The sequence below is a fragment of the Magnolia sinica genome, chromosome 18 (assembly GCF_029962835.1).
Source record: "Magnolia sinica isolate HGM2019 chromosome 18, MsV1, whole genome shotgun sequence".
Taxonomy (NCBI): domain Eukaryota; kingdom Viridiplantae; phylum Streptophyta; class Magnoliopsida; order Magnoliales; family Magnoliaceae; genus Magnolia; species Magnolia sinica.
In genome coordinates, this window is record NC_080590.1 from 66783915 (window position 1) to 66856003 (window position 72089).

General features: G+C 41.9%; 1 non-coding gene across 1 annotated transcript; it reads left to right on the top strand.

Annotated features, from left to right (window-relative positions):
• Nucleotides 1-30739: 30739 nt before the first annotated feature.
• TRNAL-UAG (transfer RNA leucine (anticodon UAG)) lies at nucleotides 30740-30819 on the top strand. Its single transcript has one exon. It is a non-coding gene; the product is annotated as a tRNA-Leu (tRNA).
• Nucleotides 30820-72089: the final 41270 nt, after the last annotated feature.

Genomic DNA, 72089 nt, shown 5'->3' on the forward strand with positions numbered 1-72089 from the left:
TGATATGTGGACTTATTGAGCAAGAGTTGCATACTCATCATTTTACTCATTCACTATCCACTCGGGCTGGTGGTGCGCAACTAATTGTTGTGTACGTTCACAATGGCCAGGATTTCGGTTGGGGCGCGTGACCAACCTGAGATCAGGAGTTTACAACATTGAACCTAGCTATCCAAATTTAGGTATAGGACTAGTTTGGATAGAAGTCCCTTGTGATGGACCCCATAGCATGCAATACTACATACTATCATCCCAACCTCACACTCCAGCTTGGTCATTTCATTCGCACTGCATATTACATTGCATCCTCAGTATATGATATTTGGTTTACTATGTCTCCGCATTGCATAACTGATCTACATTGCTTCCTTAGTATATGTTATTGGCTTATTATGTTTTTTATATCGTATAGCCTGGATAAGGCTGATGGTATTTATGTACTTACCAGCATGTTTCCGCATTCCTCTGATATTGCATACTTGACACTTACCTTACGCACACACTTTCACCACCCTCTAAGCTTTCTATAAGCTTATGCATGATAGATGCGTGCAGGTGGCGTTAGGTCGCAGTAGCATTGAGCTTGGAGCATGCAGCTGTCTCTGGAGCTTTGATTTTCGATATATGTATTTCCCTTTCAGCACTGTATTCAACTATTTATATTAGTGGATATGTGATGATGATGTTGCCTTTGTGATTTGGATAAGCTTGTGGTTATGCTTCTTATGAGATATATGTACGTTGAAAAATCCTCCTTGCAGGATCCCAGGATCGGAATCTGGCATATGGGCACCGGGAGGTGAGAACGGAGTACTACGGAGGCTGTTGGCACCGGATTCGACGATCAGGAATTTTGTGAGCCCGGTTTCTGAGTTTGGGGCGTGACAGATGAGGTCCATGGGATGTGGCCCAATTTTGATGTGATGAGGCCCATGCGATGTGGCCCATTGATATATATTGAGCTCATGTGATGAGGCCCATTATGCTGTATATGTGGCCCATGAGTGAGGTCCGATGTGTTGTATATGAGGCCCATATGATGAGGCCCAATATGTTGTATATGAAGCCCATGTGATGAGGCCATTATTATGTATATGTGGCCCATGAGTGAGGCCTAATGTGTTGTATATTGAAACGGCTTAATTATATGTCCTAGAGGGGGGGGGGGGGGGGGGTGTAAATAGGACTATGCCAAGTTAAAATAATAACAGCGGAGTAAAAGAGTATTATAGCCAAATAAAGGAAATCAATTCACAATGCTGAAATAAAAAATAGCCTTAATAATCAAGTATTGAGACGTTGATATAAATGTTGTTCTAAGGACAACCTTACACTATAAAACCAAGGGTTTATGGCAGGATAACCTTATTTCTAGAACGTTCTTTGTATCAAAAACTCAAACTAAAAAGGAAATAAAAGAAATTGCAAGAAATAAATTCTAAACTATTGCAACATTCCCACAATGCTAGAAATGTAAATATTACAACATTCACATCCACACATACATCCCCCAAAATTAAATAATAAAAGATATAGAAATTAAACAAACATTCAAATCACACGACACAAGAAATTATAGTGGTTCACATGTGTGTACACCAACTGTTAAACAACAACCACATAACTACTCCACTCCCAATTTCCTCACACAAGGGATATTAGCGTTCACTATCAAAATAGATTTCACAGGTTCACCTAAAACCTTCACAATTGTGTCTTTTAAATGGGCTTACACAATTCAAAAACCCCTCTTTCTGAGTTTTCTGGCTTTCCTCAGATAACCAGTACAATGAGATTTTTCTGGCGAATCCCAAAAGAAACCAAAAAGAATGTAAATTACAATAATGTAAAATACCTGGATTTCTCCTTTTCTTTGAAGCAGCCCGGAAGAACCAGTCTGAGTAGAAGTTCGAATATAGAAGTTCAATGTCCAATACTCACTTTAAAATGGTTCTAGGTTCTAATTAATTTTAAATTAAACCAGTTGGGCTTAGCTTTATTTGATTTTGATTCCAAGAAGACAGAATACAGAAATTCCTCTTTCTAATCAGATTGGAATGTAGAAACAAAATCAAATGCATAAGCTAACAAAAAAAGAATATTAAATATGCACAAAGTAGCTTAAAATGAACACAAACTTATCTCAGAGTGAAGCCTTAAATTTTTTTGAATTGAGTTATCAATCTCTGAAATTCATGCTCTATTTATAGATGTAAAAACCTCGTCTACGATTGGTCTTGAAAACACTTGGACTGATCGTAGAACCAACGACATTTTGAAAATTTGAGCGCTATCTAAAAAAAATCGTTCTACGACTAGTCTTAGGATGTTTACGACTGGTCTTAGATGATCCACGACCGGTCATAGCAAACCCAGGACTGGTCATAGGAAACTAGGATTGGTTGCTGTAGTTTTAGTCATAGAACCAGGACTGGTCATGGGATGAGTCGTGCACTGTTCACACGGCCGGTCAACCAGGTCTCAGGACAGGTCATAGCACAACCATAAAATTTTAAAAAATTACAACAACTTATGAGTGGTCGTGGAATTTCTTGGACTGGTCGAACCAGTGCTAGGACTAGTCGCACAAGGTCCAGGACTAGTCTTAGAACAGACCAAAATTATTTAAAAAGATTCAACTTGAATTATGTATACAAAATGGCCTACCCTAAGGTCAAACTAAGGTCTATCATACCTGGGACATGAAGTATGAACATTGAAACTTCATTCAATCAGAAGATGGTTGACCTTTGAACCTTATGAAGCTTGAGATCTTTACTTGATGTAGCTTGATCCTGAGATCTTCTAAAAGCTTGGATTTGTCTTCTTAGGTTGTACTTCATTTTGAGTTGAACATCTTCTTTAGACTTGAACAAGCACTCTTCTTATCGATGTAGTTTTGAATATTGAAGCTTACAGAAGAGGACCAAGCATGATCGTGCATTTCTTGAAGTAGATCACCGTACTTGACTTGAAGCATTGATGCAGTGTCTTGAACATTCATATAGCAACAAACTACACAAGACACATATAGAGGTTTTGGCACAACAAAATTTGACAACCAAAGGAGCATGAGACCATAGCACTTATAATCACCCCCTTTGTCAAATTTGTGACAAAACACACTCAAATAAAAATAAGAGAAGCACAACACATACTTAACAAAGAATCATGCACCAGTTATAGCAGAAAACCAGTTATAGCCTGGTTAAAGAATCATGCATCAGTTGTCATAAACTAACACACAACATTCATCTAGAGGCACTCCTCTATACTTACTCCCCCTAAGTAGCATACATAAAAAATTAGCTGCTACTAATCCATATCCATCTCCATTTCATAACCATAAGCAATCAAACTAAAAGCTTCTCCCCCTTTTTGTCACAAAATGACAAAGGAAGAATAAATGGACAAGAATAATAAATAAGAGAGTAATAGATGAAATAACTAGGCAAGATATGAGAAAAAGATAAGCACAAGTAAAATCCACATTTCATAATCCAGTTCAATCTAAAGATAGATAAAAACAGTCTTACAAACTGAGAGAGAGCAAAGTAGTATAGAAGTTATTACAAACCATCACAGAAAAACATTTAGTCAGATCCAGAAGAGGGAGCAGGAATAGATGGATCAATTTTGTGTAAACCCTTAGTAACACGCCTCATATACTTGCGCAGATAAGCAAATTGAGATGATTGTGTTACACATAATTGAGCTATCTCTTCCTTAAGAGAATTCAACCTCTCATCAACATCAGAAGGATGAAAATCTGGATCATTTCCAGAGTCTGATCCCAGTTCATCAAAAATATCATCCATATCAACATCGTTAGGAGGAAGATTCCCAGCTTCTGCTTCATTCCCTGCTTCAGCACCACTACCACCAACATCCACTTGGCCAGGAGCCAATTCCAATTTCATCTTGTTAATATTTGTGTTGTTGAATATAAGATGATGGATAGGTGCGTCTCCAACAGGCATAGCCACGAGCATGTGAGTGGCTAAAACAATCATAAGATAGACAAATGGAATATCACTATGACCTGGATGGAGACAAAACTGAATGATGGAATGACAGATTAAAGAAGGCAGACAGATGCTTACACCAGAGATGACAAAATGCAAAACACGAATCATAAAAGCAGTTAGTTCTGTTTTGTTACCAGAACGCGGGTACGGATTTGAAATAAAGATTCTGTGAAGAACTCTCATGCCCTAAACTCGGAAACCGGGCTCACAAAATTCCTGATCGCCAAATTTGGCACTGACAGCCTCCGTAGAAGCCCACTCTCGGCTCCCTGTGCCCATTCACTAGGTTCCAATCCTGGGATACTACGAGGAGGATTTTCAACATTAGATTGATTCGTAATAAGCATAACCAAAGGCATAACCCACAAACAACAACTAAAAACTTCATCCCATTTCCACTATGATAAAAAACTTTATAAGTACAATGAGCATAAAGGGAAATACAATGATAATGGACAAAGACTCTAAGATGATTTGCTATGCGCTCCTGCCTCAGCTCTGTTACGGTCCAATGTCACCTGCACACAACGGTCGTGCATAAGCTTATGGAAAGCTTAGAGGGTAGTGTAAGTGTGTGCGTAAGGTAGTAATACAATTATGTAGTATCAGAGTAATGTGGAATATGCTAATGAATCTATGAATGCTATTAGCCGTACCAAGGCCATGCGGTGCAAGGCATGAATGATGTCGGCCATACCAAGGCCATGCAATGCAAAATGCAACTCAAGCATGTTAATCCTCATCTAAGTCCACATATTAATACAGCTCAACTCTGGAATATCACCGAGGTCTAGTATACTCTAAACCAGATTGCCGCTCCATCGCACGTAATAAGGTAAGTGAAAGAGACCTCACTATCCGCCTGCCAATATCGGGCTCGGCTTGTCAATAGCGGACCTATTCCTCGAGCTGGTCAAACTCAACCTAGCTTTGTCCCCTCCTCTCAAGCAGGTAAGGCCGCACCCCCTTCCAATCGACCATGACACAGTGGAGAGCTTGACCTCCTGGTATTCGGCCCTCAGCGCTTATACACCCACTCGGTCTAGACGTTGGAGCAACCTCTTGGTACCATAAGGGTTTAGGGACTTTCACCCAAGGATATCTATAGCACCCCATGTAGAATAAGATTTTCAGTATCCAATCCTGCCAACCACGATATGCCTGTGGAGGCTACGACCCTGATGTCGCTAGGGCGTATAGTAACCATGTCACACAATATGAAATGCATGAATCACACTATCGAGTCATGCATCAATCCTGCACGTATCGTGCGCTCATGTGGGGCATCACCGCCTATCCGGGAGCCCATAAACAACCTACCCAAAGGCATATGCTATGGTCAATCACTCCTCATACCAAGCATACATATGATACGTATAAACATAAATCCTGGGACTATACTAAACATTTTATATGGTGATGAATTCTGTTCGTAACGAAGATGGGCCTAGACAGCCTACACACTACACGTATGGGCCTAACAATGGGCCCTCGGGAGAGTTACAATGCGGACATTTAACCATCATTGCTCTTATAATGAGGACGTCAACCATTATTGTTCCCAAGGCATGGCCGCCAAAAAGACATCATCACACACATCATGGTAGGATCTCACATCGAATGGGCTTCATATACATTGCATTCGGCCTACACAAAGGCCTTATATACGTATCATTGGGCCTCATATACATCAAATGGGCCAAGTTAAATGGGCAGAGTCAATTGGGCCGATTCGAATGGGACCAAGTGGGCCGAATCAATCGGCCAACCAAGTGGGCCGAATCAAATGGGCTGAATGTATATCAAATCGGGCCCACCCTTATGTATTTGAGATTCAACCTATTCATAAGTTAACATAGAGGTAGATGAAGTGAAAACCAAATATCAGCTTGAGTGGGAACCACTGTGGCTCGTAAGAAGTTTTAAACGGTGGATGTCATTGTACCCCATTATTATTGCAATTGGTGGGGTCCGCTTGAACTTTGGGTCTCACTCATTCTCCTCATGCCGTAAAATGATCTCGCAAATGGTTGGATGGTATGGATACAACATATGCGTCATGGTGGCCCCACCACCCAAACAGTGGGCCGTGAAGATAACACATACATCCTGATGGGGCTACACGTTGAATAGCAATGGAACCCACAAAGCTGGACAGTGTGGATTGTATCCACACGTGCAACAGGTCCCACGGACCTAGTTGATGCCAAGGGAGCAGCTTGTTGCCTTAAAAAAAGAGCAGAGGTGGGTCCCACGTAGGGCCCACCCTCATAGATGTATATAATACATATATATTACAATATAGTATTTAATATATCATATTATATATGTTAATATAATATAATATATTAATATTATATTTAATATAGAATCAGCGTCCAGGCCGTGGACGGCCTGGACATACCCATACGTCATGGTAGCCCACACATGGGGTGGGTCCCACCGTCCTTCCACACGCATCACGGTGGGGCCCATCAAAAAAATGGATGGACGACATAGGTGGGTCGCATGGACCCCACGCCAGCTGACACTTCACTGTTGCCACTGCCACTAGGGATGGATGCTAAGACCTCAGCGTTGAAATGAGGTATCTTTCACACAGTCTACCACGTGAGCTATGGGGGCCCACCGTTGAAATGAGGTACGTCCATTCAGTCTGCCAGTGAGCTATGGATTTGGGAGGAGAGCCCCACCTAGACGTGGCCCCACTGTTAGAGGTGGTGGACGGTTTAGATGAAACACACATCAAGGTGTGGCCCACTAAATGGGTGATGGACGGTGATGGGTCCCATGGACCCCACCGTCACTCACATCACTGTTAACCATCCCCTGTCAGTCCGCACTTCACTCTACACACGTCCAGCATCCCTGGACGCTGGATAGTGTGGGTATAGCACACGCATCATGGTGGGTCCCACAGGGACGTGGTCCACTGGATTTGGATGGATCTGGTATTTGTGTTTCTTATCAGCTAGGCCCACCGGATGACCTAGATAAAACGGATGGATGGCACTATTAAAAAAAAACATGATCAAGGCGAGCCACACCGTTTTAGATGGGTGGACAGGTGGATGATATCAAGCATCAAGGTGGGTCACAAGCCACCATACACAAGAGAGAGGGAGAGAGAGATTCAGCGGTGATGGAGGGGCCCTGCCACTATGGGCCCCTCTTACATACAAACATCCATCAAGGTGGGTCCCACATATGTGGACCCTTAAATAAAAAAAGGATGAAAAATAAAATCTAAGATCACCCACCTCTTTCTTCTTACTCCCTTGGCTTCCTTTGCTCCTTAGCTTCGATCCTGACGGAGGAGATGGAGTTTGGATGGTTGAGATGGGAGATGGGGGGGGTAAGAAGCGGGCCACACTTGTAGCTTAGGAGAGATGGGAGAGGCTTGGACGTGGGATTATTTTTGGGTTGCTTGGAATGAGTTGAAAAATGGGAGAGAGAGATGGGTGATGGATGTGTAAGAGACTTTATTGACTTTTGAGGTATTTTGTGTAAGAGGGGTATAGGGTGTGTAAGAAACTTTTGACTTTAGGGGTTGCTTGGGGAAGGGTGAGAGGTGATGTGTACTTGAGATATACTTGACATGATGGGATTGATTGATTGATGGATTGATATGACAATTCGTAGAGATTCTCTCAGAATTTGCACGCGCGGCATTTTCCTCACACCGAACGCTGGCCCACATCTCCTAGCCAGAGTATCAAATCGGCGCGCGAGTCACGGCATCGGAACAGTGGCAACGGTGCAGTCGCTAGGGTATAAGTCTTGAGTTGAGTCGATTCAGGTTGACGACATGTGACGCAGGGTCACATGTAAATACCAGTTAAGGGTCGAAGGTTGCCGAAATTCGACCGGGAAGATCGCGGAAGTATATGGGATGGTACGATCTAGGATACGGGGCTTACAAGAACCCTGTATCTGAGTAACAAATACTTTAAGGGGAGTGCATTCCCTTTATAAATCCATTGCACATCCATATTACATAGTTCTCTAGTGAGCATGCGTTTTTCTGATTCTGAGGGTTTTTCAGCTAAAGTATGAATGGGAATACCCTCATCATTAACAGGAATGTCCATAAGGCCAACAATTAGATGACGATCTACATCAAATGGACCTTCTCTAGCATCAATTTTAAATGATAAGTTCTCACTAAAAAAATAAGAAATGCATGCAAACATGGATTAAGCTATGGATTGGTATGCAGGCCCACCCCAATGTCAGATGTTATCCCATCCTACAGATTGGAGTAGAGGTAGGATACCAAAATGAGCAATATGGTTAAGATCAACAGGACGTTCAACAATGACTTTGCGCATACGCAAATCCCATACATCGGAGGGATCATTTTCGGGTGACCGAAGATGGCGTTAAGTGATAGAAGTTGATCTAGAAGATGATAGACCATAAAAAGTTTTCTTTTTCCTCCTAGCATCCATTTATAATACAAGACTCAAAGAAACAAATAGATACAAAAGATTTGAAGTGAGGTTTTGATAGATCAGATTTTTCAAAAGAAAACCCCAAAATAAAAATGAAAGATCAAATAGATTACTCCAAGAGTGAAAATGAAGTAATATTAACTAGAATCTACAAGAAAAATGCATAAAACCCACTAACCTTGAAGAACAATGAAGGTGGTACGACTAGTCGGGCATCGGCTTGTTGGAGAGAAAAGTGGAAATGAAGAAGAAAAGGTTTTCCCCAATTTTAAAAGATCTACCTAGTTTTACGACGGGTCGTGGATGTGCTCGATCGGTCGTGACACGACCAGTTGAGTACACACACGACTGGTCATGTACCGACAAAAATAAGTATTTTTCATAAAAATTTAAAATTTAAGCCATTAAATTATCATATGTATATATATATACACACACACACACATTATGATACAAGTATGCAAGAATATTCAATTTTAATTGCACATACCAAGATCAAATTTCAATTTACTAAACCTGCTTTTGTCGAGCAGTTTAGTGAAAATGTCAGCAAGTTGAGTTTCGGCCGGAATGTATTTCAAAGATATTATTTTATCTTCCACTAATTCACGAATGTAATGATACCTAATGTCATTGTGCTTGGTACGTGAATGCTGGATTAGATTTTTAGAAATATTTATTACACTGGAATTATCACAATATAAGACCATAGAATCTTGTGCTATTCTGTAATCACTTAACATACATTTCATCCAAACAAGCTAAGTACATGCATTTCCAACTGCAATGTATTTAGCCTCAGCAGTTGAGAGTGATACGGAACTTTGCTTCTTACTAAACCAAGAGACTAAACAATTTTCAATATAAAAACAACCACCATTGGTTGATTTCCTATCATCGATATTCCCAGCCCAATCAGCATCAGTGTACCCAGTCAACTGAACACTAGTATTATATGGATACCAAAGACCCAAATTTACAGAACTTGCGACATATCGAATAATCCACTTAACCGCAGTTAGATGTGACTCTTTAGGGTTAGACTGATATCTAGCGCAAATACCAACACTTAAAGCAATATCAGGTCTACTAGCAGTTAAATAAAGTAAACTACCAATCATACTTCTAAACAATTTAGGATCCACATCTTTACCTATAGAGTCCTTTGAGAGTCTTAGAGTTGTAATCATAAGAGTATCAAAATTCTTACCATTCTCAAATCCGAACTTGTTAATCAAGTCCAAGGCGTACTTAGTTTGAGAAATAAAAATACCATCAGGTTGTTGTTTTACTTGCAACCCTAGGAAATAATTTAATTCCCCAACCATGCTCATTTCGAACTTAGATTTTATTAAATCTGCAAACTCAACAGTCATGTTAGTACATGTTGATCCATAAATAATATCATTAACATAGATCTGAACCATTAAGATATCATCGTTATGTTTCTTAACAAAGAGCGTCTTATCGACACTACCCATTTGAAAATTATGACTTAGTAAAAACTTAGTCAATTTTTCGTACCATGCCCTGGGAGCTTGTTTTAGAGCATATAGAGCTTTTTTACGACGATATGCATGATCAGTAAACTTAGGGTCTTCAAACCTTGTAAGTTGTTCAACATATACTTCATCATGTAAATCGTCATTCAAAAAGGCACTCTTTACATCCATTTGATAAATTTTAAACTTTCTAAAGCATGCAATGGATATAAAAAGTCTGATTGATTAAAGGCGAGCAACTGGGGCAATGGTTTCATCGTAATCAATCCCTTCTATTTGAGTGTACCCTTGTACAACTAGTCTTGCCTTGTTTCGAATAATATTCCCAAGTTCATCAGACTTATTTTTGAAAATCCATTTTGTTCCAATAATATGTTTATCTATAGGTCTAGGAACAAGGTACCAGACATCATTTCGAACAAACTGATTAAGTTCTTCCTGCATAGCTACTATCCAGTTTTCGTCAGAAAGAGCTTCTTTTACGTTTACTGGTTCAATCTAGGATGTAAAACACACGTAGTTACATATGTCTTCTAATTGTCTATGAGTGCGCACACCAGTGAGAGGGTTTCCAAGAAATTGAGTGGTTGGATGATCTTTGACAGTCCTTAATTCAGAATTATTTTGACTTGATGAAGTATCTGGTTTGTTAATCAAAAGAACTTCATCATTATCTGAACTAGGGGCAGGTGTATTCAAGTGATCATCAATGACCATATTAATGGACTCTTGAATCACACCGGTCTTGTTGTTCAGAACACGATATGCACGACTGTTTAAAGAATATCCTAAAAAGATCCCATCATCACTTTTTGTGTCAAACTTTTCCAGATTTTCACGGTGACGCAAAATATAGCACTTGTTGCAAAAAACTCGAGATAGTAGGCTTCTTATCAAACCAAAGTTCATAAGCAGTTTTATTATTATATTTACATGTATAAACTCGATTGATAATATATCAAGCAGTATTTACGGCTTCAGCATAAAGATTTCTAGGGAGCTTCATACTATTCAACATTACATTTTCCATTTCTTGAAGCACTCTATTTTTTCTCTTCACAATTCCATTTTGTTGTGGTGTTTTGGGTGCAGAGAATTCATGTGATATTCCCTGATCGCTATAGAATTTCTCAAAATTGCTATTCTTGAACTCAGATCCATGATCACTATGGATCTTACAAACTTGAGAACCTTTTTCAGTTTGGATCCGTTTGAGAATCCTTTTTACTTCATCAAGGGTTTCTGATTTATCCCTTAAAAAGGCTACCCAAGTGAATCTGGTAAAATCATCCACGATTACCAGTATGCATTTTTTTTCACCTCGACTCTCCATCGTGGTAGGTCCTATAAGGTTTATATAGAGAAGCTCGAGTGGTCTGGATGTAGCATTGGAGTTCACCTTTTTGTGAGAGTTCCTTGTTTACTTGCCATACTGGCATTCACCACATATTTTGTCTACTTTTTGTAATTTAGGTAGACTTCTTATTAGTTCTCTCTTGCTCAATCTGTATAAATTACGGTAGTGTACATGTCTAAGGCGTTTATGCCATAATTCTGTTTCATCAGTATGGACTATGTAGCATGATTGATTAGATGAGCTACCATTGCTTACAATATAGCAGTTTTCAGAAGTCCTGTGACTAGTTTATATTACAAAACCCCTTTTGTTTAAGATTTCATAACCTTTATTAGAAAATTTCACGCTATGATTGTTATCACATATTTGAGATATGCTTAATAGGTTATGTTTTAGCCCCTCAATATATAAAACATTCCTAAATAAGGGGAGGTTATAGAGTTGAACCGTACCTTGTCCAATAATCTTGCAGTTACTACTATCACCAAATGTGACTGACCCATTAGTCATATCTTTAAGATCGGTGAATAAAGCCTTGTCGCCTGTCATATGCTTGGAGCACCCACTATCAAGGTACCACTTTGAATGGCTTATAGCTTTGAAAGCAGTGTGGGCAACCAAGCAAGTAACTTTAGGAATCCATTTCATAACTGTTTTGGGTTTAGGAGTATAGTTGGTCTTTTTCTGTCTGTTGTTGTAAGAATGACCTACTGAGTTAGATTTTAAGAGCTCCTTAAGCAAATCAACTATTTTTCAACTAAAGGGTTTTGGTTTTGAGTTTTATAGTTGACATAATTGCTTTTAGGTTTTTGAAAAGTTTTAGAATTTTTAGAAAAACTTTGATTAATACTTTTCCCTTTTGAGTTAGAGGTTTCTCCTTTCACAAACTTAGGAGGAGAATTCTTCTGTTTAGATGATATATTCTTATCATAGCCCAACCCAGATCTGTCGCCACATTTTCTAGATCTAAATAGAAGTTTTTCAAACTTTAGTTCTCCTTGGGCATACCTCCATTTATCCTTTAAACTCAAAAGTGAAGAGTTTTCAAGCTTAAGTTTATCATTTTCAGATTTAAGTTTTTCAATTAGGGAGGTTTTAAATTCTAAATCACTTTTAGTCTTTTCAAAACAATATGAAATATGAGATTTTTCTAAAATAAGAGACTCAAAATTTTCTTTAAGTTTTAAAAACTTTTCTTTTTGAAGTTTTAGTTTTACGGCAATTTTACAACTTTCCTTGTATAGGGCATTATAAGCATCTTGTAGATCTTCTTCATTTTCATGATCACTATTCAGATTTTCTTCACTAGTTGAATCATCATGATTTGAAAAAGTGAACTTGGCTAGAGTCGTAAGGGCTTTAATTTCATTGCCCGACTTAGTTCCAGAATCTTCTGATTCAGAATAGGCTTTAGTGCCAGAAGATTCATCCTAAGTAGCCAACATTCCTTTCTTTTTAGATTTGTCCTTTTTAGGACATTTGTTTGCTAAATGCCCATATTCTTGGCAGTTGTAACATTGACTATCTTTCAAAGATTTCCAAGTTTTAGATTTAGGTTTAGATCTTTTCTTATCATTTGATTTTTGAAAATCAACCCTCTTCTTACTTTTGAAAATCTTGTGAAACTTTTTCGCTAAAAGAGCCATATCGTCTTCAGAATTTTCTAAATTAGAATTTTCTTGAGAAATATATTTAGAAGATTTAAGAGCGATAGATTTACCTTTAGGAGCTTTAAAGTTTAACTCATAGGTTTGTAAAAAACCAACTAGTTCTTCTACCCTCATATTGTCCGTATCACGAAGTTCCTAAATCGCGGTTACCTTAGAGTTGAACCGTTCAAGAAGTGAGCGTAGTATCTTTGCACACACTTTACTTTCTGGGATTTTATCGCTAAGACCCCACATAGAGTTTACAATGTCATTCAATCTTGTATAAAAGTCCATAAATATTTCATTTTCTTCCATATGAATTTCCTCAAATTTGGTTGTGAGGAGTTGGACTTTAGATTTCTTGACAATTGAAGTGCCCTCGTGTGTCATTTCTAAAATATCCCAAGTTTACTTTGCAATATCACAGGATATAATTCTTTTGAACTCATCCGGTGATAGTGCGCAAGTGATTGCAATTAGTGCTTTTGCATTGGCACTACTCTCATTTTTTGAAATAGTGGTCCATGAGAAATACGGTGTTACTCTCATCGATTTTGAACCATCGATACCAGTCACTTCAGTGGTAGGTGGGATCCATTCAGTCACTGTAGCTTGTCACACACTCTCATCCATTGATTTGAGGAAAATCCTCATCCTGGCTTTCCAATAGGCATAGTTGGAGCCATCAAATGGTGGAGGCCTAATGACTGAAAGGCTATCAAAATTTGACATCTTATATATATCTTAGATCGTTAGCTTAGGAAATGAATCCAAGAATAAAGAATTAAAAATGAGCTATTAGGCTCTGATATCACTTGAAACGGCCTAGCTATATGTCCTAAGAGGGGGGACTATACCAAGTTAAAATAATAACAACGGAGTAAAAAAGTATGATAGCCAAATAAAGGAAATCAATTCACAATGCTGAAATAAAAGGCAGCCTTAATAATCAAGTATTGAGACATTGATATAAATGTTGTTCTAAGGACAACCTTACACCATAAAAACCAAGGGTTTATGGCAGGACAACCTTATTTCTAGAACATTCTTTGTATTAAAAACTCAAACTGAAAAGGAAATAAAAGAAATAGCAAGAAATAAATTGTAAACTATTACAACATTCCCACAGTGCTAGAAATGTAAATATTACAACATTCACATCCACACATACATCCCCCAAATCTGAATGATAAAAGATATAGAAATTAAACAAACATTCAAATCACATGACACAAGAAATTATAGTGGTTCGCCTGTGTGTACACCAACTGTTAAACAATAGCCACATAACTACTCCACTCCTAATATCCTCACACAGGGGATATCAGCATTCACTATCAAAATAGGTTTCACAGGTTCACCTAAAACCTTCACAATTGTGTCTTGTAAATGGGCTTACACAATTTAAAAATCCCTCTTTCTGAGTTTTCTGGCTTTCCTCAGATAACCAGTACAATGAGATTTTTCCGGCGAATCCCAAAAGAAACCAAAAAGAATGTAAATTACAATAATGTAAAATACCTAGATTTCTCCTTTTCTTTGAAGCAGCCCGGAAGAACCAATCGGAGTAGAAGTTCGAATATAGAAGTTCAATGTCCAATACTCACTTTAAAATGGTTCTAGGTTCTAATTGATTTTAAATTAAACCAGTTGGGCTTAGCTTTATTTGATTTTGATTCCAAGAAGACGGAATACAAAAATTCCTCTTTCTAATCAGATTGGAATGTAGAAACAAAATCAAATGCATAAGCTAATAAAAAGAGAATATTAAATATGCCCAAAGTAGCTTAAAATGAACACAAACTTATCTCAGAGTGAAGCCTTGAATTTTCTTGAATTGAATTATCAATCTCTGAAATTTTGCTCTATTTATAGATGCAAAAACCTCATCTACGACTGGTCTTGAAAACACTTCGACTGGTCGTAGAACCAATGACATTTTGAAAATTTGAGCGCTATCTGAAAAAACTGTTCTACGACTAGTCTTAGGATGTCCACGACTGGTCTTAGACCATCCACGACCGGTCGTAGCAAACCCAGGACTAGTCGTAGGAAACCAGGATTGGTTGGTGTAGTTCGAGTCGTAAAACCAGGACTGGTTGTGGGACGAGTCGTGCACTGTTCACACGACCGGTCGAGCAGGTCTCAGGACAGGTCATAACACAACCAAAAAATTCTAAAAAATTGCAACAACTTAGGACTGGTCATGAAATTTATTGGACTGGTCGAACCAGTGCTAGGACTAGTCAAACAAGGTCTAGGACTAGTCTTAGAACAGACCAAAATTATATAAAAAGATTCAACTTAAATTATGTATACAAAATGGCCTACCCTAAAGTCAAACTAATGTCTATCATACCTGGGACATGAAGTATGAATATTGAAACTTCATTCAATCGGAAGATGGTTGACCTTTGAACCTTATGAAGCTTAAGATCTTTACTTGATATAGCTTGATCCTGAGATCTTCTAAAGCTTGGATATGTCTTCTTAGGTTGTACTTCATTTTGAGTTAAACATCTTCTTTAGACTTGAACAAGTACTCTTCTTATCGATGTAGTTTTGAATATTGAAGCTTACAGAAGAGGACCAAGTACATGACCTTGCATTTCTTGAAGTAGATCACCGTACTTGACTTGAAGCATTGATTCAGAGTCTTGAATATTCATATAACAATAAACTACACAAGACACATATAGAAGTTTTGACACAACAGAATTTGACAACCAAAGGAGCATGAGACCATAACACTTACATATATAAGGCCCATATGATGAGGCCCGATGTGTTGTATATGAAGCCCATGTGATGTGGCCCATAGTGATGTGTATGAGGTCCATTGTGATGTATTTGAGGCTCAGACATGAGGCCCATGAGTGAGGACCAATGGGATGTCTATGAGGCCCTTGTGTGTGGCCCAATATGATGTATTTGTGGCCCAATGATGAGGCCCAAAGCTATATATTTATGACCCATTTGATGAGGCCCGATGTGATGTTTATATGGCCCGTGTGAGAGGCCCACTGTTTTATGTGAGGCCCACCTACTGTATATGAGGCCCGTGTTTGAGGTCTGATGTCATTGTGATGGATATGAGGCCCATAAGTGAGGCCCATCATGATGTGTATTAGGCCCTTGAGTGAGGCCCATTGTGATGTATATTAGGCCCTTGTGTGAGGCTATGGGCCCACTATATGTTTGGCTCTATGTGGGCCACTCCTTAGAAGCAATGTTGGTTAAATGTCCACATTGTGACCTTCTCTTAGGCCTTGTTAAGCCCATTCTCATCCTTCTATAAGTGGGTTGATCTTAATTATTGGGCCCCATAGGAAAGTTCAGTTTATTGCGCGATAGAGAAGGTAAGGAAGCCCACTTATTATACTTAGACTCAGCTATGCCCTCGATGGGGGATATTGTGACACTCCATCACTTTTGCATACATGGGTGGGCACACGTGGGCGGACACTGATGTGGGTGGGGCCTAAGGGGCCTGAGTGAACTACTAATAATTGGCAGGCTACTATGCTGGTAGGCTAATGTGCACACAGTGAAGGTAAAAATTTATCTCACATCGCAAGCATTGTCCGATGTTGTGGTGGCTATAAGTTGGATTCCTTCCTTAACTGTCGTAACGCGTTTTAAATCAGTGAACTTCGGCAAAGCAGTCTATACCACCCCCTTGCTATAGGCAGAAAATATGCAGTATCAGGTTTGTTGTATCCACTATTTAGAGCCTATCTTGATATTTGGAGTAGATCTGCCATCCTTCTGTGGACCCCATCATTCGTATGCATGTTGTAAGGGATGATTGATTAAAGCATATGTCATTGGTCTGAGATGTTTATAGGACTCCTTGTGAGATGGAGTTGCCCCCACATGATCGCGCGATATGCACAGGTTTGATGTGTGGCCTAGATATGACTGATGGTATTCGTGGACTTGTCAGGATTTGCATATTGCATTGCATCCTCAATATATGATATTTGGTTTACTATATCTCCGCATTGCATAGCTGATCTATATTGCTTCCTCAGTATATGATATTGACTTATTATATTTTGCATCGCATAGCCTGGATAAGGTTGATGGTATTTATGGACTTACCAGCATGTTTCCGCATTGCTCTGATATTGCATACTTGGAACTTACCTTGAGCACACACTTTCACCACCCTCTAAGCTTTCTATAAGCTTATGTATGATAGATGCGTGCAGGTGGCGTTAGGTCACAGCAGTGTTGAGCTTGGAGCGTGCAGCTGTCTTCTGGAGCCTTGATTTTCGATATATGTATTTCTCTTTCAGCACCGTATTCAACTGCTTATATTAGCAGATATATGATGATGATGTCGCCTTTGTGATTTGAGTAAACTTGTGGTTATGCTTCTTGTGAGATAAATGTACATTGAAAAAATCCTCCTTGTAGGATCCCAGGATTGGAACCTGGTGTATGGGCAAAAAGTGTAGCTATTTAGGAGCTTCATATGTACCCACCCCATATCCACATCAGACATAAACTATTATAATTACGTAGTACCCACAAATGGGCATACTAATCTAGTTTGGATAGAATGAGTATCAGCATTATGTGAAAGAGTATCTTCATTGTTATCATTCTACTATGACTTGTACTCAATATTGTCGATTTGTGGAGTGGTAGTACTATATCTAACCCCATCAAGATGAAGATGATGATTTTGAGCCATCGTGCAACTCTATGTGGGTCTGAGCCACAACTGATGAAATTTCATCAAACTTACACAATATAATCTAATTTTCTTCAAATCCAAAATGAAATCCTAATCCCAAATTCTACTGAATACAATCATATACAATTTCTTGAATCAAACAACTAACTTAAGAAAGTTAGATCATACTTAGCATATGACGACATGTGTTGATGCAATGCCAATTATTGTCCTCCAAATTAGGAGGTCTCTCCTCGATCTATCCCAGCACCGGAGAGATTTAGATAGCTTAAAGAATTTTCTATAATAGGTGTCAAGGAATCCCACAACCATCTATAAGGATGGACCACATAGATGGATAAGATGATGAAAAAACTAATTTGTTCTCTCTACAAAATTTTCTCTTTTCTCTGATTCACACATCCCAAGGGGAAAGGTGTCTAGGGCTTCTGTCACTACTCCTCTGGGATATGATTAAATAAAATAGAGAGGAAGCCAGGCTTTCAGGGGAATACCAGTATAGTATTTTGCCACCCTATGCATAACTTTATAACATGTTATGAGGAAAATGCATCGATCCACCTCATCTATGTATATACTCATGATATAATTCCTCCACCATCATGATCATATCTCATGTCAATCAGAAGTGGATCATCATATCTGGGCCATCAAATTATCGTCAAGTGCGATCTAATAAGCAATTTTAACAGTTAAAACAAAATTTCAATGGTTAAAACCTTTGAAAATTGATTAAAATAATCAGTGTTAGGCCCAACGGAAAAATACTTGATGAGTTCCTAATTTATCCAGATCAAATCAATAAATATGTTCCTAGGCAAATCAGTGGATCCTTTGTTAGACCGTGAAAGAATCAACGGTTCTTAAGGGATGTACTCATATACATCCACTTTATTGGCCCCTGCAAGGATCTCGTAAGAAGAGCCAAAGCCAACCAATCAATATCATAACCTTATACATCCTTAGGTCTAAGAATTAATCATCTTTCATGCATCATCAAGTCCTGATCTCACAATCACAGTCCAGACAAATGGGCCCCCAAACTGTTGACTTGATATCGATCCACCAATGTAAGTGACCAAAGGTCCGAATATGGATCCTTTGCTCATGGTATACTCACACTCCTATGTAGGGTAAGGTTAAGGCATAAAATGAGACCAAGTCGGTTCCCGATGGTGGAGACTGTCCATCATGGCCCAAGCCAATCCCCTCACATAAAATGATCATACATCTCATGAACTAATGTTCACATATGTATCCCATGCACTTATGATGGTCATGGTCTAATAAGGTACTGAGATCCATGGACCATGACCCTCCCAGGTCAATGATCGTCATATCCAATCTCAATTTCTCAAGGACTATTAGAGAAATCACTCCTCAACAAACCCATAATGAGGATTCAAGGAAACATTTTATATTAAGGATTAATGAGATGTCTACCAAGGACTTGTGATCATCATGATCTATAGCTGAGATCACCCTAATTTGATCCACATGGTTAATAGATTAGAGCTCATATTAGTTTTCCAAAGCATTGGCTCCAACAACAACCACAAATATTATTCACAGATATATTTGTAGGTTTTTTTTTCTTTTTCTTTTTTTACTTCTGCTTCTACTTTTTATTATATTGTTTGTATTTCCATACATGTCATCTTACATTCATGAATTATATGAATTTACTTTAAACATGTACCAGTTCAATCAGGCAATACATAAATTAGATTCCTATACAAAGAAAACATATCATTTGTATTTTTGTGATGTTTTGATTTTTAAGTATGCATTAATATCTTTTTTAATAATTATTAAAGTTTCATTGAAAAATTTGGCCAATATTCTAGTATTTCCCAAAAATAATAACACATTACACATGCAATAAGGGATAGATTTTTATATCCCAAAGGTGCAATACATCCATCCATACCATATGGAAAACATTGATTGTTGAGGTCAAAATCTGGATCACCCTCTGCCGAGCACTTAGAGCTTGGAGACAACCCTAGTCCTGTACAGAATGGTAAGCAAAGGAGACCCTAGCTCAAGCAGGGGACCCTCCGATGCCTAAGTTAAGCTAGGGAATCTGGGTCTTAGTAGTGTAAAGTAGATAGGGTGCAAGATATTGCATACCTGTTCCTATAGACATGTCTTTTATTTATACCTTTTACCTGGGATGGGTGTGTCCGTAATACTCGGCGCGATCCTAGCCACTAACCACAACCTACGGTTATGTCGACATGGGTAGTGGTATGGCGAACATGTAGACGTGGGTGGTTATACAATTGTGTCATTAATCGTCTGATAATGAGACGCCACATCGGTTGCCCCACTCATCTGATCTGCTTTGAGGCAACGATGACCTCACGCCTCGGAATTGTCCGAGGCAATGACAACCTCATGCCTCGGAATCGATATCAAAGTGAACAAGAACTGGCTAAGTTCCTCTTCCAGCTACTACGTCATCCTCGATACTCCGAAAACACTCTCAGTTCTCGGAGTTGGGACCTCAGATTTTCCCATAACATTGATCATCACATACTTTGTAGAAAAGACATATTACTTCTTTATAGATGGCAGGGCTCATCTATGCTGAATGCTTATATTTGAATTAGTGATCAACATTCAATAAACCACACCAATCAGATGATCCTAACCATCAACCAGAATTTTTTATTCGCATGAACACTGTTGATGCAAAAAACTAGTGAACCTTCCTTCTGATCTACCGCCTACACAAGGATGAAACAAAGGAGACCCTAGCTAGAGCCGGGGACCCTCCGATGCTAAAGTCAGTGACTGGACAGTGTATGAATGGTTTTTCGAAGGGTTTTCTACATACCTTTGATCTTAGAAATGTCCTCCTTTTATAGGAGTGAGAGGTTTTGCCGTGCGGGTATTCTTTCCCCAATCTTAGGAGATCCGATTTGATTACAATCTGCTTACAGATACTTCCCGATCCCAAGATTTTCGGGGTCAAAAATCCTTTCACAAGATTTTTAGAACGGTATTCATCCTTACATTGTCTCTTCCTTACTCGGCTCGGCCTTGCCCGACTCTAGTAATAGATGAGTCTCGGCTGGCTGCAAGGACAGGGCTTTTCATCTTCTATCAGATGAAACAGAGTCGGCTCGTAACTGATACTCCTTCTTATTCCGATAACCAATACTACACCTGACTCAATATGAGTATGTTTTATGATCGATTAGGCGATTTCTAGCCTTGGGACCTTAGCCGATCCCCTTTAAATGTTTGTTGGCTTGTTAGCCGAGTCAACTTAATGCGTCTTATATATTTTGCCTATGGCTCTTAACTCTTTTAGTCTCGGTCGGGATTCATTTCCTGTAATCCAAGCTAAGTCTCGCCTTCAGGCTTTACTGTCTTGCCTCAATCAGACCCGTTACTTCGGATCCTCGGGCTGTGTTGGTAGAGTTGGTCCATTCTATAACCGGACCTCCGGGCTTGTCGAATTTTTCTCCAACAGTAAGCCCCCTACTCCTTGTGTTATCTATATCGACACTAAGGAGTAATGAGTTTTAAGTCGGTGTGCCCTAGAGACTGAGGTTATGATGGAGCATTTAATACTTCTTGTGTCTTTCTTAACGTACGTCGGTTCGTTGCTCGAGGTCGCATGAGCGGACAGCCGTCAGAGCATTTTGTCCGCTTATGAGCATCGGACATGTGGCGAGGGCATTACTTGGGTCAGTCAGTGTGCACCACGTGTCGGACAAGGGAGTCAAAATAGGCGTCGATTCAACTCCTCCTTAAATGCCTCTGCCACATGGCAGGGTTATAAAAGGAGGAGAGGGACGCCTTTTCCCCATTTTTGCACCTGCTCTTTCTTCTCCTATTTTCTCTTCTTCGACGCTGTCATTTTCTCCGCCATTTCCATTCTTCCTTCCCTTTTAGCTTCTCCGTCTGTCTGGTTTTTCACCTCTCTGGTGAGTTTTTCTCCCTCCCTTTCCTTTTCAGTCTTAATGGCAATGCACCCTTCAAGCCCCTTGGAGGGGATTTTCGATGTGAGGACGAAGCGAGACATCTCTGGAATGTCTCGGAATCGCCTTCATTGTTGACGGAGATGGCGATCGGCGCCAATGAAGCTTTTCAATTTTCTGAAAGAGTCTCTAGAACTTCAGTGGAGCGTCCTGCTTCGGCAGGCCCTTCTGGCGACGTGTCACTGTCGACTGCCCTTAGGAGACCTAATCCTCCTGGGATGACTTAGAGGAAGAGGATGAGGAATTTGAGGAAACCATTGAGTCGGTTCCTCTTAGGAGATCAGCTCAGGTCGCTAAGTCGGCAGACGAGGAAGGGGAGGCTGCCGAGGGAGGGGAGGTTGGAGATGAATAAAGGGGTCCAGTCCCTTCGGTCTTAACTGAGGTGGACTTGGATAGAATTCGTGTCGGGTATAACATTCCCGACCCAGTTATTCTTCGCCTGCCTCTCCCGAGTGAATTACCCGACCATCCTCCTCCTGGGATGGTCACGATTTTCCAAGTTACCATACAATGTGGCTTGCGTCTGCCCCTTCAACCCGTTACTCGGGATTTTCTTTCCCAACTCCAAATTACTCCCGGCCAAATAGTTCCGAATGAGTGGAGGAACTTGTTTGGATGTTCAGTATTGTGGGCTGAGCCAGAACATCCCTCATTGAGCATTGACGAGTTCCTCTATCTGTACCAAGTACGGTCAAACCCTCAACAGCTTGGTTGGTATTTCCTGTGCGCTTGGTGGAACAAGGGTGGTCCTTTGATAATCGACCCTCCCACCTCTAACAAGCACTAGAGAGAGAGGTGGTTCTGGGCATGCGGTTGTTAGGAAACCGCCGAGTCTGGGCTCTTTGAGCCTCGCGTTCTCAGCCATTCTCTGAAGCAGGTGACTCGACATGTCCTTTCTATGTCTTTTCTTGCTTTAATTATTCTGAGTTTGACTGAACACATTTTGCAGATGTCCCCAAGAAGAGGCTGAAGTTAGGGGCCAACGTTCTAGCTTGGATTAAGGAACTGAGGGCGCTAAGTCCAGAGATCGATCTTGGAAGAATCTTCTTCAGCCAGAGTGTCTTCTTCTCTCTGGTCTAGATTCTGCCATGACAGGTATTCTCTATTTGTTCTGACGGTTTCTCTTAGATTTTTCCTAACTCTTTCCCTTGTCTGATACAGATATGGCTGAAGCTCGGCCCCTTTTGAAACCAGCGTCGTGGATGAAGGCTCCTCCGAGGACGGTACTTCTGTCGGCGCCTCGGCCTTCGAAGAAGGCGAAGATGGCTCCAAAGGCTAAGGAGCCATTCGCCCCAACCGCCCCTGCTCCAATCATCCTGACTGTCATCGTACTCTCTGACCCCAAAGAGATGTAAACGCTCTTCCTGCCGAGTCCCAAGTGCTTCTGAGTCAGGACCCGTTGCAGAGTGGGTCTCAGAACTGAGAGAGGAGCGTGGAGGGGAGGGTTCAGGATGGGGGATGGCTCAACAGGAGCCTTCGCCTTTCCAGCAGGTCGTTTCAGGGATGATCCCTTGGGCCATCGCTCATAGGAGTGAGAGAGACTTTGCTAGTCTCTACAATGCCCCTTCGCTACAAACTCTTGGTCATGTGGCGAAGATGCTCCTTGAGGTAATGTTTGTGATCTCTCTTTTTGGTTTGTGATTTCTTGTATTGGTGACTCAGTCTGGCTTCACATTTTCCTTTTGTCGTTGGCCCTTATTTGGTTAAGGCCTGCTCGGATCTGACTGCGGCTCAAAAGCAGGCAGCTGAGGCGGGAGCAAAAGTCGAAGCTACCTTGACTCGGGCTGGAGTTCTGTCAGGCGAACTAGGACTCGCTAGGAAGGCCGCCGTTGATGCCAAAGCCGAATGTGCTTACGTGACTTCACTATAGACAGAGGCTCAAGAAGAGAGTCGACAAATCCGTCAGGCTCATGCCTCTTACGCGGAGAAGCTGGCTCGGACCAAGGCTGAGGATGAGGCGGCTATTCACAGGGCCATCGACGAGGCCAAGGAGTCTAAGGAGGCTAAGGATCAGGCTGTATAGGCCTTTCTCGGATCCCAAGAGTTTGAGGAAGAGAGGGATCGCTTGTATCAGAGTGGATATACAGCTTGTATCGAGGTAATGAAGTAATCTTTTCCCAACCTTGATCTATCAGGATTTGATGATGATGCCGCTAGTCCTGAAGGCCCGGAGGCCAAGGCTGTCGAGTCTGCTGATGCCGAGGCTAGTATCGAGGTCGAGTCCGAGGCAGCTCTTGAGGTTGCTGAGGTTGCTTCAAGTGGTGGTAGCTAAGTCTGAACCACTTCTTAAGTTAGCTCCTGATGAACCTTGGAGCCAAATTTTTGGTACCATCATCAGCTCCATTTTTGGTACTCACACCAACTCTCTAAACCGACCGAGCTCAAGGGCAGGCTTGAGAGTATCCATAGCTAAGGAAGAAGCTTCTGTGTCACAGTCAACCTTTCCTTCTACTTTTAAGCCTTTTACTTTATCAATGTAATGTCGAAACAAGATATAACTCAATATAACAAACATACTAATGAATGAATATAATTGGTTTTCTTTTTCATTTTGATTCAGTTTACATGCTTGTTAATTTTATGTCTTTTTGAACGCTTCGCTAAGCTGACCTAGGGGTAGTAGATTTTTAAATGCTCGGCATTCCATGGATGAGGTGGCAATTGTCTGGTTAGTTCTTCTAATCGATACGTTCCAGGTCGGATGGTGCTCGAGACGACATAGGGTCCTTCCTAGTTGGGTCCCAGTGTGCCCACGCCAACTTCCTTAGTGTTAAGAAATGTTTTTTGGAGAACCATATCCCCGACTCGAAACCGTCTGATCTTGACTCGGGCATTATAAAACTGAGCTACTTGTTACTGCCGAGCCATCATTCGTAGCCGAGCTCTTTCCCTTTGCTCGTCTACAAGATCAAGTCCGAGAGCTAAAAGTTCTTCATTATCCTCTTCATTAAACAAACTTACTCGGGCTGATGGTAACCTGATCTCGACTGGGGTAACAGCTTCTGAGCCATAAGTAAGGGAGAAAGGAGTTTCTCCTATAGCGGTTCGAACCGTGGTTCGGTATGCCCACAGTACCTTCGGGAGTTCTTCAGCCCATGCTCCTTTGGCTCGGTCGACCTTGGTTCAGAGATGTTGTTTGATGATTTTATTGACCACCTCAACCTATCCGTTCATATGAGGATGATGGGGCAATGAGTATACGTTTCTGATTCTGAGATTATCACACATCTCTCGAAAGCTCCTGTTATCGAACTGCTTTTCGTTGTCAGTAATAATAATCCGGGGTATCCCGAACTAATAGATAATATTTTTCCATACAAAGTCCGTGATCTTCTGTTTGGTTATCTTCGCCAAAGGCTCTACCTCGGCCGACTTTATGCAGTAGTCTACTGCTACAACAACGAACTTGGTCTGGCCTTTTCCCATGGGGAGTGGTCTGATAATATCGATTCCCAACTGTGCGAAGGGCCAAGGATCGGTCATTGGAGTCAGCTCCTCCGGGGGTTGCCTCGGAGTGGCTGTGAACCATTGACACTTGTCGCATCTTTGGACGAGCTTACGAGAGTCGTGTTGGATGGTCGTCCAATAGTATCCTTGACGTAAAACCTTGTGTGCGAGTGCTCGCCCTCCCAAGTGATTTCTACAGATCTCTTCGAAGATTTCCCTTAGTACATAGTTGGCTTCATAGGGATTTAGGCATCATAATAAAGGAGCGTAGAAACCCTTTTTATATAGCATCCCGTTAAGAATGGTGTAGTAGGAAGCTCGGATCTTTAATCGTCGAGCCTCGGTGCGATCTTCGGGCAACTCTCCATTGTCGAGATATCGAACGACCGGGTCAAGCCAAGTAGGTTCTGAATCAATTGTATGTACGGTCAAGCTAACTGGTTCATTGATACTTGGCTTAGCGACATACTCGATTGGAGCGAACCTGGGTATGTCATCTTCGTCGGCTGAGGCAAGTTCTGTTAATAGATCAGCTTTGGCATTTTCTGTCCAAGAGATTCGAGTGACGACACAAAGCTGAAAGCTGCCAATAAATTCTTTGGCTTTCTCCATGTATGCTTTTAGTAGCTCTTTACATGTTTGATATACACCGTTAACTTGATTGACGATCAATTGTGAATCGCTGAAAACGTTAAGATAAGTAACATCGAAACTGGCTGCGAGTCGAAGGCCGAGTAATAAAGATTCATATTCCGCTGTATTGTTCAAGGCTTGAAATCCAAGTCTTAAGGCATACTGCATGTAGGTTTGATCGGGAGTTTTCAAGACTACTTGTACCCTACTTGCCTTAGAGTTGGAGGAACCATCGACATACAGCTTACAGGGGATTGGGTCGGGTGAGGACTCGGGAGAAGCGGTCATCGATTCTTCAGTAGGCTCGGTATTCCGAGGCATTAAATCTGCTTTTGGTGTTACTTCAGCAATGAAGTCGGCCACGGCTTGCCCCTTGATTGCTACTCTCGATTTGAATTGTATGTCCAATTCACTGAGTTCGATCGCCCACTTCGTAAGTCGTCCAGAAGCTTCTAGTTTCTTTAGAATCTGACGCAGTGGAAGGTCGGTCATAACGACAATGGTATGAGCCTGAAAGTATGGCCACAGTCACCGTGAGGAAACTACTAAGACTAAGGCCACTTTTTCCACAAGTGGGTATCTCGACTCTGCCGGTAATAATGCTTTACTGATGTAATAAACCAGCAGCTGCTTTCCTTCATGCTCTCGTATCAGAGCGAAGCTAGCAGCTGCCTCGGACACCACGAGATACAACAGAGAGCTTCCCCCGGTTTGGGTTTCGATAAGAGAGGCGGAGATCTGAGATAAGACTTCAATTGCTAGAACGCTGCTTCGCACTCGTCCGTCTAATCCACCATTTGACGTCCCTTCAGTTGTTAAAAGAATGAGAGGCATTTATCGGTAGCTAGGGAGAGGAAGCGATTGAGTGCGGCTACTCGTCCGGTCAACCTTTGTATGTCTTTAATCATCCTTGGAGACTCCATGTCGAGCAATGCCTTGATCTTTTCTAGATTTGCTTCGATCCCTCGCTGGCTAACTAGGAATCCGAGGAACTTTCCCAAGCTCACGCCGAAGGCACACTTACTCGGGTTCAACTTTATTTGGAACTTGCGCAAGATTAAGAACATTTCTTCTAAGTCGGCTATATGATCGGCCGCATGTATACTCTTGATGAGCATATCGTCAATGTAAACTTCTATGGTTCAGCCGATTTGCCGATCAAATATTTTGTTCACTAATCTTTGATAAGTCGCTCCAGCATTTTTCAAACCAAACGGCATCACTCGGTAACAATAAAGACCTTTGTCAGTGACAAAGGTGGTTTAGATTTATCAGATTGATGCATTATAATTTAATTATACCCTGAATAGGCATCCATAAAACTAAGAAGTTCGTGCCCCACGGTGCTGTCAACCAACTGATCGATCCTCGGAAGAAGAAAGTTGTCCTTTGGACAGGCTTTGTTTAGGACGGTATAATCAATACAGACTCGCTACTTCCCATTGGCTTTCATCACAAGCATGACATTAGCTATCCATTTTGAGTAGTATATCTCTTTTATGAATTTAGCCTTGAGGAGCTTGCTGACCTCTTCTTTAATTATAGCATACCTTTCGGGGCCGAGCGGGCGTCGCTTCTGTCGGATCGACCGATAGGTCGGATCGATGTTCATTTGGTGAGTTATCACCGAAGGATCGATCCCTGGCATATCCTCATGACTCCATGCAAATATATCGGCGTAGCGTTGGAGCAACGCTATCAGATTGTCTTTCAGAGGTGATTATAAAGAAGAGCCAATTTGCACCATTTTGGACTCATCTGTCTCGACCAAAGGTACCGAGATAAGGTCTTCCACCGGTTGTCCTCCTTGAATCTCGACTCGAAGATCCAGTGACTTGATCATCGATACCTCAGGTGGAGCTTTTATAGCTGTCGCGTAGCAGCGTCGTGCATCTTGCTGATCTCCTTTGACAACTCCCACTCCCGACTCAGTCAGAAATTTCATGGAGAGATGGTATGTAGACACCAAGGCTTGAAGGAGACTCAGAGAGGGTCGGCCGAGTATAGCGTTGTAGACGGACGACTGATCAACTATCAAAAAGTCGACCATTACTATTGTCTGATGCGGAGGATTTCTGACAGTAAGTGGCAGTGAGATAATTCCTTCCGGGAGTATCTGTCCCCTTGAGAATCTGACCAATGGGGTACGAACTGGCCGCAATGTCAATCGTTCAGCAACCATTTTGTTGAACGCTTGAGTGAACAGTATGTTAGCAAACGATCCTGTGTCAATGAGTATGCGGAACACCCTCCGGTTCGCGATGGTGAGAGTGATGACTAAGGCATCATCATGGGGATGATGAATGCCTCAAGCATCTTTATGGGTGAACGAGATACAGTATTTTTCTCTCTTCTTTTCCTTCGAAGGTAGGGCTATGATTAGGATCTCGGACTCAGGTCGACTGATGCTCCTAGCATGATTTTTTAGAGCAATGTTTGAGTCGCCTCTGCCTCGGGGACCACCAACAATAGTCTGGATTTCCTCTGTGGGTCGGTTGTCACCCAAGCATTCTTCTGCTGTCCCGGTCCTTTCGACATGTTCTCTGAGTCGGCCTTCTCAGATAAGCCTTTGATTGCTTCTTTCAAGTGATAACAATCACTCGTACTATAGCCATGATCGCGATGGTAGTGGCAATATTTATCTTTATTTCGCCAGTTCGGATTACTTCGAATCTTATTCGACCAACTAACAAATCCTTCACCCTTAATCTCCATCAACACCTGCTCCTGTGATTTATTGAGTGGAGTGTATGCCGAGAACTTCCGATCAGGTCATTTTCCCAGCTTACGTTCATCACGCGTTTGGTCGTCTCTACGCTTCTTCCTTCCAGCCGAGTCAACTTCCTTCTTGGCTGACTCTTTGGCCAGAGTTTTTGCATTCTGGGCGGCCTCACGCAAGTTCCATGTTTCCTCGGCGTCCACGTACTTATCTGACCAAGTCATGAACTCAGCCAGAGTCATAGGTGGAATCTTGTCCAGTGATGCCAAAAACGGCTTGTCCCTGACTCCTTGCATAATTGAATTGAATGTTGTCTCCTCTGAATATTTCCAAACCTAGAGCGACTTAAAATTGAAACGCTTGATGTAGTCTTTCAATAGCTCTCCCTCCTTCTAAACTATGTTGTTCAGATGCGCAGAGGGCTTCAACTTCTTCTTCCCTCTAATGAAATTGGTGAGAAACGCATCATTGAGCTCCGCAAACAAGCTAATGGACTTTGGTTTTAGCTATTTGAACCAAAGTCGAGCTACGTCGGCTAAGGTGAGTGAAAAAGCTCGGCACATTACGGCATCTGAGGCATCATGCAATTCCATGTATGTTCGAAAGCATTTGATGTGCTCAGTTGGGTCGGTTTTACCTGTGAAAGGTGTAATCTGTGGAAGACGAAACCGTTCCAGTAACCGAGTCTACATTACTTCCTCCAAAAACAAGGATGCCTTTATCTCGGACCGATTTTGACGTGAATCCCGACTCTACTTTATGTCCGCAATCTCTTCCCGTACTTCTTTCCTGAAGTCCTAGAGGTCGACTTTCCAGGGTTCGTCGCTTTCTGTCATTCCTTCAATCAGAGGCTGACTACGCCTCCGCCGATCAATCTCGTGTCGAAGATCAGTAGAGGGCAGCTCGGCAGTCGTGTAATGAGCGGGTGGTGGCTCAGACGGACTGTGGGGCTGACTTCGCTAAGGGAGCGCTGATCGCAGGAGATCGAATTAGGGTCGGCGACTTGTTGTGGGACATCGATCATCTGAACTTGTTGCCGATGTATCTATTTCAACATTTGTTTCATGATATTTATGTCGGATCTGAGTTCCTAGACCTCTTTATCCAATCGCCCATTACCTCGATTCCACTGGGTATTTCTTATCGCAGCAGAGGCTGCCGGACAAGCAACGAAATCTTGACGGTTGTCGGGCTAATTCTGTATCCCTCGGGTTGCGCTCGCAACCGGTCATTCAGCGACAGCGGTCTCGTTTGGCTCTTCTTGGACTGTTCTCCTAGTTATCACCATTAGAGCGCGTTTACAGCTTCTGGATAGAGCGTGGAAAATGACTTTTCGTACCGTTTCCCACAGACGGCGCCAAACTGTTAATGCAAAGAACTGGTGAACCTTCCTTCTGATCTACCGCCTGCACAAGGATGAAACAAAGGAGACCCTAGCTAGAGCCGGGGACCCTCCGATGCTAAAGTCAATGATTGGACAGTGTATGAAGGTTTTTTCGAAGGGTTTTCTGCGTACCTTTGATCTTGGAAACATTCTCCTTTTATTGGAGTGAGAGGTTCCGCCGTGCGGGGATTCTTTCCCCAATCTTAGGATATTCGATTTGATTGCAATCTGCTTACGGATACTTCCCGATCTCGAGATTTTTGGGGTCGGAATTCCTTTCACAAGATTTTCGGGACGGTATTCATGCTTACACCGTCTCTTCCTTGCTCGGCTCGGCCTTGCCCGACTCTAGTAATAGATGAGTCTCCACTGGCTGCATGGACAAAGCTTTCCATCTTCTATCGGATGAAACAGAGTCGGCTCGTAACCGATACTCCTTATTCCGATAACCGATACTACACCCGACTCAATATGAGTATGTTTTATGATCGATCAGGCGATTTCTAGCCTTGGGACCTTAGCTAATCCCCTTTAGACGTTTGCTGACTCGTTAGTCGAGTCAACTTAATGCGTCTTATATATTTTGCCTATGGCTCTTGACTCTTTGAGTCTCCGTTGGGATTCATTTCCTGCAATCCGAACTAAGTCTATCCTTCAGGCTTTACTGACTTGCCTCGGTCGAACCCGTTATTTCGGATCCTCGGGCTGTGTTGGTAGAGTTGGTCCATTCCATAACCGGACCTCCGGGCTTGTCGTATTTTTCCCCAACAAACACCGTTCGTTGGACACTCTACTATCCATCCTCAACGGTCCTCTAGTCATTAGCTACGGTTACTAATGCCTGGGTATAATTATAATCACATTAAGACAGTTTGGCCGAGTGGTCTAAGGCGCCAGATTTAGGCTCTGGTCCGAAAGGGCGTGGGTTCAAATCCCACAGCTGTCAAAGTTGTTTTTTTTGTTCTTTCTCTCTTTTTTTTTTTTTTTTGGAATCAGAACCGTCCATCATGCAGGCCCATATTAAATTGGAATCAGAACCGTCCATCACGCAGGCCCCAGTTAAACACGCAGTAGTTTAAATCTTTTTGGCGCAAGGGCCACATTAAACTTTTAGTTGCTTAAAATCATGCCTGTCCACCATCAGGTGTTAAATACTATAATGAGATGATCACTGGTCCATGTTGATTATGTTCAATGGAAATACATTCCATTTTGTTTTCGCACTGAATTTGTGAGATCAGGGCCATTCATCAGGCGGCCCCATGTCGAACACTTTGTTGCTTGAAATCAGGGCCGTCCATCAAGCGGCCCGACACTGAACTTGCAGTGGTTTAAAATCAGGCTAATCCACTTATCAAGGATTTATTTATTATGATGATTTGATCAGTGGTCCACCTTTGACCAACATGTTGCACCCGGTATGAAAATCAGGACCATTCATTTAATTAGTAGGATCAAAGCTGATGGATGCTGGTGTGTGGCCCATACCAGCCTTATCTTGGAACCAGTTGATCATGATGGTGCGGCCCTTTCTCTTGTTTTTTTGGGGCCAGACTGGATCGACCGTCTACCACGGTCTAAAACTGGTAGAGAATCTTCAACCGTATGTATGTATGGCATAGTTGTACGGCAATCTGATCCATCCAGATCACTGAATCAATTGTGGATGGACCATAAACGAAAAGTTACACTGATGAGATGATCATAACCATCCAATTTTTCCTCTAGAAATTGGACGCTTTACTTTTAACCCTCCATTTCATGACATCAGTTGGGTGGTTCGGATTTCGTGATCAGTATCATTATGTGCTGTGATCAATCCACAATTTACTGCAGGGCTATCGATACAGTAGAAAGGATACATCAAAGGCCCACCTTCATGGTAGGGCCCACAAATTAATGAATGTGATGTCCTACTGGAGAGAAGCCATGCTTGGAAAGGGAAGCGGATTGCGCACTCAGTAAACTATGGGAGGTTCACTATGATTTATGTATGTTATCCCCTCCGGCCATTCATTTTACAAGATAGTTTTAGAGCTTGAGCCCAAAAATGAAGCATGTCCAAAGTTTAAATGGACTACACAACACGAAACAGTGTTAATTAAACTTCTACCTTTGAAAATGATCTTTATGAACAGGTTAGATGACAAGTAAACATCACTATGGGTCCAGAAAGGTTTCAACCGTGGAAATCATTATTCTCTCACTGTTTCCTGTGCAATAATGCACCTGAGCTTTGGATATGATTAAATTTTGGGCTCAACCTGTTAAATGATGTGAAAAAAATGGATGGACGGTGTGGATAAACCACATATATTCATAGTGGGCCCAACTGAGTTTACTCAGTACGTAATCTAATTTCCTTGGAAATACGGGTTGGATGCTACCTCATGCTTGATGCTTTTCAAAAAAGATTTTTATATATTAATACCTCATTAATTTTAATAACCGATGTGAATATCTCAGTAAAGTCGATACCTTCTTTTTTAGCATACTCATTCGCTACTAACCTTGTCATGTATTTGTCATATTTCTTCTTGTAAATACCTATTCATGACCGATTGTGAGAATCCCTCTCTCATTTCATTTAATATGTATTGAAAAGTTCTTTCATATGAAAGGAACCCATCATCAGAGGACGAACCACACCCTCTGAAAATCGCCTAATTCAATTTACACATCAAGAGAGTGGCTGAATAAGCGACCGATCTCCTCAGACCTCGGTCATACACTACATGTCTGCCTACCTCAGCACTTGAGGTCATTGTTACTCGGTTTGAATTGGAGCCACAAATCCAATTCTAGTACGCCTGCATACACTGTGTGAGAAAACAACAACAAACAATTTTATAGCACCACACCCGGTGGGACCTTGTTTAATAACTACTGATTTGACTTTTGCTAAAAATGCAGAGGAGAAGTGCCTGAATTGTTGGGGTCGAAACCTCAGCACCGAACGCACGACCTCCAGGGGAGGATGTGCTGATCCATGCGCCCCATGAGGCATCGAATATGAATATTAACCTGACGGAGATCAGGCTGGACCATCAACGTCTCGAGCCGTATTTTCGGACTAAGTATCAATAGTGCTTCGGGATGTTCAAATGGGCATCCAGATAGTACAAGAATATGGAAGAGCTCAAGCCGAGTAATTCCTATAGACACCCCACCCAGGCTAGCAACTTGATAAAGCATGGATGATCCTTAAGAACTGAACATAAACCTCACACTGTGCCTAAAACCATAACCATTCCCCAAACCTGATCCAAACCCTAGCCGAACCCAAGCCCTTCCGTTACCATAAACCCTAACTTAACTCGAGCCATCACCCAAGCCAGAGCATGCCCAAAATCGATCCATTTCTCGAGCCATATTCGGGTCATAATAGAGCCATTTTTGAGCCATTTTGTGCCAAATATCCAAAAAGAGGCTTTGGGCCACTCTCCGAGCCCGAAATAGGCCCACTGGCCAAACTGTGGGAGTAACAGTACCTGAACGGTAATCCGATTACCGCCCCCTCTCGAAAAATGTGCACAAAGCCAGCTGCCTAAGTTTCAGACTAGAACAGTCAGAGGCGATAATCAGATTACTGCCTTCTCTCGACAAAAATGCCCAAAGCTACAACTGTTTCTCTCCTCGAAAGTCAACTCTGCCCGAAGCTCTTTGACCCTAAAATTTATACTATTTACCATTTTACCAAGCCCTTCAACCTATAAGAAAGTGTCATATGGCATCTCTCCTTCTCTCTACTAATCGAAAACTGTCACATCATCATTTACCCTTCATAAACCCTTGAATTACACAAAAAGCCATCCCAATGGGCTAAAATATTCCCCTCCTCTCTTCATTTCAAACAAAAACTATCAATCCATCAAGAAAAGGAGAGAGAAAGAGAGAGAGAGAGAGAGAGAGAGAGAGAGAGAGAGAGAGTAAGTGAGTGAGAGTGAGAGGGTGTGCTTGAGTTCTCAAGCTCGCATCTTTTTAGCCCCCTCTAGCCTCCTCCAGCAACCTCTTAGCTTCCCAGCCCTACTCAAGCTAATCATTCCCAACCATGGCGCACCCAAACATACAAGTCATTTCAAGTGCAAGCCAAAGATCATGCAATCATCACTAGCATTCATATTTTATCAATCGCATCATTACTTCCCTTCTCAACCCTGTTACTCCTCTAGATTACCATTGAATGTATGCTCTATGACTTGTAAGAACTCTGGATCTTGTCGTATCAGAAACTCATGGTGGCCTAGTCCATTTTTAACGATATTTTAGCATCATCACTTCTGTTCAAAACTCTTCTAGACATTCTTTGGACATATGCTCCAGGGCTTGCCGGAATTCCAAACCTTGCCCCATCAAAAATTTGAGTTTGCCTAGTTCTATTTCAATCTCATCATTTTATCCCTTAAGACCATTTTACCATACGAAGTAGAGACCGTACATTCATACGGGCAGAGAGGCTGCCTAACACCTTCCCTCTCTATAACTGAGGTCCCTTACTTGGAACCCTGGGTCACAGATCATGAGTTAACTTAAAGTAAGAGAGACTCCAGATTCTCTGGCTTTACATATTTTGCAAGTTCTAGCCGACTATGGGATTTCGAGTTAAGTGGCTAGTGGCGACTCCAAGTCTATCACATGATCAATCTAAATCAACCCAATCGCTCCAAACCAAAGCATAAAATCAGTGTGGGCGCCAATTTTCTAACGTTCACAGAATGACAACTCCACCGGGGACTTACTAGTCAACGCTAGCTAAGACCTGACCTAAAAGAGTGTGGAAATCCAATCTTACAGGATATTCTTCAACAGAAACATTTGCATTTTTCTTCACATTTTAAAAAAAAAGGATGAGCATCGATCTTTGGCTTGCACCGATTCAAGGCTTCTGCTCACCCCATGCTTACCTGATCGTAAACCAAGAAGAAGAAATCATTACGCTTAAAAGGCACCCCTCAAATCGCCTGAGCTCATGGCAGGTAATACTGCAACCACTGCATCCATGGCCGATATGGCCTAAAATCTCAAGGCTTTGTAGGACCTTCTTGCCAAGTGTATTGAAAAAAGGGATGCCCAAACTATACAAGTATCACCGTCTAGTACCCTAGTCATCTCAACTTTCCAGCATCCTCCCTGTAATGGGAGTTACCTTCAAGGCCAATTTTCCTCGGCCAAGAATCCTTTCCAACAGCCTCTCATTAATGAGAACCGCTATCAAAATCAACCTCCTACAACCAGGTATCCTAACCATCCAACATCCTCTTCCTAGTAAGAGGTCCAGTCAATTGCAATGGGAAAAATCCCCCTCATCTGAGCCCTTAGAAATCGAAGAACTCCGCGAGCAATTGCAAGAGATGCAGAGGAAGTTACGGAAGCAGCAAGGGGTGGATCTCCCACCCACCAAGTTTAGGAATCTTTGTCCCTTTCCCGATGCAAAAGTACCTCAACACTTTGAGGTACCAAAATTCAAAAGATATAATGGTACGAGGTGTCCTATGGATCACTTAAGAGCATTCTGTGGAGTGCTTAATACTGTGAAATGTAATAATGGAGCGTTGATTCGTTTGTTTCAAAAATCCTTGAAAGGAAATGCATTAGATTGGTACATGTTATTAGACTACCATCGAATTAAAAGTTGGGAACAACTTTCCCAAGATTTCATTGATCGTTTCGTGTACAACTTAATGTAGCGCCCAAAAGGGCGGATCTTGCTACCCTAAGGCAGAGGAATGATGAGTCATTATCAACTTCTGATGGACGGTGGCGGGCCATGGCCGCCAAAATGAAAACACTCATTGATGATGAGGAGCAAATGTACATGATCATCCACTCGGCAAATTCGAGTATCTCTGGATACCTCGACTCGTATCCATATGCCAACTTTACCCAACTCATCCACACTGGGAAACAAGTCGAAGCCGTAATAAGGGCTGGGATGATCTCCCCTTGGTGGCCTCATCAGGCCTTCTCGGTACAACGGATAGTGGAAGGATGGCCTACTAGATATGAGAACGGTAACAGAAGTGTTCCCGACCTCCATCCAACAGAAGAAGACAATCTTGTTGCCTTTACCTAAGGCACTCAATTCGCCCCTCAAGAGGGACAATGGCAACAATAGCAGAAAAGGGAGATTCCTTAGTACCCTAATCATGGTTAGCAGATGGGGATGGCTTAGGAACCTAAGCAGTTCACACCAATAACCCAAACTTACAGTGAGATACTAGCCACGCTAGTCCAAAGGCAAATATTTACACCGCTACTACCTAGGCCCCCACCAAACCCTCTGTTACCTAATTATAATGAGAATGAATATTGTACATACCACTAATCTCAAGGTCACACAACAGACCATTGTTTCACCCTGAAATATGCGGTCCAAGATCTAATTGACAACCAAAGGATTGCGGTTACCTCTCCTGTTGTTGCAGCCACCGACTACACCCTACAGAATTCCCTGCCACCACATCAAGTATGCCTCATCTCATCAGAACCCCTACCAACAATATCATTTAGGAAGAATCGCCTTGTCATCCAGTCCAATGCATCCATTCAATCACTGCCAGCCCATCACCAATACTCCCGAGTCTGCAAGGGGCACACACATCCAGTCTAATATCTGTGCCCTTAAATATGCAAGGGGCATCTTCAGCCAGTCCAATCTCCATGGCCCCAAGTCTACAAGAGGCACGCCTAGTCAGTTCAGTCCATACATCTTCCGTCTTGCGAGGGGCACCATCTGCTTATCCGACCCCTACTCCAACTATCATGCTCCAAGGAAATGCGTCTTCCCCAATCAACATACCGCATGCCTTATCAAAATCAAGGCCCAGCTTCAATCATGCGGTGACTTTCCAAGAAGGACATTCTGCTACTCAAAGGGATTTGCCTAACTCTACTCTGTCTTCAATCCTTCAAGAGAAGAGTCTAGGACGAGTGGTTCCCGCCTCTGAGAAACGGGTTGAGGGAGAGATTAATGTCGAGATTCTGATTAGTCTCAAAACATCAGCCATCACTTTTCAAGTCTTCAACATTACAGCTTCATTTTATCTCCTCCCTGATCGATCTTGGATCCATAGAGTCAAGGCTATCTCTTCAATTCTTCAACAAAAGGCTAAGTACATTTTTAGAGACAAGGCGCTGGCCATCCTGGATAATCCCGAACAAATCTTTCTGATAAAAGTAGCAAATCATCAAGAGCTAGATATGCCAGTAATAGACGTACAATTATCTGGTGAGGACATTCCATACCATAGTCTTGAGTTTGAGACAGTGAATTGCATGCCTCTTGCATGTCCCATCAGATCAAACTATGTCTCTCATCCAGTTAACTGCTAACTTTTTTATCAGCTCGAATATCAAGAGAATACAGGCATGAGAGGACTGGGATATCAACCTCCCATGGGTGAGGTACCAAAGCACAAATGGATCGGAGGAGGGAAAAATGGGCTAGAGGAGGATGATCCCTTCAGCCACACATCAATCAAAACCATCAGAGAAGGGATCATCTATCCGGTTGGCAGGCCAAGATCCACCATGGAGGATCAAATGAGCGGATGAGCCTAACTAAGCTGTTTGAAAATGACTCGTGCAAGGGGCAGGAATTGCTCGTAATTGACTGGACCATAGTCTAGATCCCACCCGAGCTGGAAGAATCCAAAAATCACAATGCATCGGGGATGAGCTGAGAAAAGCAACATCCAACACCAACTCAGAGCACAATCTTAAACTCATCATGATGCTTAGGTACAACGATGAGGGCCCCCCTATTGATCCGTCTGGCCCTGCCTCCTAAGGGGAGTGAGTGTAGGGCAATAGTTGGTTCGCGATCCCCAAGATGGTACAATAAAAGAAAATAGTGTTTGTGTCACACCTTAAACCTGGAGATCGGACTCACAGGAATCCCGATCGCCGAATCCGGTGCCGACAGCCTTCGTAATACCCCATTCTCAGCTCCCAACACTCATATGCCAGATTCTGATCCTAGGATCCTACAAGGAGGATTTTTTAATGTACATTTATCTCATAAGAAGCATAACCATAAGTTTACCCAAATCACAAAGGCAACATCATCATCACATATCCACTAATATAAACATTTGAATACAATGTTGAAATGGAAATACATATGTCAAAATCAAAGCTCCAGAAGACCGCTGCATGCTCCATGCTCAATGCTGCTGCAACCTAACGCCACCTGCACGCATCTATCGTGCATAAGTTTATAGAAAGCTTAATGGGTGGTGAAAGTGTGTGCACAAGATAAGTTCTAAGTAAGCAATATCAGAGAAATCAGAGTAAGTGAAAATACTGACAAGCTCATAAATCATACAATATCAGAAATAATGGCAAGTTCATAAATCATACGATATCAGAGTAATGTGAAAACATACTGATAAGTCCATAAATACCATCAGCCTTATCCAGGCTATGCGATGCAGAAATATAATAAAAATAATATCATATACTGATGAAACAATGTAGATCAGCTATGCAATGTGGAGACAACAAGTCAAATATTAGATGCCGATAATGCAATGCAATATGCAAATCCTGATGAGTCCACGAATATCGTCAATCATATTTAAGCCATATAAATGCATAAACATAGTAACCCAAAATATCATATGTTGTGGATGTAATGCGATATGTGGTTCGAATGGAATGACCATGCTGGAGTGTGAAGTCGGGATGATAGTATGTAGTATCGCAGGCTATGGGGTCCATCACAAGGGACTTCTATCCAAACCAGTCTCATACCTAAATTTGGATAGTCAGACTTAATGTGGTAAACTCCTGATATCAGGTTAGTCACGCGCCCCAACCGAAATCATAGCCATTGCGAAGGTACACGTAACAAATAGTTGCGCACCACCAACCCGAGTGGATTATGAATAAATGAATGAGTATACAACTCCTACACCATAAATCAGTATTGTACATCTCTGAGATCATCAGCAAGGTCTAGTACACTCCAAACTGGCTACCACCCCTGCAGGCCGTGTAGCCCAGCGAGTGGAAAAGACCTCACTACCAGCCTGCCGGCAGTATACCAATGCCTACCTGGCTCATCGATAGCGAACCCATTTAAGAGCTGATCAGACTCAGCCTAAATATGCCTACTCCCTCAGGTGGGTAAGGCCACACCCCCTCCCAACCGACCGCGATACAGTGGGAGACGCGGTCTATAGGTATACAGCCCTCATGCTCTCATATATATCCACTCAGTCTCAATGTTGGGGCGTCCTCTAGTACCAAGAGGGTTTAGGAATTTTCACCCAGGGCCATCTATGGTAGCTCGATGCTCGAACAAAACATTTTCGGTGTCCCATCTGGCCATCCACGATATGCCTGTGGAGGCCACAGCCCTGATGTCGCTAGGGCGTACAGTAATCACAACACACAATGCAAGATGCATGAGTCATACAATTCAGTCATGCATCAATCCTGCACATACCGTGCGCTCATATAAGACAATCTCCGCCTATCAGGGAGTCTCATAACAACCTGTCCAATAACATATGCAATGGTCAACTACATCTCATAACAAACATGCAGATGATGCATATGGGCATGTATTATGATGTTATGCTGTCACATACTTATAATCGGTATCAATAACTGGTATCGACAATCAGCCTCGACAATGTGGACATTTAACCAACATTGCCTCCAAGGAATGGCCCGCATAGAGCCTAACATATAGCGGACCCATGGCCTCACACAAGGGCCTAATATACAACACCATGGGCCTCACTCAAGAGTTTAATATACATCACGATAGGCCTCTCACATGGGCTTAATATACAACACCATGGGCCTCACTCAAGAGTTTAATATACATCATGATGGGCCTCTCACATAGGCCTAATATACAACACCATGGGCCTCACTTAAGAGTTTAATATATATCAGATGGGCCTCTCACATGGGCCTAATATGCAACACAACGAGCTCCATCGGCTGGCCCTCAAATGCACCACAACGGGCCTCATCACACAGGCCTCACATACATTACATAGGCCTCAATGCATCAAGCCGAGGTCGAATGCTCATCAGAATGGGCCTCAAATATAGGCCACATATACATCACAATGGGCCTCGGCAATCGGCCTCGATATCCAGCCTCGACAATCGAAGTTAGCCTCAATAATGAAAATCGATCATGACAATCAAAACCAACAATCAGCCACAACAATCGAAATCGATCGATAATCGGCCTCAATACTCGGAATCGGTAATCGATCACAATAATCGGCCTCGATCGCAATCGGCCAATCGGCCACGATAATCAGAATCGGCAATCGCACATGACAATCAGAATCGATCGATAATCGGCCTCAATACTTAGAATCGACAATCGGTCATGATAATCGACCTCGATCGCTAATCGGTCAATCGGCCACGACAATCGAAATCGATCGATAATCGGCCTCAATACTCGAAATCGGCAATTAGTCATGAAATCGGCCTTGATCGCTAATTGGTCAACCGGCCACGACAATCGAAATCGGCCTCGACAAACGGAATTGACAATCTGAATCAGCCTTGATAATCAGAATCGGCCTCGACATACGGAATCGGCCACGTTAATCGGACTCAGCCTCGACAATCAGCCTTGACATACGGAATCGGCCTCGTCAATCGAACTCGGCCTTGACAATTGGAATCGACGATCGGAATCGACAATCGGAATCGGCCTCGATGATCAATAAAAATGGGACTAACAAGCCTAAGGGAAGGTCACAATGTGGACATTCAACCATCATTGCCCATTAATGTGGACATTTAACCAACATTGGTCCCAAGGAGTGGCCCACATAGAGCCAAACATATAGTGGGCCCATGGCCCCACATAAGGGCCTGATATACTTCACTATGCACCTCACTCAAGGGCCTCATACATCAAATGAGACGCATCAAACGGGCCAAAAATACATCTCAATGGGCCCCATTATATGGGCTATAAACACATCACATCAGGCTTTGCCCATGGGCCTCGAATACATCACAATGGGCCACAACCCATGGGCTTCAAATACACAATAGGTGGGCCCTACATATGGGCCTCATACACATCGAGTGGGCTGCATCAATGGGCCGCACTAATGGGCCCATAGATGGGCTACAAATATATCAAGGTAGGCCTCACAGATGGGCCACAAGTATATGAAAGTGGGCCTCTTGAATGGGCCACAAAATACATCAAAGTGGGCCTGACGGATGGGCCACGAACACATCAAAGGTGGGCCTCATGGATGGTCCATAAACACATCAAAGATTGGTTTCCACCGTCCAGTTCACAGGGAAGGTACGGATACAACACATCTTCAAGGTAAGGCCCATCATAATGTTATTTTCTATCCAACTTGTTCATACGGTCACAAAGACCTGAATCCAGAGGAAAAACAAATACTATATTGTTCCAGAACTTCTGTACTCTCAAAATAATTTCAATGGTGTACGTTCAATCTCTACATTTCTGCAATGTGGTCCACTTGATAACTAGATCTGTCAGATTTTTTTAGACTCAAGCCTGGAGACAAACTCACCAAATGGATAGACGGTAGGGATACATCACATGCCTCATGGTGGGGCCAGTCGTCAATGGATGGACGGTAGGAATACAACACATGCTTCATGGTGGGACCGTGCATGGCTTACATCACGGTGGACTCCACCCTCAAAATGGATGGACAACATAGATATCAGGCTTGCTGCACCGTCCAGCAACTGGACGGTGCAGATATAAACATCATGGTGCGGTCCACGTAGTGGCCCACCAATATGTTCTTAATAATATAATATAATATTATTTATTATGTATATGTGTGCAGGTGGCAGCACTGCCCATACTCACCATCCAGATTCATCTGGACGGTGCAGATCCATGTTGTCGGTCCCACGTAGGAGTGGCCCACCCATTTTAATATTATCAATACATATTATATATTATATATTATAATATCATATATTATATATATGATTCGGTGGCAGGAGGCTGCCATATCCACCGTCCAGACGTCCAGATCCATCTGGACGATGTGGATGCCAAGATAAAGGTGGGTCCCACGTAGCAGTGGCCCACCACAACATATATTACATAAGATAATATAATATAATATAATGACATATAATATAATATAATATCATTTATTATAATATAACATGATGTATAAAAAAAAAGGGCCACTGTCCAGAGACCCCTGGATGCTCTGGACGGTGCTAATCCAACGTACAAGATCATGGTGGGTCCACACGTGTGGCCCACCTCTCGTGCACATATACTGTATAATATATAATATTAATATATATATATATATATTATATTAATACATATTATACTATCTCTCTCCTTTTTTTTAAGTTAGCTGGTTAGTACACTCCAGCGTCAGATCACACTACACTATTAGCCACACCCCTCTGCTACCACGTCCAGCGTCCAGGGACGCTGGATGGCATGGATATAACACGGCACCATGGTGGGTCCACATCAGCGTGGCCCACCGCTTGGATCAAACTGATACTTAAGTTTTTCCTTCATCCAGGTCCGTATGGGAAGGGCGGTGTGGATAACACACATAGTGGGATTTCCACCACCTATGGTGTGGATCTAATCCATTCTTCAAGGTGGGCCTCAATAGGAAAAAGAGAGAGAGAGAGAGAGAGAGAGAGAGAGAATCGGTTGGTGGAGGGAACCCGCCACTATAGGTCCCTCTTTGATACAACAAATACATCAAGATGGGTCCCACATATGTGGGCCCTCAAATCACAAATCAAATAATAAAATCACCCACTTCAAGATCCCTTATTCATTCTTCCATCAACACGTTCTATAGCTCCAAAGAATGTAATCCAACGATTAAGATGAGGCTTGGAGGGTGGGATTAGGAGATAGGAAGGTGGGCCACACTAGCTTCTCCATGAAAGCTTGAGAAGCTTGGACGTTAGGGCTTGGATTGCTTAGAAGAGTGAGAAAGAGAATGAGAGAGAGAGGTGATGGGAGAGAAGTGATGAGAGAGAAGGATGGTAAGTGATGGAAGGGTGTACTTTGTTGTAAGAGAAGTTGACTTTTGGGGAGGGTGGTTGTACTTGGGGATGGGTGTGAGTGATGGGAGTGATGTGAACTTGATTGATGTGATATGTCGTAGAAATTCCCTCGGTATTTGCAACGCACGACATTTTCCTCGAACTGAACGCGGGCCCACATCTCTTAGCCTGGGTATTGCCTTAGCGTGTGAGACGCGGTGTCAGAACCACGGCGACGGCGCGGTCGTAAGGATACAACTCTCAGCTCGAGCCGACTCTGGAATACGAGACACAACTCAGGGCTGCGCGCAAATGTCGATTACAGGTCGTGGGTTGTCAAAATTCGACCGAGAGGACCGCAGAAGCCTAAGGAATAGTACGGGCTAGGAAACGGGTCTCACAGTTTGGCTTCTCAAGCCAAATTAGGTAATCCCCAATTCACATCGCTGTCTTTCTCAAAAAAAAATCAAAAAATTTCAAAAAGTCAAAAACACTAGATATTTTCGAAATGCCAAAAATTCAGATACTTTTCAAAATCCAAAAAAAATCAAAAAATTCCCAAAAGCCAAAAAACACCAAATATTTCTGAAATGCCAAAAAATTTAGATACTTGTCAAAATCTAAAAATAAAAATAAAAATTTCTCAAAACACAAAAATAATAGAAAATCTTTTAAAAAAATCAGAAGCAATAATGTGCCAAGTATGTCTGTCAAAGTACTTGAGCTTAAAGTCGACTCATATGATTTTAATCTGGAGTTAGACTTCAAACTCATGAGTTTGGACGAAGCGTAGGATGAGGAAAATGATGATCCGACTCTCGAGCTAGAAGATCCCCTCAGAAAGTTCGAAACAAAAGCCAATGTCTTTGCGGATGATTTCGAAACTATAAACTTGGGATCCCTCGAGCTCCCTAGAAAAGTACGCATTAAGAGATCATCGCCTTTTAAATACAAGTAAATGATGACAGAATTCTGCCTGGGGCTATCCAACCTCGCATTCTCCTATGAAAGCCTTACTTAGATCCAATCAAGAGCTATTCATATACCATCTGCTACGAAGCCTAAAGTCAAGCCTATCAAGCGGAAGCTGTCAAGGTCATGTCTGAAGTCCACAATGGAGTCCACAACTTGCGCATAAATGAACATGCGATGTCCAAGAAGAACTTGTGACTAAGCTATTACTAATGAACGATGGAGATAAGCTATTGCAACACGTTAGGAAGTGCTTCAAGTACTCGAAGCTTGCATAATGGATTCATGTGCATCCTTCGAGTCTTTATAACCTGGCAATACTCTAGCCCTTTTTCATAACGGGGTGTGGACATCATCGAAAGAATGAACCCAAAGGAATCCAATGGTCATGAGTGCATCCTCGTGGCAGACAAAGTGGGTGGCGACAACATCTTACATCATCGATACAAATAAAGGAAAATGAGTGGTGGTAAGCTCAATGCAACTAACTACATCTTGCAGACATAAAGTGCACAACGATCGCTAGGACCAATGACAAGCATGTCTGAAAAGAAAGGTTAGTGACATGATAATAATGCATATCTTATCATTGCGCCTACTAGATCCAGGGGGCAAGTCCAAGCTATTCTACGAGGATCCGCTGATCATTTGCAAAGTTCTTCTGGGAGATGCCCTTCGTCTCACCATCATTAGGGGCAAAGATCTTCCAGAGCCCATCAACGCCGACAATGTGAATATCTATCACGGGTAATCCTACCTAACTATTACGACAACTACAATCGTAAAGCTAAAGACAAACAATAAGAGGTTAGCATCCTGAGGACATTCCATCATCATTCCTTCCATCCAATAAGTGTTCCAAAAAAGAAAGGGTTCAAAAAAGAAGAAGAAGAAGAAGAAAGATAAATAAATAAATGGATGAATAAAGCGCGCAGTTCAAAAAAAAAGAGAAAAAAAAAAAGAGTCAAACCCAATGAGTAAGAACAAAAGTCACCAGCCCATTTCCCCTCAGGATAGTTTATCTCAATGTAAGCAGCTTCATGGTCATGATTGAAGACAAAGTCAAGCAACTCACCAGTCGCCAGCAATGAATGGAATCTAGCCTCTCGCCTCTGTAGAAGAAAAAGAGAAATCAAAAGAAAAGTAACATGCCTAAGCAAAACAGGCGAGGTGAAAATCCAAAAGGGTGCCTCAAGTAAAAACAGCGGGCATGTAGCAGACTTGGTGAAAACCTGAAAAGGCACCAAAGGTAAAAAAAAAGTGCACAGTTGCCAAGGGGCAGGCAAGAGCAAAGACCCGGGATGTGAAAATCCAAAAGGGCACCACGGGCAAAAATGATGGGAAAGTCGGTCGTGGCGAAAACCTAAAAAGGCGCTACGAGCAAAAATGGCTAGAAAAGAAATAAAAAATAATAATAATAAAGTACATTACAGAAGAAGTCAAGGCAACGAACAAAGTGAAGAAGCACAAGGAAGAGATAAGTCCTGGATTAGAATTCTATTAGACTCTACCCAAATCTAAGGGGCATAATCCTAATATGCGCTACTCTCAGGGAACCGAGATCCCTGGTAAACAACTTAGAATATCGGATTTGGCGTGAGCTGAGTTCAATGTTCTGATTCCACCACCTAGGCACAAGTTTAGACATAAGCACACACAAACATATATGGCACAAAAAACTTCATTTCATTTTTAGTTTTCATATATAATCTCATCCCCTCGAAAAAATATTACAAAAAAAAATATACACCCCCAGTGAATCCAATCTCGATCGCAACCATTAGAGTGCGAAACGACAGATCGGATCCTTTTCAAAAAGATTACAAAAATACATCTTTGATACAGTTCCAATAAAAACCAGATTAGTCGAAGTCCCACGAGACCACCAGTGAAGGCAACAGAACTATCTAGACTTATTCCAAAAAAAAAAAATTAGCCACAATAAAAACTAAATAACGACACCCTCCTGTGAGATTGGACGGATCTTTTCAAAAGGGCCTCAAGAAAATCTTCAAAAATTGCAATAAAATCCCTAGGGAGTGAGCTCCTCATTCGGGATAGTTTTCAAAACAAAAATGTTCAAAAAACATGGCGCTCAGTATCCAAGAGACTAGGAGGTCTTCTATACCTCTTAGTGGCATCCAGCGCAAACAGTAAAATAAGATTTGACCACTTTCGATTTTCCCAAGAGTTGTCAAATCCGTATGCGATATAAGCATGGTTGGCCTGGATCTCAATGTCAGGATGGTCATGCAACGATGAAGTTCAATGCAAATGATGGTAAGAACGATCCAACTCTGGTTAAAGTGATCATTTTAAAATAATGGAAAAGATCGATTATAACTAACGTATCAAAATCAGAAGACTGCATGGAAAATAGGTCACCCGCACATACCTAGTCCAGGATGCTTGGAAAGTCTGATCGAGTCCAAGTTGGCATAGTGAGTTCCCCATAAGGCCGCAAAATGTGCAAAGCAGCTAACCACTTTGACGATCAAATGGAACAAGTACTCATAGGGTGATCATGTAGTAAAGGAACATCACACATCCAAAGAGTAGGGAGATCCCCGTAAGACCACAAAGCTCTGGGGCACTACTTTTCATATTTACCATCCGATGCTATTATCGATCCGATGCGAAAGGTTGTAATTCGTTGCCCGTAATGCCCTAGAAAGTACAGGGACAATCACAACGTTTTCCTCAAACCCTCATGATATGTGCAAGTTATCTCTTTACAAGAAAGTAAGCTGACAATGATACTATGGCAGGCAACCGATCCAGACCATAATCTTTTGACCAGAAGGATGGGGTGTCCACTCGCTTTAGCATTCGGTTGCATGCAACCTCTACCAAAGAGGGGCATCTGTAGACACCCCACCTAGGCTAGCAACTTGATAAAGCATGAATGATCCTTAAGAACTAAACCTAAACCTCACACCCTGCCTAAAACCATAACCATTCCCCAAACCTAATCCAAACCCTAGCCAAACCCGAGCCCTTCCATTACCATAAACCCTAACTTAACTCTAGCCATCACTCAAGCCAAAGCATGCAAAAATTGATCCATTTGTCAAGCCATATTCAAGTCATAATTGAGCCAATTTTGAGCCATTTTGATCCAAATATCCACAAATGAGCTTTGGGCCACTCTCTGGGCCCGAAATAGGCCCACCAGCCAAACTGCAGGAGCAACCGTGCCCAGGCGGTAATCCGATTACCACCCCTCTCAAAAAAAGTGCACGAAGCCAGTTGCCTAAGTTTCAGACTAGAACAGTCAGAGGCGGTAATCTGATTACCGCATTCTCTCAACAAATGTGCTTGGAGCTACAACTGTTTCTCTCCACGAAAGTCAACTCGGCCTGAACCTCTTTGACCTCAAAATTCATACTATTTATATTCACAACCCCAAGTGTAGGGTCGCGATGTAGTAATAATCTCGGTAAGACCGAGGTCAAATCCATAGGGACTGAAACTTGTATGTTTCTGAAATTAACTAGAAGTAGAACTAGAAGAAGATGTGAAACTAATTCTGAAGTATTTGAGAGAGTAATTGCGAGTAGAGTAATTGAAACTAAGAATTTAAAGGTGGGAACTAGGGTGCCAAGGATCCACTTGTAGTGATCAGGGATCCCTCTTACTTGATTCAAGTAACTCAATTGGAATTGGAGTCCTATCCTATCCAATTGGAAGATATATCAATAAAACTAAATTTAAACTTTCATTGATCTAATTCTCAAAGGAGGAGAATTGTGATATTTGGAAAGGATTCCATCACCAAACCATGCCCATGGGATGATGGCCAACAATAAGATTTACCAATCCCATAATCTCAAAGTAAGGAAAAGAAGATACTCAAAGCTATTACAAATCTACTGTAATTTAAGTCACAATAAATCATTAAAAACTGAAAGTATTCCTTTAAAATCAAATTAGAATCAAAGAAGGTTCAACATAAACATGAATTAAAGCAAAAGAAATATCTCGTCACGCTACAAGCTTCACCTCTTAGCCCTAGCTAAGAGGTTTAGCCAACCATAGACATGATTGGACCAAAGTCTCTTAAGAAAAACATGAAAACAACTAAGGAAGAAGAAGAAAAACTCTTGGCGACGGCTTCTCCACCCTTTTCCTCCACTCCTTAAACCCTAGAAGATGCCTATGAACATCCTAGGGAATCCTATTTATATTTGTGGAACTCCAACTTTCGCACCTAGTTGGAAAACTCTAAAAACTGCCTCAAATTTACGCAGTTTGCTAAAATAGACTTCACTCTGCATAGTTTCCTAAAATAGACTTCACTCTGCATAATTTCACAAATGACCCAGAGTTTCAGAATATGTTTTTTCAGGACGATTTCAGGATTCCTTTTTTTTACTTTAAATCTTTGATTCTCTTAATTCCTCACTTGGTTTTCTTAGATCTTTGGCATGTGAATTCTTCAATCTTGGTCTCCTAAGATCCATCCCTTGCCTTAGTGATTCTTAAGCATCAAATCCATGCTTTTAGCACCCTTTTCAATCCAAGCTCTTAAATTCACCTTGGAACACAAATATGAGTAAAATAGAACATTAAGCATTATCATGTTCATAAAACCAAGATATAAATGGGGGATAATATGTAATATTTGACCCTCAACAATCTACCATTTTACCAAGCCCTTCAACCTATAAGAAAGTGTCACATGGCATCTCCCCTTCTCTGTACCAATCTAAAACTGTCACATCATCATTTACCCTTCATAAACCCTTAAATTACACAAAAAGTCATCCCAAGGGGCTATAAATACCCCCCTCCTCTCTTCATTTCAAACAACAACAATTAATCCATCAAGAAAAGGAGAGAGAGAGAGAGAGAGAGAGAGAGAGAGTGAGTGAGAGTGAGAGGGTGTGCTTGAGTTCTCAAGCTCCCATCTTTTTAGCCCCCTCTAGCCTCCTCCATCCACCTCTTAGCCTCCAAGTCCTACTCAAGCCAGTCATTCCCAATCATGGTGCACCCAAACATCTAAGTCATTTTAAGTACAAGCCAAAGATCATGCAATCATCACTAGCATTCATATTTTATCAATCGCATCATTACTTCCCTTCTCAAACCCCCTACTCCTCTAGATTACCATTGAATATATGCTCTGTGACTTGCCAAAACCCTGGATCCTGTTGCATCAGAAACTCATGGTGGCCTAGTCCATTTTTAAAGATATTTTAGCTTCATCACATTTGTTTAAAACTCTTCTAGACATTCTTTGGACATATGCTCTATGGGTTACCGGAATTCCGAACCTTGCCCCATCAGAAATCTGAGTTTGCCTAGTTCTATTTCAATCCCATCATTTTATCCCTTAAGACCATTTTACCACACGAACTAAAGACCGTACATCTGTACTGGCAGAGAGGGTGCCTAACACCTTCCCTCTTTGTAACTGAGGTCCCTTACTTGGAATCCCAGGTCACAGATCAGGAGTCAACTTAAAGCACGAAAGTCTCCGAATTCTCTAGCTTTACATATTCTGAAGTTCTAGCCGACTGCAGAATTTTGAGTTAAGTGGCTAGTGGCGACTCTAAGTCTATTGCATTATCAATTCATATCAACCTGATCGCCCTAAACCAAAACATAAAATCAGCGTGGGCGCCAATTTCCCAGCGTTCACAATTCCGTATCCAGGTTGAGAACACCAATCGCTACATGGCCAGTCAGACTGAAGCCATACAACGATTATTGGCTGTAATAACGAAATGAACACCGTGTTTATACCCTATTTGACTGGATCCTATTTCGATGAGATTTGTGTGGATCACATGTATATGAGATTAATGGTTGAATGATTATTTTAAGAATGTGCAATCGAATTTCAGAAGAATATTATCATGTGTCGTGCACATGGTAAGCAGTCATTGAGGGCAACCGAGTTCAAGCGAGTAAACAATTAGTTAGCCAATGGTCGAGTCATTGCAAATGTTAAACAGAGGTCAAGTATTCAGGAATGTTATATCGTGGGAAGGATTTGAAAGCCGATTAAGGATAGAAGCAGTTATGGTAACCATCAGATCGTGGGAAGGATCAAAACTATAAATAGAAGAAGATTTTAATGGGAAAAATTGTCTCACACTAACCCAAATAAATCAACAAATCAACAAATCAATTATCTTTTAATTATCCTGTCAAATTTCCATTTTATAGTGTAATCGTTACTTTTATCAAGCAATTTATTTCCTTTAGAGTAATCATTTACTTATCGCATTTACTTGCTTTCTTTAACATAATCCTTTAGAGTAATCATTTACTTATCGTATTTGCTTGCTTTCTTTAGCATAATACATAGCATAAATACAATATTCGATAACTATAGCTTAATCTCAGTACTCTTTAGCAGTTGATTTTCATTTATAACTTTACATTCCACTCTTTATGCATTAAGAAAGTCCTTTCGTACAAAATGCAAGGAGAAACCCATCATCATAGGACGAACCCCACCCTCTGACTATCGCCTAATCAATTTACACTTTGAGCGAGTGGCCAAATAAGTGACTGATCTACTCAGATCTTGGTCATACTCAGTGTCTGCCTACTTTGGCGCTCAGGGTCATTGTTGTTCAGTTTGAATTGGAACCACAATCCTAATTTTGGCATGCCCATGCATTTGTCACCCATGCTGGAGAAAGGAACGTCAAAAACAACGGCAAACAATTTTCTGGCACGCCCGGTGGGACCTTATTATAGATCATTAATTCGATCATTGCCAGAATGTAATGGAGGAGTGGCAGAATTACCAGGAATGAACACGCAACACTGACCACACCACCCATGGTGGATGACGTGCAGGTCAAGGCACCTCCAAGTGAAATTAATTTGAATGTTAATCTGACCGGAAACCAAGTAGGGACGTCGACGGATCGCCCTATTCTTCCGGACAAGGTATCAATGGTATTAAGGAATGTACACACAAGCATCCAGTTGGTGTTGGAAAATTCAAGGATTCAAGCGAAACAGCTTTGTCAGCAAGTTGAGAGCACTAACCGTTATATGGCCAATCAGACTGAGGTCATGCAATGATTATTAGCCATTGTAATAGAGTGAACGCAACCTACATAGCAAAATAATGGTAGTTCGGTCCATAATGTTGTCCCTTTCTTGCCAACATGACCATTGCAGCGCAATATGCCGCCTACACCTCAGGGGGTCAGAAATATCTTACCTCCTACAGAGGTCAGGCGATTGGAACAGGAAGCTAGAAATAATGATAATAGAAATCAAAGACCGCCAATGGGATTCTACCCTCTGCAAGGTCCTAGGTTTCGAGAGAATTTTAATAAATTTGGTCTGGATCATCCGCCAGCCATGGAACCTCCATAAATCAATTGTGACCAGATATTACAACTCGTTTAAGAGGTTACAAGCCAGGTATTGGGCCGCAAGGCCATTCCTACTTATCATAAACCTTACCTAGAATGGGTAGATCGGCAACACCTGTTGTTGAGAAATTACTGACCAGATTTCACCTTGTTCTCAAGGGAACACGGCCAATCGACTATCGAACATGTCAGCCGATTCACCATGCAATGTGGTGAGCTAGCCAATAATGATTATTATAAATTGTAGTTATTCGGTCACTCACTAACTGCCGCGACCTTCACATGGTATTCCAATTTGTTGCCAGATTCAATGATAACTGACAAGAATTGGAAGAGAGGTTTCATGCTCAAGTCATTTCTAAAAATAGAGACATCACTATGGCTGATCTTCCACAATTCCAGAAGTTACCTGACGAATCCTATGAAATCTATATCATGCGGTTTAAACGGGTAAAGAGTCGATGTAAGGTGGTCATAACCAGAGCCGAATTTGTGCAACTTGCACAAGATGGTTTGGAATACAAACTCCGTAAAAATTATATAAGCACGAAGTTTGTTAATTTATACGACCTCACTAAGAAGGTCTCTCGATATGAAGAATTACTTCAAGAGGGGGCTAAGAAAGCAAACTCATCAATTAGAACATATTACAATGATCCTAATTATGAAATTGCAATCACTGAATTAGTAGCCAAGAAACCATTAGTTTGCTCGGCGTTGGTTAAGGCAGAGTCAGCTGCCCCAACAACCCAAAAGACTCAAAAAGTATACACCTTTGATATTACTCAAGCCGAGGAAATTTTTTGCTTTAGGTTAGAAACGAAGTTCATCAAAGTTCCAATTAATCACAAGTACCTTCGGCTAAAGAACTAAAAAAGGTTGACTATTGTAAATGGCATGGCTCTTGTTCTCATTCCACTAACAAATGCGTCATTTTTAGGAATACATTGACTGCAGATTGTTAAAATTCTTGAAAAAAGAAAAAGAAGCCATCCTGATTGATACCAATCCATTTTCAGCCAGCATGGAGATAAATACGATCACAGCCAACTTGAGGGATTGACCTAGACCAAAAGTAGAACTCGGTTCAGGAAGTCTGCACGGAATGAGTTATCGATACGTTCCCAAATAGCAGTGGACACCTCAGTATCAAGATACATACGAGCATAAGAATCATCATTTATGCTATCGTTCTACCCGAGAGATTCCTTGGCATCTTAAAGATCGCCCCAAAATCACAACCGTGGTAATAATCGATGTCACCAGCGGCTGGAGCAGTTAATGTCTAATCGCTAGCTGCATTGGAGATCATCCTCAACTAGAATGGTCAAGTAACCCGCTACATGAGAAGGGGTATGGAAGCGGTTTATGCATCTGAAATTCCCTATGGTACCAAAAAATCTGACCAGAACTCTAAAACGCCATTGGCAGAGGATTAGGGCTGCAATGAGAAGAGAAAACGAAGACCTTCTTCAGCTGGAACCCAAGCTGCCACGTCCATTTTAGTAAGTCCCTTCGTCAGAGGAGCATATATTGGTAAACGTGGTCGAAGCGATCGCTCCACATATCGATCAAGAGAGCAGAGCTATTCGCAAAAATGCTAAAGCATCAGACAATTTTAAAGAAGAAGACAATACCCATAACTTATCGAATTATTTTCGTGAGGATTACTTCCTAATAAAAGAATGGTTACCTGGTAAATTCACAATTGCTGTGAACAAACTAGAGGAGGTAGCGACCGATTCACCAACTGGCCTCACAAAAAACAGAACTCCTAGTCAGACTAATGAGATCAAGTCCGATACACTAGGGGGCAAGATTTTGGAAATAGTATTGTGTTTGGTTCACTGTCGCTGACAATATTTCATTATAACATAGTGCTTACTTTGTCGTCCGATTTTCAGGCAAGAGCTACTCAACCAAACACAATACCTGGTAATGTAGAAGAACATGTTTCTCCAATTTTTGTTCAACACACTTCTTTCCCTTACGATGAAGGAAAATAAGGCAAGGTATTGCACACCGATACAGTCACTGTGACGACCGATGGGGGGAGCGACAGGGTAATTATCGATAGATCCACTACTGATATGACGCAACACCTTAAGCCGTTATATATTTCAGCTCATTTAGATGGGTGTCCTGCAACAAGAATTTTGGTGGACAATAGAGCTGTAGTGAACTTATTGCCAAAGAGAATGGTAGCTAAATTGGGGAAGACCGTAGCCGATCTGATCCCTTCTGAGGTAACTGTCAACAATTTCGTCGGCCATATTACCAACACGTGTGGTGTTCTGTCAGTCAATCTTACAGTAGGCACCAAGTTTGTTTTAGCACCGTTCTTCATAGTTGACACTTCATCAAGTTACAGTGCCCTGTTAGGAAGAGATTGGATCCATTCTTTTGCATGCATTCCCTCTTCTCTTCACCAGTTTGTCATTTTTTGGAATCAGAACTGGGTCGAGGTTGTATTAGTTGATAATAAGCTCTTTTTGGCCACATCAAATGCCGATGAAACTTATTACTACGATGAATAAATAGGGCCTATTAGGTTCACTAGAAGGAATAAGTATGGACAGTCGACGAGTATTTCAGTAAAGAAAAATCTAAGCAATATGATCTAGGCTATGACTGCCCAGGAAGACAAAACCTAGTCGAAGGGTTTAACTCTCTATCGGCCGGCTACAAGTTGCATTATCAAAGAGTTACCATGATTGTGACAGCTAAAGGTGTGGTGTGCCTGACCGAGTTCGCGGCCAAGATAAAGAGGCTCAAAGAAAGCCTGTAACAAAGCGATGAGGGAATTTTTATGAACCTGGACGAATTGAACAGATCAGTTGAGGAAGATAATTTTGATGTAACAGATTTACTAGAAGAAGTAGAAGAACGTCGACCGTAGGTCCAAGACCCACTGGATGAAGTAAACTTAGGGATGGATCAGGATCCGAGACGCACATTTATAAGCAATCTGTCACAACTGCCTAAGCGGAACAAGATAATAAAGTTATTGCAGGAATTCGCAGATTGTTTTACATGGGACTATCACAACATGCCAAGATTGGACAAGTCTTTGGTTGAGCACAGGTTACCGACCAAAGAAGGATATCAACAGCATAAACAGCCCCAAAGGAGGATGACAGCTGAAGTCACTCTCAAAGTCAAATAAGAAATCGAACGACTTTTAAATGTTAGTTTTATTCGACTGATCAAATATGAAAAATGGATGTCAAACGTGGTCCTAGTAATGTAGAAGACTGGTAAGATAAAAGTGTGTGTAGATTTCAGAAATTTAAATATAGTCACTCCTAAAGATGAATATCCTATGCCTATGGCTGACCAGTTAATTGATAGAGCTGTTGTGTAAGCCCCCTATCCTAGACCGTACCGTTCCATAGGCTTCCGCGATCTTTCCGGTCGAATTCCGGTAACCTTCGACCCTTAATCGGTATTTGCGCGCGACCTGGATTCTCATGCCGTCAACCTGAGTCGACTCAACCCAGGGCTTATACCTTAGCAACCGCATCGTCACCGCGGTTCCGATGCCCCGACTCGCGCGCTGATGCGATGCTCTGGTCAGGAGTTGTGGGCCAGCGTTCGGTGCGAGGAAACGCCGCACGTGCGAATTCGGAGAGAATCTCTACGAGGTGTCACATCAATCCCATCAATCCCATCATGTCAAGTACACATCAACTTTCACCCTTTCCCAAGCAACCCCCAAAGTCAAAAAGCTCTTACACAAACCCATACCTCTCTTACACCTTTTGCCAAAAAAGTCAAAAAAGGCTTCTTACACCCATCCCTCTCTCCCATCCATCACTCCATCACCCATCACTCTCTCTCTCTCTCTCTCTCTCTCTCTCTCTCTCTCTCTCTCTCTCTCTCCCTTACAAGTCTCTCTCTCATTTCAACTCTCCCATAAGCAAAAACCTCCTACGTATGAGCCTCTCCCATTTCCTTCCAAGCTACATGTGTGGCCCACCTTCCCATCCTTAGATCTCTCATCTCAACCATCTATTTCTCATCTTCCTCCATCAAAGAGAAGCACAAGGAGCTAAGGAAGCCAAGGGAGCAAGAAGATCAAGTGGTGGGTGTCTTGATAGGGTAGATTTTGATATTTTTAAGATGGGCCAAGTGAGGCCAACCGATCAATGGTTTGGATCTCACTTTGGACCCTAAGATGTGGCCAATGGCCCACTTGGATCATCATGATCATTCCATGATGGGGCCATTCTCCATGGACCCCATCATGAGGTTTATTTCCTTACATGTTTAGGGTCATCTAGACCGTCTATTTTAGTGGAGAAGGGATCTCCACCGTTGGATTTCAATTCCATGGACCCACAAGTAATGGGACCCACTTGATGTATGATTTAGTGTAAGGGAGGGCCCATAGTGCCGGGGTCCCTCCATCACGCGGATCTCACCCTCTATCTCTCTCTTTCCCTTTCTATTTCTTTTTTTTATGTGTTTGATGATAAGAAGGTTGTGTGGCCCACTTGAATGGACCCCACCACAAGGTATGTATTTCATCCAAATCACCTACAAGTGGGGCCCACTTTGCATGTATTGTACCACACCATCCATCAGTGGTGGCCCACATGAGGAGGCCCACCTGGTTCGGCATACAGTCCAGCGTCCAGGGACGCTGGACGTTATTTTTTTTGGAAAACACAAGTACCTTGTTTCCAAGCCAAGGAGGGTGGTCCACTTGTGTAGGCCCCACCTTGATGTATGTATTAAATCCATGCCATCCATTCCTTTCCCAAGCCCTTTTTAGGCGTTGACCCGAAAGATGGGATCAATCAGACCTTCGGGTGGGCCATACCATAGCAAATGGTAGTTCTCACCATTGAAACCTTCCCTGAAACTATTACACCCCAAAATATGTCCAATATTAGACTTGTTTTGCTCGTGGTGAGCCATGGAAGAACACTGGACGGTGTGGATTCACTGGATGTGGACCCCACCTGTAAAATCCACAGGTTTTCTAAATATAAAAAAAAAAAAATAACAACATGCATGCAGCCATTGCTGCTGTGTCAGAGCCCGACGTACAGCCCAGCACGGCTGTAGCCGTGGGCCCCACCTTGATGTTTATGTGTCATCCAATCCATTCATATGGTGGACCCTGGGGTCAGTGGACCACCCTTCAAATTTGGGGTCCATCCAAGACTCGGGTGGCCCACATCAAAGGAAACAGTGTGAATTGGACTCTACCCTTGAAACCCTTTCTGGGCCCACAGAAGTTTGGGATCAAGGTGAAATTTGTTGTCACCCTTCATCTAGGTCTGCTTGACCTTATCAATGGTTTGGATGGAATATGAACATTATGGTGGGCCCCACATGGAGTCCACAATGATGTATGTGTTTCACCGTCCGCCTGGACAGTGGACGTGGAGCCCACTATGATATGTGGAGCCCACTGTGATGTGTGTGCGTGCGTGTGTGGGTGGGTGCATGCGTGTGCGTGTGTGTGGGCGCGTGTGTGTTGGTGTGTGTATATATATTTATATATATAATATTATATTACATATAATATTATATGTTATATACATATATATATACACATATATATATACATATATAGTATTATATTATATATAATATTATAGGTTATATATATATATATTGTTTTATATACAATTTATCGATGGTTGAGGCCCACTTTGATATATATATAAATAAGGCCCATCTCAGTTATTTTTGGCCCATGATAGAGGCCCACTTTGATTTATATGTAAGGCCCATGGGTCGAGGCCATTTAATGCATTAGGGGCCCATGGGTCGAGGCCCATTAAAATGTATTGGGGCCTATGGGTCGAGGCCCATTTGATGCACGTATGGGGCCCAATTGGCGCGGCCCATTTGATACATATAAGGCCCATATAGGTAGGCCCATTTGATGCACGTATGGGGCCCAATTGGCGAGGCCCATTTGATGCATATAAGGCCCATGTGAGCAGGCCCACTTGATGCATTCTAAGGCCCACGGGTTATGGCCCATTGCAATGCACATAGGGCCCATTGGTGCGGCCCAATGATGTGGCCCACTTGATGAATATAAGGCCCATATGATATAACCCATTTGACTTATTTAAGGCCCAATGGGATGTACCTAAGGTCCATTGCAATGTACGATCCCAATATGGGTTATGTAATGATGTTTACATCGGGCTGTACCTTGGGAGCAATGGTGGTTTGACATCCACATTGCAAGTATAGTGTTGGTTAAATGTCCACATTATGACTTTCCCTAGGGCCCATTGTTAAGCTCGTACGTGTTATGTGTAGGCCGTCTAGGCCCATCTTCGTTATGCACATCATCCATTCTATATAACATGTTTAGTTCCATGATTCATGATCATATGCATCATACATATGCTTGATATGAGAAATGACTGATCATAGCATAGCCTTCGGACAGATTGTTTAGGGGCTCCCGTACAGGGGGTGTTGCCCTTCATGAGCGCACGATACGCGCAGGATTGCTGCATGACTGAATAGTGTGATTCATGCATTCGCATTGTGTGATATGGTTACTGTACGCCCTAGCGACATCAGGGCCGTAGCCTCCATAGACGTATCGTGGTTGGCAGGATTGGATACCGAAAATACTGTTCTACATGGGGTGCGATAGATATCCCTGGGTGAAAGTCCCTAAACCCTTATGGTACCAGGAGGTTGCTCCAACGTCTAGACCGAGTGGATGCATGAGCGCTGAGTGCCGATTACCAGACGGTTGCGCTTTCCACTGTGTCGTGGTCGGTTGGAAGGGGGTGCGGCCTTACCCGCCCGAGAGTAGGGGGCAATGCTAGGCTGAGTCTGACCAGCTCGAGGAATGGGTCCGCTATTGACGAGCCGAGCCCGATATTGGTAGGCGGATAGTGAGGTCTTTTCCACTCACCTTATTGCGCGCGATGGGGCGGCAATCTGGCTTGGAGTGTACTAGACCCCGGTGATATTCCAGATTTTGAGCTGTATTGATATGTGGACTTAGATGAGGATTTGTATGCTTGAGTTGCATTTCGCATTGCATGGCCTTGGTATGGCCGACATCATTCTTTGCACCGCATGGCCTTGGTACGGCTAATGGTATTCTTGGCATTCATCAGCATGTTCCGCATTACTCTGATACTGCATAGCTACATTATCACCTTGAGCATACACTTTCACCACCCTCTAAGCTTTCTATAAGCTTATGCACGACCGTTGCGTGCAGGTGACGTTGGATCGCAGCAGCGCTGAGGCTTGGGCGCGTAGCTGATCTTTTTGAAGTTTTTGGTCTATCATCATTGTATTTTCCTTATGCTCATTGTACTTGTAAAGTTTTTTATTATAGTGGAAATGTGATGGAGTTTTTGGTTGTTGTTTGTGGGTTATGCCTTTGGTTATGCTTATTACGAATTAAACTGATGATTGAAAATCCTCCTTGTAGCATTCCAGGATCGGAACCTGGCGAATGGGCGCTGGGAGCCGAGAATGGGGTTCTACGGAGGCTGTCGGCGCCAGATTCGGCGATCAGGAATTTTGTGAGCCCGATTTCCGAGTTTGGGGCGTGACATGTTGGGCACAGGATTATGTCATTTTTGGATGGGCGTTCAGGGTATCATCAGATATATATATATATATATATATATATAAAACCTTGGATGACGTACCAAAAATAACATTTAGGTGCTCAGGACCCTTAGTACTTATTGTTGGGTGGTCATGCCTTTCGGTTTGAAAGACGTTGGAGAAACATATCAAAGGGCAATGAATGCCATTTTGCATGATATGATTGGCCAATTTATGGAGGTCTACATTGACAACGTGGTAATCAAGTCAGTCAATGTGGAAGATCATTTGACCCATTTGCGTAAATCCTTCGAGCGAATGCGGTCCCATAAACTAAAAATGAACACAATGAAGTGTGCCTTTGGGGTATCGGCTAGTAATTTTTTAGTATTCCTCGTACATCAGAGAAGAATTGAGATCGATCAAAATAAAGCTCAGGATGTGATCGATATAAGGCCACCGAGGAACAAGGTTGAGTTATAAAAGTTTTTAAGTCATCTTAATTTCTTACGACGATTCATATCTAACTGTGCTGTAAGACTAACGTCTTCTCTCCATTGTTGAAATGAAAGCAGGGGGTCAAATTTTTATGAGAAGAAGAACATCAGCTGGCTTTCAATTGGGTCAAGGAGTATTTGACGAAGCCGCCCGTGTTGATGCCTCCTCTCAAAGGTAGGCCGCATAGGTTATGTATAGCTGCATCTACAGGGTCGATCGGAGCCCTCCTAGTGCAGAAAGATGATTCATGAAATGAGAGAGCAATTTACTATATAAGCTGAGTGCCACTCAATGTAGAAACTCGATATTCAGCCATAGAAAAACTATATTTGTCTTTATACTCATAGCTACTAAGTCAAGACACTACTTGCTGGCTAAAAGGGTTAATGTAATCTCAATCAATGATCTAATCAAATACATGTTAAATCGGCCTATTCTAAGAGGTTGAAATGGTAAATGGGTGTTAGCATTATCCAAATTTGATCTGCACTATGTACCGTAGAAAGCGGTGAAGGGTAGGGCCATAGTAGAATTCTTGGCCAGCCATCCATCAAACTTAGAGGAGCATATGTCACGCCCCAAACTAGGAAACCGGGCTCACAAAATTCTCAATTGCCGAATCCGGCGCCTACAGCCTCCGTAGAACCCCATTCTTGGCTCCCGACACTCATTTACCAGGTTCCGATCCTGGGATCCTACAATGAGGATTTTCAACAACAATTTGATTCGTAATGAGCATAACCATAAGCATAACCCACGAATAATAAACACAAGAACACCATCATAAAGTCCACTATGATAAAAAAAAACTAAGGTACAATGCGTATGAAGGGAAATACAAGACAATAAAGCCAAAAATCTGGAAGCTCTGCAGCACACTCCTGCTCCTAAACTGCTATTGCCTAGCGTCACCTGCACGCAACGGTCGTGCATAAGCTTATAGAAAGCTTAGAGGGTGGTGAAAGTGCGTGCATATGGTAGAAATGCAAGTTTGCAATATCAGAGTAATGCGAAAACGTCGGTAAGTCCAAGAATATCATCAGCCATACCAAGGCTATGCGATGCAAGGCATGAGTGTTATCGGCCATATCAAGACCATGTGATGCAAGGAGTGAATGATGCCGGCCATACCAAGGCCATGCGATGCAAGATGCAACTCATGCAAGCCAATCCTCATCCACATATCAATGCAGCTCCTCAGTAGAGCATCAAATATCAGTAAGGTTCTCATTCTGGATAATCACCAGGGTTTAGTACACTTCAAATGGCACTACCCCTTTCCCAGGCGCGCAGTCCAAGTGAGCATAAAAAACCTCACTATCCGCCTGGCCAATAGTCTATCAATACATATCCGGCACGTTGATAGCGGACCCATTCACGAGCTGGTCATACTCAGCCTAGCAATGCCCCCTACCCTCGGGTGAGTAAGGCCACACCCCTTTCCAACCGACCACGACATAGTAGGAGACGCGACCTTCTAGTATTTGACCCTCGTGCGCTCATGTATCCACTCGGTCTCGACATTGGAGTCATCCTCTGGTACTATTGGGTTTAGAGATTTTCACCTAGGGACATCTATGGTGCCCCGATGCTTAGTAACAATATTTTCGGTGTCGATCCTGTCATCCACAATATGCCTGTGGAGGTCATAGCCATGATGTCACTAGGGCGTATAGTAATCATGTCACACAAATGCGAAGTGTATGAATCACACTACCAGTCATGCAACAATCCTGCACGTACCGCGCGCTCATGAAGGGCAACTCTGCCTCTCAAGGAGCCCATAAACAATCTGCCCGAATGCATAAGCTATGATCGGTCACTCCTCATATTAAGCATACATATGATGCATATGAGCATGAATCATGGAACTATACTAAACATGTTATATGGTGATGGATTCTATTTATAATGAAGAGGGCATATACGGCCTACACACTACAAGTATGGGCCTATCAATAGGCCCTAGGGAGAGTTACAATGTGGACATTTAACCATCATTGTGCTTACAATGTGGATGTCAAACCATCATTGCTCCCAAGGCACGGCCGTCAAAAACATCATTACATACATCATGGTAGAATCTCACATCACAATGGGCTTCATATACATCACATTCGGCTCACACAAAGGCCTTACATACGTCTCATTGGGCCTCATATAAATCAAATAGGCCGAATCAAATGGGCCGAATCAAATAAGCCGATATAAATGGGCCGAATCAAATGGGCCGAATCAAATGGGCCGAGTCGAATAGGCCGAGTCAAATGGCCGAGTAGAATAGGTCGATTACAACACAATTCATCTACTTTTAGAGATTAGTATAGAGTATATATAAAAAAATGAGTCATATCAAGAGATCAACTGGACCATACCACATCTAACAGTGGTGATAATGATTTTTACAGTTAAAAATTTAGAAGGCCCACCATAACATTTATTTCCCATCCATACTATTCATAAGGTCACGAAGTCCTGAATGTAAAGGGAAAACAAATAGTACATTGGTCCAGGACCAGGACCTGCAACCCAAAAGGGTTTTCAATGGTGGACGTTCATCCCACTGTTTTATGCAGTGTGGTCCACTTGATATTAGATCTCCCTTATTTTTTATCTCAAGCCATGAGACGAGGTGGCCCAAATAGATGGATGGTTGGGTTACAGCACATGCATCATGGTGGAGCCATAAGCACGTCAAATGGATGGACGGCATGGATAGAACACATCCATTAGGGTGGGGTCCACCCGTCCAGTGAGCTGGACGGCATGGATAGAACACGTCCATTAGGGTGGGGTCCACCCGTCCAGTGAGCTGGACGGCATGGAATAAAACCCATACATCATGGTGGGTCCTACTCCAAACAGAAGGATGGCATGGATATCCAAATACATCAGGGGGTGGGGTCCACGTAGGTGGCCCACCAGAGAAGTGAATCTTCTCCACTGGTCCCAGGGTGCTGTTGCTGCACGCTGACGTCCGCCGCTGGCCCACCGTCAAATCAGATGGACAGTGGGGATTCAAAATGGATGGGCGACTTGACATATCACACACCTGGTAGGGCCCAGGAAAATGGATGACGGTTTGGATGCCATACATATATCAGGAATGGCCCACCGTAAAAATGGATGGACGGTGGGGGTTAACACATATATATCAAAGGTGGGCCACATATGTCCAGATGAACGGCGGGGATGTAACACATACACCACAGTGGCTACTCAAAGCTCCTGCCTGTCCCAGCTTGAAATGGATGGACGGCGTGATGTATACATGTATTATGATGGGTCCCACAGTAGATGGGCCCCACTACTGTTGGCGTTAAAATGGCAGCCTATAGCTGCGTGAGATGCAGCGTCAATTGCTGCAGACGGTTCAGGTAGGTCCCACGTAGGGCCCACCGCCTGATACTCCATATATGTATATATAAAATTATATTATATTATATAATATCATATCATATCATATAATATATTATATTATAATATAACATGAGGTATATAAAAGAAAAGCCACCGTCCAAAGACCCCTGGGTGCTCTGGACGGTGCAAATCTAATGCACTAAATCAAGGTGGGTCCACACGTGTGGCCCACCTCAATGTACTAACTTGTATAGAATATTATATATATATATATATATATATATATATATATATATATATATATATATATATATATTAACTTCTCTTCTTCTTTTTTTATATAACTGCTTGTGTGATTTCCTTTACAAAGTCCAGTAGAGACTGGACATCCAAGGTATTTATGTAATGCCTTCATTAAGGTGGGGTCCACGTACTCGTGGCCCACCAACCACATATATGTATAGAGGTGGCCCCACTTATACATGATCTTCAAATGGACGGTGTGGATCTAATCCATTTATCATGGTGGGGTCCATACGTTCCAGAACAGACGGTATGGATATACTATATACATCATAAGTGGGCCACACACTCATCATAAACATCACCAAAAGAAAAGGAGAAAGAGAGGGAGGGAGAGATCGGTGTAGTGAAGGGACACCGCCACTATGGGCCCCTCAAGATTACAACACATACATCAAAATGGGTCCCACTTACAAGTGGGCCCTAAATTTTGAAATCAACGATGGATCACCCACCTATCAGCCTCCTTCTTTAGTTCCTTGGACTCCTATGCTCCTTGCCTTCAACTTTGATGGAGGTTGATGGAGATTGGAAGGTTGAGATGGGAGATGAGAGAGTAGGAAGGTGGGCCACACCTGTTGTTTTGGGAGAGCATGGGGAGGCTTGGACGTGTGATATTTTGTTGCTTGGGAATGAAGAGAGAAAATGAGAGGGAGAGAGAAGTGATGGGTGAAAAGGGATGGGATGATGGGTGATGGGTGTTGTAAGAAAGGGATGGGTGGAGAGAGAGAGAGAGTTGACTTTGGGAATGGGAAGGGATGGGCTGCTTGTACTTGGGGTGTGGAGTGTACTTGACTTGTACTTAACATTGATTGATTGATTGATTGATGGGATAGTTGTAGAGATTCTCTCAGAATTCGCAACACAGGCATTTCTTCGAAATGAACACGAGCCTACATCTTCTGACCTGGGTATCGAATCGGTGCGCGAGTCACGGTGACGGCGCAATCGCTAAGATACAAGTTTCGAGTCGAGTTGACTCCGATATGCAGGACTCAGCTTAGGATCACGCGCAAACATTGGATACAGGTCGAGGGTTGCCGGAATTCGATCGAAAGGACCACGGAAGCCTACGGAATGGTACGGTCTATAATACGGGCCTTATAGCATATTCCTCTTGGTATTTATGGATGTATGTGTTATGCAAGTTGAACCTTGGAAATTAATCTTTGATAAGTCGAGGACCCATGAAACATCTGGAGCTAGCATATTGTTGATTGCTCCCAACGAAAATTGGTAAGAATTCGCATTTCAGTTATAATTTGAGTGCACCAACAATCAGGTTGAATACGAGGCTATGATAATCGGCCTAGAGATACTATTAGAAATGCGAGTAAAAGATGTGATGATCATCAGGAATTCTCAACTGGTGATAAACCAAATGGTCGGATCGTTCAAGTGCACTAGCCCATATTTATTACCATATTATGTGGTAGCCATTCAACTACTAGAGCAATTCAATGACGTCAAATTAAGGCATGTCACTCGGATTTACAATATAGATGCTAATGAAATCGCACAATTGGTAGCAGGGTTGGAAATTTGGAAGGGATCAGCTGGTCGGTCGATCACAGTCTCAAAAAGATCATTACTTTCGATTTTTCAAAGGGGAAGCATAGTAGAGGTCTGTCTAATCGATATAGAAGAAGATGATTAGAGAGCCCCTCTTATGAGTTATTTACATAGCCCTCGAACTAGGACCGATAGGACATAAGAAGATTGGCCACAAATTATATCATGATCGATGATGAACTGTATCATAAACGGGCTGATGGAGTTCTACTCTGATGCTTGTCAAATAATGAAGCAATGACAATTATGGAAGGGGTTCATGAAAGTGTTTATGGAGCCCACCAAGCAGGAAGGAAGATGAAACTCATGCTTAGGTGTTATGGATACTTTTGGCCCGAAATGATGACCGATTCTATTTGATACACAAAAGGATGTGAGGCTTGTCAGAGGAATGGGCTGGTTCAACATGTACATGCGACCGAATTACATCTGATCATAAAGCCTTGGCCATTTCGAGGATGGGTGATCGACTTGATTGAACAAATCTACCCACTCTTAACTAAGATGCATTCGTTTATTATCGTAGCGAACGACTATTTTACCAAATGGGTCAAAGCGAAACCCATGTGTAAGGTCGGTCAGGAAGATATTATCAGTTTTATAGAAACTAAAATAATTCATCATTTTAGTATTCCAGAATCTATTACCATGGACAGAGGTGCAACGTTTACAGCTAAGATAACCTCTTAGTTTCATTCGATCGATCAGAAACTTCTGTTATCTCGACTGCGGAAGGCTCAGTTGGATTCGGGATCTATCCTATCATTATGGGCGGTGAAGGAAGTGATGGAACCACAGTTAGCTTAAAAGGTCGAATAGGAGAGATAAAAACTTTTTACCGCTCGACTGATGTAGACAAAGAAGGAATCTGCAGCTAATTACCAAGAGTGGTGTCAATTCTAGGTGAAGTATCTTCCATACTAGTCGTCGTCTCTGACTCTAACAGCGTTGTTATTGCAGGCACTGGAGTAGGATCATTAAGCACCACTGGAGTAATAACGGTTGTAGCCACTAAGGTCGTCGCTTCTGAGATCGACGACATAATTGTAGTCAATGGGACTACCGGTATTGGCTGCATACTTTATTCCTGGACTGTCACCGCCATCTCCTTAGGTACTTCTCGAGTTACTAAAAAGAATCAAACAAAGGAGGTGAGCTTGTGACTAAGAATATTAGTCCAAGGAAAGGTATATGCAAATGATCTCCACCTAAGTCAGATCGAACCGCTTGTCTAACTGGCAGACCTTTGACAGTCTCAAGGTTTCTTATTATAGTTGCTAATAGCCGAACAACAGTAGGGAATGGTAAAGGTTAAGGACGATAAGGCTTGAGATATTTTTGAAATTGAAGGTTAGGATTATTCAATCTATCTTTATCTAGGGTCCAGTTGTTCCAGCATTTATTAAAATGAGCCTCCTCATGTCGTTTCATGCCCTCGGCCATTTCATAGGAATAACAAGCCATGTTGAAACCAGGCCGGTACTTTAAAATATTTTTCAAAGGCCGTTATGGCTTCGACTGAAGAAGTGTCCAATGATTTTTTGGGTCTCGATAGTGATCGGGGTTTTATCGCTGGATCTGGAAGGAATTGTTTGTTTAAAAGAAAGGGTAGGAAATTTTGGAGGAGGATTGCTACCTCCCAAGTAAGAAATTTTCCTCAGAACCATCCCTTGTGGCTGAGCAACTGTCACCTCAACTATTAATATTGCAGTAGTAAAATTATTCTAACGATATACCGTATCCTTCATCTGTCTAAATGTCAAATCACAACCTACATTCTTAACAAGTTATACCCAAATCTACCACAACCCTTAAGTCTCTAGTTTAGCACTCAACTGATGGTTTTAGTATCCACTAAAGGTTAGAAATCATTTCGATATTAACCAAAGTTAGGGAATTATTTAGTGATCATCAACATCAGCATTTCCTATAGTATCTGCTAAGATTACAAGTTCATTTAGGTGATGACTAATAATATCATTATATCTTTTTATTTATTTATTTATTTTTACTTTTAATGACAGTTCCCTGCTGTCTAAAGTGAAATTACGGTAGAACCGCTAATTGAAGTATGGAATTATGTCCAAGTATTTTAAAGGGGGATGAATAGGACTTTTCAAAAATTATTTACTTGTTAAAACAAACAATGCCTATCTTAAACTAATTTTCCAATTAAGTTAACTAAGGCAAAGTAACTCTAATGGCTTCCAAGCCAGTAGAGGGTCCAATCACATAGGCTATGATAAATGTGCCAAACAAGCTACTAGCCTATAGATAGTGCACATGTGTGTGTGGGATATATTACCTATCAATCCTAGCATTCATCTAGTTATGCAAGCATATAATTGGGCATTCAAAATACAAGCATAATTAAGCAGATGCGCAAATCACAATCCCAAAACACAGGCATGTATAGTGGTTCAACTACTTGCCTCCTCCACTCCCGGCGGATGCACTCTCTCCTAGAGTGTACCGGATTTCACTATCGAATGGTTTTAAATCAGGTTAACCATGAACCTTCATAACCTACATAAGGTTAACTAAGGAGCCTACACAAGACATCCTTAGGTGCTTACACAAGGACACAACGTATTCTCCCGTCAGAGGCCTACAAAAGGACTTGGTGAGTTTGTCAACTCAAACTCTAAAACCATATCCTACATAATGAAGGGGGTTCAGACTCAATGGACTCTTTATACTTACAAATAAGTGAATGAGCTCCTTTTTAGTACATTCTGAAGATGATATTCCTTGTTGATGAAGAGTCTTCAACTCCCTTGAACCGCAACATTTATAGATGCGCTAATCGTCGGTGCGAGGTTATTGGGTTTAGGGTTCAGTTTGATCTTCTCTAATGAATGATATGCATTAAAGATTTAGAGAAGATTCCCATGAGCTTAGCATTCAAGGATCCCAGCACAATGATTTGCCTATAAATTGTGTTGATGGAAGATCAATAAATGCTGGAGTTCATAGTTCAATCCAAGCTATTGAATAGATCAATAAATGCTTGAGCAATGGATTGAATAATGAACTCCTATGGGAAAAAGAGCTTGAGGATGAGGGTATTAACTATAGCAATTATTCTCTCAAAACTCTCTTCAATTTAAGCTCAAAAGTCCAAGAATTAACCCAAGTGTATATATAGAGTCAAATCCCAATGGTAAAAAAAGGGCAAAAATCTATCGTTGTCAATGCTATTAAGAGGTCTTCGATGCCATCAAAGTTTCCTTTGATGTCATCGAACCTTTCTTCGATTGCATCGACTCTCTACACTATGATTTTCAAATAAGTGCATGACTGATTTTGTTTGATGTCATCGATCATCCTTCGATGCCATCGAAGGTCCCTTTGATGTTATCGAGAGATGGCTCGATGCCATCGAGATTTTCCTTTGAAAATGACACTTGGTTACTGGACTAAGTGAGCCTAATTTTGATGTCATCGATCATTGTTTCAATGCCATTAAGGATGTCATCAATTGTAGATCGATGTTACGAGAAAAAAATGATTTTCCTATGGAAGCTCACTGGACAGTTTGGTCCGTATTTTGATTTAATCGAAAGGCTTTTCGATGCCATCATAAAGGATTTGATGCAATCAAAATATAGGATTTTCCAAGAAGGCTTACTGAACAAACTGGTCCTTTTATCGATGTAATCGAATGATCTTCAATACCATCGATAATTTACTCTCAATGCTATCGAAGGAGGTTCGATTACATTGAGGAACACTTAGAGTATTTCAGGAATGGTGGAGGTAAGTAGCCCAAGGTTGATTGAATCGAAGTAGGTTCGATGCCATCGAAACATAAGTTTTGATGCCATCAAACTTCCTTTGATGCAATTGATAATAACCAGCATATATTTAGTTTGTTTGATGGACTATTAGTGTAATGTCCCAATTTTTTGATATTTTGGATTTTCAAAAACCCTTGAATTTTTTTCATTATAATTAACTTACGTTGCCGCTTACTGACCATTAACACTCGATGTTAGCCTATACGCAGGTGGTACCAATAAAGAACCCCACAAATCTGATTAATCAATCGTAGAAAGCCAATGAATCCGGCTGATCACTTAAACATCGAGTTTAGCCACATGAATTGCTCACACAGCCCAACTCGAGCTGACCTGTCGCTAACTAATCAAGACAACCATAACTAAATAAAGACCTACTAAAATCTGAGATAACTAGTGGTCAGATCTTAATTAACAAACCAAACTGAACCAATTATCATTTTAGCCTAAGAACTAATGGTTTAGGGTGATTATGATTGAATCGTCATATTCACTTGTTGTGAATAGGCCACATTATGAACTTAGCTAATCTAAACCCTAATAATTACGCACAAGAAATCTTCCTACCCAATTCATTCTAGAAATGCCCTGATTAACTAAACAGGCTCTAGACAGACATTCATCTTATTGGGTTTGACGTCCATCACGAGACATCAAGACGAGGTCACATCTTGAATTACTCAAATTGGACCCGTAAACAAAGTGCATGAGATGTGTGGATGCCTTGAGTGAAAACCTAAAATTTAAGTGAAACTAACCCATTGCTCTTTCGCGAAGTTGTAACTTTCGGACCATTGGTTCATGACCAAATTCGGGGTACCGACTAAATATATTTCTTCACATATATTCATATAGCCACGGCCCCAATTGATCATCGAAAATCGTCGATCTAAGTTAGGGCCTTCCCAGTTGATCGGCACGCCCGATCATCGTATATTTCTGTCCAAACAAAGATCGCATTATTGGACACCTATTTCATGGCTTAGATTGACCCATATGCCTTCCATCGAGTCCCCTTAGGGGGAAAAAACCTCCCCTAGAGTTAGAATAATGAACAAAGGGCTATTGGGGCTATTTGTATATTTTCTCTCATTATAAATACCCATTCATTTCACACCCCCTCTCCCCATACGAATTTCATACCTTAGTCTTGGAGGAGTGAAGAGAAAGAGGAGAAAGGAGGAGAGAGGAGAGAGAGAGAAAGAGAGAGAGGGAGAGAGAGAGAGAGAGAGCTTGGGCTGAGAGTGTTGGTGCACTTCCACCCTCTCATCTCCTTTCTAGCCGCCTCGCCATAACCGGAGCCGTCGTTAGAGCTTTCCTGGTAATGATTGGAGGTAAGTATTGAATCCCACTTGTAATTTTGAGTTTTAATAGTTGTTTGTCCCTAATATCACAAGCTTGTATGCTTGTTTAGGTCTTTTAACAAATTTTTCCAAATCCCTAACCGTAGGAACACCAAATCGGAGATTCCTTCTTAAAGGTGCAAACCATTATCCCTAGGTTACCTTTTTATCGACCCTTGAGGGTCCAATTAATGATCTGTTATAGTGAATGCTTTTATCGAGTGCTAGCACGTTCATATTTCAAGTTTTATTGCAACATGTATCGATATAATGCCTAACAAATTGAGTGTGTTTCTTTATTGACACTTACATGCTTGATGAAATGCTTAAGTAAATGTGTTGTTTTATTGATGCCCACATATTTGATAAAATGACTAAGTAGGTGTGTTAGTTTTATTGATGCTCACATGTTTGATGAAATACATAAGTGGTTGTGTCATTGAATATATGTTATGACTACATGATGAATTGCTAAATGCATAGTGTTATTTAAGATTGCTTATGATATTGGGTCAGTTGGCTACTGTTGGGGGTCAAATATTGCATATTAAACCTCATTTATTACTTAGTTTTATGAACATGATAATGCTTAATGTTCTATTTTAATCATATTTGTGTTGCAAGATGAATTTAAGAGCTTGGATTGAAAAGAATGCTAAAAGGATGGATTTAACGCTCAAGAATCACCAAAGCCAAGGATGGATCTTATGAGACCAAAAATGAAGAATTCACGTGACAAAGATCTAAGAAAACTAAGTCAAGAATGAAGAGAATCGAAGTTTTGAAGTGAATTTCTGTGATCCTCGATTAGTCCTGGCTCCTGCTCGACTAGTCCTAGCTCCTGCTCAACTAGTCCTGGCTTCACCTCGACTAGTCGAGGCTCCTGCTCGACCAGTCGAAGAATCTTCGACTCAAACTCCAGCGATATGAACTTTTAAATTCTTGACACCCTCAACCAGTCGAAGTTGATCCTCGACCAGTCGAAAGTAACCCTCAACCAGTCAAGGGTTATGCAGATGTTGCGCGGTCTGTGTAAATTTGAGGCGATTTTCGAAATTTTCCAACTCGGTACAAAAGGAGGTAAAGCAAAACTATAAATAGGGGTCCCTAGGATGTTCCTAGGCATCTTCTAGGGTTGAAGGAGTGGAGCAAAGGCATGGAGAAGACGTCACCAAGAGTTTTTCTTCCTTTTCCTTAGTTATTTTTATGCTTTTCTTAAGAGATTTTAGTTCAATCATGTTTATGGTTGGCTAAACCTCTTAGCTAGGGCTAAGAGGTGAAGCTTGTAGCGTGATAGGATGTTTTCTATTACTTTTATTCATGTTTAAGTTGAACTATCTTTGATTCTAATTTCATATTTAAGAAATACTTTCAGTTTTTAATGGTTTGTTGTGACTTAAATTACAATAGATCTATGATAGCTTTGAGTATGTTCTTTTCATTTATTATAATTGTTTATGAAATTAGGAAATCCCGTTGTTCACCATCGTCCCATGGGTATGGTTAGGTGATGGAATCCTACCTAATCTTCTCAATTTTCTTATGATTGGTTGTGGGATTAGTAAATCCTATTGTTTGCCTTGTCTCCTGGGCATGGTTTTGTGATGGAATCACTTCTAGTTCTCACACCTCTCATACATTGAGAATTAGGTCAAAGGAAGTTCAGATTTAGTTTTACTAAGATATCTTCCAATTGGATAAGATGGGACTCTGATTCCAGTTGTGTCCTTGAATCAAGCATAGATCTCCCTGATCTCTACAAGTGGATCCATGAAAACCCTAGTTACCACCTTTAAATTTGCTATTTTTAATCACTTTAATCACAATTACTCTCTCAATTAATTCAGATTTAGATTCACATCTTTTTCTAGTTCTAGTTCTAGTTACTATCAGAATACACACAAGATTAGTCCCTGTGGATTCGACCTCGGTCTCACCGAGATTATTACTACATCAGATCTACACTTGGGGTTGTGAACAGCTAACCACCCAAACTAAAAGGGTGGCCCGAGTTAGGTCGATCACCCTAGGCTTGTTCGATCGACCCGGGTTAAACACGGACGATCGACAATAACTGGACTACACGGGATGCTTGCACCCAATGCCGGTTGCGTCGGGTTCTCCTAGGCCAATCAAATTAGACCACTAGCTAACTGATCATGAATGTTCAAAATATATGACACGACCAAATAAGATATAGGATACCCCGTTCCTAATGGATGAGTCCATTCATAATCATTAGTGTGATACAATCCCACTAAACTCATGAGCCGAGTATGGTGATACGGAATACTGTGTCCAAACTGTCAGCCTACACTAGGCTGACGAGCCTTCCCGTAGTGACCACTGAGTATTAATGGAGGTGATAAATCATCGTTCGAATGGACCCCGTCAAATTACCTAACCGATGGTTCCTTGCTAGAGTCTCATTCGAAAGATCCA